The following is a 71,409-nucleotide window of genomic DNA, read 5'->3' on the forward strand; positions in this document are numbered from 1 at the left end:
TCAATCAATCAATCAATCAATCAATCAATCAATCAATCAATCAATCAATCAATCAATCAATCAATCAATCAATCAATCAATCAATCTTCCTTTACATGGACTAGACCAGGGGGTCCAAAGTGGGTTCTGGAGGTCCGGCTGGTTTAACTCACCTGGATCCAATTAGAGTTCTAAGAAGAACATTGACCAGCTGAAAGGTTGTTGGTACCAGAGAGACGATAAAACATGTTGTTGGTACCAATAAAACATGTTGGTACCAATAAAACATGTTGGTACCAATAAAACATGTCGGGTCAAAGGACCCGGTTTGGGCTCCTCTGGTTCTGACCCTTCATGCTGAATCAGGTTTCAGTTAAAGACAAACAGCCAGAATTATCCAGGATGAATTCTTTTATTGGAAAATATTCCGTTCAAATGCGGGTCCATCAGAACCATTATTTAAGACTTCTGATGGTTTTGACTAATAGATGTTTTAATATTGTTTTATTCAGTCAGTGAAAGTCTTTAAGACGTTTGAGAATCTCTGTTATATTGCAAGAAGCTGTAAATACCTTGGAAACGTGAACCTTTACAGTTCAGATCAACTCTGGTTGTTGTTCTGATCAGATGCTGCAAAGTTATGAATAAAAGAATAAAAGATCTGAGAAGGTCAGAGTTTAATTCATCAGTGATGGTTATTAGAATAAATTAAATTTCCAGATTTTTATTTGTTGTATGATGGGAAAAAAGTATGAAATTAAATAAAACTAGCACATTAAAACATGTTGAACTCTTCTTGGTTTTGAGTTCAAAGTTTGTTGATGGATCTGAAAAGCGAGAACAGAACTCTGTTCTGAGCAGAGAGAACCGCAGTGAGGGTCCGTCTCAACAGAACATCTTTAAAACATATTAAAATTAATTGGGAATATCTGACTGGCCAGCAGATTTATGGAAAACTGCAATCAAATTCAGGTTATTATGTCAACTAGTAAAAACATCTAGTGACTCTGAGGGAGGATGAGAACAAAAGATCCTGGGAGGTTTTGATTATTTGACTCTAGTTTCATTTTTGTTCTGGGCTCATTAGTTTTGATAAATTGTCTTCTGATTTATCTTCCAACCAGAGGAACGTCTAACTGTTAGTTCATGATCTTAAGATGAGCCGACATCTCTTTAAAGATACATGAAGGTTTTACAGTGGCCTAGTCAAAGTCCATGTTTAAATACTATCAGTATATTGTGAAATGTCCTTAACAGGAAGTTCTGTTTAAACATAATCCTGCATTTTTCATTAAATGGATCAATTCTTCCAAAGATGAGCTGATCAACCTGGAGGAAATAAAAGTTATAATAAATATTTAACTGCTCAATCAGCTGATCTGTTTAGGTTCTTTTCTCAGAATGAATCAGGTTCTTTTAAGTGCTTCATATAAATTAATTATTGAAAAATGATTTTTTGCTCAGGCTGATATTATATCAACATATTATAAAATGTTCAATAAACAAACCAGAGAATAATTAATCTGTCTGCATCATTCTATGTTTATGAATAAAATGTGACGTGAAATTTATCAGTAAAAAATAACAAAATAAAAAGGTTCTTCTTTTCTATGTTAATGTATGTAAGATCTCTAAATAAATAAAATATTGATGAAAATGTTTCTTTTCTTTCTGCTCAGGCTGGATGCAGCGAAGCAGCAGCAACGAACTGCTGCCACCGAACAGTGAGTTTGAATAGAACAGAATAGAATAGAATAGAATAGAACAGAACAGAACAGAACAGAACAGAACAGAATAGAATAGAATAGAATAGAACAGAACAGAATAGAATAGAATAGAATAGAACAGAATAGAATAGAATAGAATAGAACAGAATAGAACAGAACAGAACAGAATAGAACAGAATAGAATAGAATAGAACAGAATAGAATAGAATAGAATAGAATAGAATAGAATAGAATAGAATAGAATAGAATAGAATAGAATAGAATAGAACAGAACAGAACAGAACAGAACAGAATAGAATAGAACAGAATAGAATAGAATAGAATAGAATAGAATAGAATAGAACAGAACAGAATAGAATAGAATACAATAGAATAGAATAGAATAGAATAGAATATAGAACAGAATAGAATAGAATAGAATAGAATAGAATAGAATAGAATAGAATAGAATAGAATAGAACAGAACAGAACAGAACAGAATAGAATAGAACAGAACAGAACAGAACAGAACAGAACAGAACAGAATATAATAGAATAGAACAGAACAGAACAGAACAGAACAGAACAGAACAGAACAGAATAGAATAGAATAGAATAGAATAGAACAGAATAGAATAGAATAGAATAGAATAGAATAGAATAGAATAGAATAGAACAGAATAGAATAGAATATAGAACAGAATAGAACAGAATAGAATAGAACAGAATAGAATGGGAATGAGATAGATAGAATAGAATAGATAGAATAGAATAGAATAGAGTTCTTGGTGAGAATGAGATGAATGAATGGAGATAGAGACAGAATAGAATAACAGAATGAGAATGAGAATAGATAGAATGATAGACAGAGACAGAACAGAACAGAATAGAATAGAATAGAATAGAATAGAATAGAATAGAATAGAATAGAATAGAATAGAACAGAACAGAACAGAACAGAATAGAATAGAATAGAACAGAACAGAACAGAACAGAACAGAACAGAACAGAACAGAATAGAATAGAACAGAACAGAATAGAATAGAATAGAATAGAATAGAACAGAAGTACTTTATTCATCCCAGCATCTCTCTACTGCCAAGAAGAGAGAAACCAACAGATCATCTCCGGGGATTTTGGTTCAACTCTTCATTTCTAAAAATGATGATGCAACTTATGATGGAAGCTATTTTTTGTGTTCACACATTAAATTTTCTTTTCTAATCAACATTAGATCATAATAAGTCATAGATATTTTACATAATGTGCAGAATCATGTTGAGTTCTTGGTGCCTGAGTCAGTGAGCATCTAGTAAAGGTTGTGGATAACTGACTTGCTGTTCGTTCTCTGTTTCCTCTTTGCAGTGTCTGAAGCCAGGCTTGTTCTTCTGGGAGGCAGCTGGTCAGAAAAATGTTCAGTTGGAAACTTAATACTGGGGAACACTGGATTCAACTCAAGGGAAGAATCAAACGTCTCCGTAAGAGTCCAAAGAAAGATTCAGGAGAAAAATCTGTTTGTCATTAACACACCAGATCTGTTTAACTCCAGAACACCTGAAGCAAAACTTAAAGAACAAGTAGAACATTGTGTGAGACTTTGTTCTTCTGGTGCTCATCTCTTCCTGCTGGTTGTACAACCTGAAAAATTCCCTGAGGAAACAAAAAAGCGACTCTACAAAGTCCTTGAACTGTTCAGTGATCAGTCCTTTGACAGTGCACTGGTTGTGATCCCAACATCTAGCCAGAGGAATCCAAGTTTCAATCAACCCCTACAGGACCTGATCAGAAGATGCAGAAACAACTCCTTCATTCTGAGGGAAGATGGACGACACGAGCTGCTCGGGACGATCGGAGACTTTCTGGTGAAGAGAAATGAGAAACAGCAAATTAAACAACATCCAGTAATGAAACATCAAAGACAAGCTGCTCCAGCTTCTGGTGCTGGTAAGTTTCCACAACTTTAATTTCACAGCTGGATGATGAGCGAAATTCAGTTCCTAACGAAGCAAAATGGATCGTAGTGAGAACGATAACGCCCTAAATGGGCTGGTACTGCAGAAAGATTAAAAAAGGAAATATCTAGGATTTGATCCATCTTGTCATCATATCTAACTATCTGGAGCTGCAGACCTGCTGATAACAACTGAAACTTTACATTTTGCCATTGTTACACTTCAGATTATTGATTAATGTTTCAAAAGCAACTTTAAACAGCTGAGTTTTTACATTAGATTTAAAGGAAGTCAGTGTTTGGCTGTTTTACAGTTTTCTGGAAGTTTGTTCCAGATTTTTTTGCAGATTTTTTTATGCCCAGATGCTGAACCAGAACCTGAGAGGTTCTGGAAGGTTGATAAACCAGATCAGCAGCTAAAGCTAAACCATTCAGTGATTTAACCAGAACACTGTATTTTAAAAATTCTTTGGAAGGTTTTATTTAAACTTAGTGCTTTAATGTATTGTGGTGCTAAACCATCTGGATCAGCTGCAGTGTTTAATTGATTTGTTAAAGTCTATTCTTTGAGCTACAGGGAGCGGCATGGATGAGTTTCTCTAGATCTGGCTGAGACATTAGTCCTTTAATCCTGGAAATGTTCTTCAGGTGATAGAAGGCCGTCTTTGTGACTGTCTTTATGTGGCTCTGAAGGTTCAGGTCAGAGGTCATCACTACTCCCAGGTTCCTGGCCTGATCACTGGTTTTTAGTTGTAATAACTGAAGCTGTGCACTGACTCTAGATCTAGAACTCTAGATCTATAACTCTAGATTGTTCCTATTTAGTTCCAATAATAATAACTTCATTTTTGTCTCATCCACACATTTATCTGTTCTAAGCATCTGTTCAGTGATTGGATGGGGTCAAAGGTCACCTGGTGACATAGCAACAACAGGCAGGACTTTCTTAAAGAAATGTTCTAGAGTTATAGATCTAGAACATCCAGACAGCAGGAAGAGGAGCTGAGTTGACTTATAATTTCCTCCAGGGTTTTATAATTAAATAGTTGAAATTGGGTCATTGTTCCTGTATTTGTTCTGTTTGGGTTCTGTGTTGGTTCTGACTTTATAGTGGATGTGCAGATTAATCCTCTGATTTTTGAATTTTCTCCGAAAAGAAACTAGAAAACTGGTTGCAGGACAGACTGAAATTCATGTGGTAACGTGACAGGAGGGTTTGTGAGTCTGTTAATAAAGCTTGAGCATTTTTAATGTTTTTGTTTATGACATCTGACATCTTAAAAGAAAGATTTAATATCTATCATGAATACAGATCAGGAAAGAAAACCTGTAAAGTACCCAGTGAAATATTGCTGCTGCCAGTGGGAACCAGAAGAGCCTAAATTGTTTCCACAGTAAACTGAAAAACAAAATATAGAAACATTTTTTGTCCAAAATGCAAATGTAAGGAAAACTTAACCATGAAAATTGAGTCTAAAACCTCAGATAGTTTCATTTTCATCCTGTTTTTATGTTTGTTTCTTCACAGGCCAACATCTCAGAGTCATGCTGTTTGGAGCGACTCTGTCCACCAAGACTCAACTCTGCAACTTCATCATTGGGAAAAAAAGTTTTTCAGCCTCGTCCCTTCAGGCCAAGCCAGTAGAGTGGGGGAAGTGGAATGGAAACGACGTCATTATTGTAACGACTCCAGAGAGTCAGAAGGGAAAAGTGGTGAAAGAGGAGCTGAGGAGCTGCATGGATCTCTGTCCTCCAGGTCCAAATGTTCTGCTGCTGCTGGTGAAACCTTCAGACTTCACAGAGAAAGACAGACAGACTCTGAAGGCCACCCTGAGTTTGTTTGGTGAAGACGCATTTAAACACTCAATGATCGAGAAGGAAATGAAACTAGTTTTTCTTTTAATTCATTGATCAGGGAATGTGAAGGTCGACAGTATAAAATGACCGAGAATAATCTCCAGAGACTAATGGTGAAGATTGAAGACATTGTGAAAAGAAACAGAGGTGCCTTTCTGACCATGAAGGAAGATAAAGTGGCATCAAAACGTGACGAAACTCTTCGTCCTTTAAACCTGGTTCTGTTTGGTCCAAATGGATCCCTGAAGGCGTCAGCCAAGGTCATTCTAGGTCACCAGGATCTTCCTTCAGAGTGTGTCAGGAAGCAGGGAGAGGTGTTTGGACGTGGGGTTTCTCTGCTGCAGCTGCCTGCCTTGGATGGAAAAGCTCAGCAGGAAGTGATGGAGGAATCCTTCCGGTGTGTCTCCCTCTGTGATCCTGAGGGTGTCCACGCCTTCATCCTGGTCCTACCTGTGGGTCCCCTCACTGATGAAGACAAGGGAGAGTTACACACCATCCAGGACACATTCAGCTCTAGAGTCCATGACTTCACCATCATCCTCTTCACCACAGAGTTGGATCCTGAACATCCAGATGTTGTTAGATTTATTAAACGAGACAAAGACATCCAGGATCTCATTAAGAGATGTGGAAGAAGGTATATTGTTGTCAAAAGCAGTGACAGGAAACAGTTCTCCACTGTAATACAGTTTGTGCAAAAAGTACAACAGAGCAGCTTCACATCAGAGACGCTTTCAAAAGCCTTCATGAATAAAATTATACAACAAGAGAAAAACATCACCGAACTGCAGACACGACTTTCCACTCTGTCAGCAGAAACTGGCTTTACTGGTACGTATTAAAATCAAACTTTCACATATGAAGGAAAATCACATTTTGTCTGTACAAAGGTTGCAGAAACAACAACCTTAAAGATATAAAGTCATAAATTATTACTGATCCCAACACTGGAACAAGACAAACTTTATGAAAATGTTTTCAGAGGAACAAATTAATCCACGACTGTAGAGACACAAGCAAATGGTTTGTTTGTGAAAACATCTACATGCATTAAACTTTTAAACCAGCCACTTTTCAAATAAACAGTTTTCTTCTTTTTTTTAAAAGTATTTGGCTGTTTGTTTTTATTTTGCAAGGAAATGTCATGCAGACCAGTTTCATATCCTGATTTAAATATAAATCAGATTGGATGTGGTTAAAGGAAGAGGCTCAAATTCTGCACAAGAACTAAAGAATCAACATCCAGACTTCAATATTCATGTGGTTCAGTTCAGAAAACAAAAACTCTGATTTGGTCAAAACATGTAAATTAATGAAAGAAGCCTTGAATAGAGAGAAACCAGTTGGTCCATCCATGTGTTGAGTCACTGAGGTTCTGCTGAGTCACTGAGGTTCTGCTGAGTCACTGAGGTTCTGCTGAGTCACTGAGGTTCTGCTGAGTCACTGAGGTTCTGCTGAACTCTCGTCTCCTGCAGAATAAAGTTATTGCAGAATAAAGTTATTGCAGAATAAAGTTATCACTTTCATTCTTTCTGTGAGTTCAGTGTATGAAAATCACAGCAGCACAAACTGACATGTAGTTGCTCTGGTTCCCTTTGCTCTGCCGTGTCAGTAAACTTCAGATTCTTGAGTCATAAATTGATGACACAATTTCAAAAATATTTTTCTTAAAATGTTCTGATTTAATAGATTGTGAGTAAAATGACCTCTGGTCCTTTTCTTCTGCAGGAAATAAGAACCAGCGGCGACACGAGTGTCTGAGGATCGTTCTGATAGGGAAGACTGGCTGTGGGAAAAGCTCCTCAGGAAACAACATACTGGGCAGAAACCAGTTTGAAGCCAGAACAAGCCAGAAGTCAGTGACTAAGGAATGTCAGAAAGACGTGAGTGAGGTGGCCGGCCGTCCTGTTGCTGTGGTGGACACGCCCGGCCTGTTCGACAACAATCTAACACATGAAGAAATAAACAGAGAGTTGCTGAAATGTCTGAGTCTGCTGGCGCCAGGCCCACATGTGTTCCTGGTGGTGGTGAGCCTCGCAGGGAGACTCACTGCAGAAGAGAAAACCACATTAAAACTGATCAGAGAAAGTTTTGGGAAAAATTCAGAAAGGTTCACCATCATCCTTTTTACTGCAGGAGATTATCTGAAAGGTGAAAAATCCATCGAAGATTTTATAGAAGAGGACTGTGATGAATCCTTTCAGAAGCTGATTGATGACTGTGGGGGGAGATATCATGTGTTTGACAACACAAAGACCAGAAACCGCAGACAAGTTACAGAGCTGATCAGAAAGATCGACAGCATGGTGGATAAAAACGGCTGCTTCACTAACGATCTGCTACAGGAGGCTGAGAGGGCGATAGAGAAAGAGATTCAGAGAATCCTGGAGGAGAGAGAGGAAGAAATGCAGCTTCAAAAGAAGGAACTAGAAGGAAAATACCAGAAGGAAAAGGAGGACTTTGAAAGAAAACTGAAAGAAGAAAGAGCAAAAACTGAACAAGAGATGAAGCAGCAAGATGAAAAAATGAAGAAGATTGAGAAACATGTTGAAAATACGCCTGGAGAAAAGAGGAAAGACCAAGAAGAGAGAAGAGAAGAAGAAACCAGATGGAAACGAGAGAGAAACGTTGAGATGGAAGATCCTAATGAATTAGAAAATCTATATGAAGATGTTTCTGATTACTGTAAAAATGACAAAATGCCAGAAAGTAAAAGTGAAACTCAAGAGGCTTTGGAAAAAAAGATCAAATCTAAAAGGGAGAAATGGGAACAAAAGGACAAACAGTGGCAAGAGGAGGAAACAAGGCTTCGATGTTATTATGCAATGATAAAAGAAGATATTACAAGACATAAACACGATAATGAAAAAAGAGAACAACTGGAGGCCCAATACAGGCAGGGATTAGAAGAAATGTTCAAGAGGAAATTAGAGAAACTTAGAGAAACGTACGAGGAGGAAGCACGAGAAAACGCTGAAGAGCTGAATGACTTCAAGGAGAAATACATGAAAGAATTTTCACACCAGAAACAGCAGCATGAAAAACAACTGAAGGGCAAAGATAAAGAGTTTAATATGCTAATTGCCCTCAAGGAGTTTAATGACAACCAAACTAGAATCAAACATAGAAAGGAAATTAATGATGTGGTGAAATGTGTGACCAAAAACAAAGAGAATCTGAAAAAGATCCAGAATATTCTGTCAAAACAAGAACAGGAGATGAAAAAGGCAAAAAGTCAAGAGGAAATGACAGAACTGTGCAAAACTCACGACAGAAAGATCAGCGATCTGATTCAGCAGATTCTGGAGGAAAGTGACCAAAAAACTAGATGCTTTATCTCCTGATGTAAAACAGACTGAAACAATCAAACAAACTGTTTATTCAGGTGGAAACGTTCAGATTATTATTTCAGATAATTAACAGATTCAGTCTATAGGAACTAATTTAGTTCTTTTGGTCATTTTATTTCTTTCTCTTCTTTTGTATTTGCAGCCTATAACTTTAGTTTTATTTTAAACTGTTAAAGTGGGTTTATATAAATAAAGATGTCTTTGAGGAATATGGAAAACAATAAAATTCATTTATTCATTGAAATGAGCATGTTCATATGTTAATGATGAAGATTCCTCAGAGTGAAACCAACTTCTGTTCAATTATTTATATGATACCTTCAGTTTAGCCCCAGAGCCTGGAGTAGCATCATGCTAGCCAGATGCTAGCAGGATGCAAGCATGTAGCATCCTGCTACCTGCTGCTGTTTGTAACCGGCATAAAATAACTACCCGTATTTTATTTTGGCGGGTCAAATGTGAAGCCACCCTTTAAGTTCTGGGTTGAAGGTGGGCTCTGATCTACTCCATGGCTGTTGCTGCTGTTACCGGGGCTAGCTGTTTCTGTCGGCGTTTCCCTAAATCGCTGAACCATTATTGCAACATCAACTCAAATTAAAGCTGCCAAAGGATTACTTTGAGCATGTTGTGACCACTACTCGACGGTGAGTTGCTAATTCCCTGTCAAATTGTTGTTTATTTTAAAAGTAGAAACTCTATGGCGACACGCCCACTTATGATTTGTATATCGGCGTTTTAAATGGTTTTGCGGTCTAAAAAAACATTTTTGTTTGTTAATTATGTGGCCGAATGAACCATATGCCGTTAAAATGTTATAGAAGCCTTTTGATTTCGTCCTCTAGGGATATTTTTTTTGTTATTTTTCTTTTGATTTGTGAACGGCCAATTGAAATTTGTACTGATAGGTTTCAGTAGTTGCGCAACAAAACTCGAGACCAATTAAATACTTATCGGAGTAGTATTTAAGTGAATAAATTTTAATTGACGTTATTGTCAATTAAAATTGAATGGAATTTAAAAAGTGCACTTTACTTTGATACCTTGTCTGACTTTATTTGATCTGTGATATTAACTTGGAAACTTATTTAAATGACTCCTGACTATTATTATTTGGTTAGTTAAGTATGTTTTTGAATGTTTAATTGTTGGATAGCAGTTTAACCCTGGTTAAACTCTAATTTTTATTTTATTTATGACCTCGTCTAGGTCAGGTTTTTTCCCCCCACGGTTTCAAGTCAGGATGGCGAGCTACCACCGGATCACCGCAGCTTTGCGGTAGGACGTACTAGAACCAAAAAAAAAAAAATTTTCCTCTTTCCCCGGACCTTTAATTATTTTTCTTTCCCCTTGGATTACGGACTAACACCAGTTGGACGATTGTTGGTGAATCATTAATCACCTTAAAAGAAAAAGAAAAGAGAAAGAAACGGACTTGAATGAGAGAAAGAAAACCTCTTGTGTCTCATCAGGGTTTATTTGTTGTGTGTTATTGTTGTTTTCTTGTTGTGTTTATTGTTTATATTTATAAGAAAATATTATTATTATTCAATACCTTCCTAAATATATATATATATATATATATATATATATATATATATATATATATATATATATATATATATATATAACGTATACATTAAAATACAATAACTCAACTTTATTTTTTTTGTCGGATGGTGTTTATTCACACACGGGCTCCTCGGCCGAACCTTTCTGATTGCCATACCAACAAAATTGGCCGTAGTCAGGCGCCTAGCCCCAATTAGCGTTACATGTTCCACCACCAGACGGTCAATATGTGGCATTAAATGAGTAAAATGTCCTTTTGAAATAAAGTCCAGGAAGAAAGTAACGTTTATTTATAAACTTTAACAGACATAAAGTCAAACAGCACTGCACAACATAAATAATATTTAGGTTAAATATCGTATTAAAACAAGAATAAGAAGTAAAGTTAAATCCTCCAATAAAATGAGTTAAAAACCTGAAAACAACAGATCATATTCAGAGATGTAAAACTGAACATACCATTTATTGTTCAGGACAAATATTGTTTTTTCTGTCACTAAAGTGTCAATATTTTATATTTAGAGGTATAAACACATTAGTTACTTTGTTAAACAACATTACATCAACTTCCACTACAAGGATTATTATTTTTTTATTCTTTTTCCATTTTGTGAAAATGGAAAAACATTTAATACCCATTAAAATTTAATAAACCACCTATGAGACATACTTGTTTAGCATAAAGAAGCATTTATGTAAACACTGGAAATGTTTAATATAAAAATACTTAGATAATATTTACAAAGTACTGACAGTGTTATGGAAATGTACTTATTTTTAAATTGATTAATTTTTACTAAAAAATAAACAGAATCTTTTTGAAAATATTAACAAAAGTACAAGAATGTTTTGTGTTGGAAAATGACTACAAGTTAACATCTGTTATTCATGTTATATGAAATGTTTGTGAACTCTGACCAACAGAACCTTTTGGGTTTCATGTAGAAGGTCAGAGGTTCTTTCCAGACTGTCTCTTGTTTTAATTCTTTATCTTTGGTATAAAACTGCCTGGCAGTTTTTCATCCAGACCTGCTTCTTTACTGATTGTCTACAAACTCTCTGTTTTTGTTCAATACATGAATAAATCTGACAGTTATTGGTAAAATAGTTTTTTTCCACAACAATTTGTTGTTGAATCCCAGATCTCATCTGAACATCCAAAGATGTTGATGAACAGAGTTTTGGTACCGACCCGGAATAAACTCCAGCCTCAAACCTGGTTTAGGATTTAAGGGAGACGAAGGCTGTTGGTCGATCCACCGCTGGGATCAACAAACCCAAAACCTCCGTTATCAGGTGGGAAACTCTGAGGATAATAAATCCTACCAGGTCGGATCCACTTCTTTAAATTTGATTGATTTGTTTGTTTTTTCCCAATAATATTCTTAAACCTTTCAGTAACATTTCTTCTTCTGATTGCTTACAGTTTGGTATTGAAGTGCAATCCGTTTACTTTTGAAAAGCCCACAATGGTCTCTGAAATAAGTTAAAACTGACAAAAGTTTTAACTACAAGATGTACTGAAATGAACAGATAAAAATCAGACATGGATTTTGAATTGTGGATCATCAGGATGATCATAAAAACCAAACTAACGATCCAGACCTGGACTAAAATCCTCTGTCTTCACATTTGCTGCAACGTTTGGATCACAAGCAGCACTGAGATCTGGAGAAACCAGAACAGACACGGGTCCGTTTTCTGAGGCCAAGAAGAAATTGTTAGCAACTAGCAGGTCTGTTTCAGAGCTGCCATGATCTCTGAAACCTGACAGAAACTCTTCAAACATCTTATTGTTTATCTGGATCTACATTTCTCAAGGTTTTTATGGGAAAGAAAGATTTTATTAATGGCGCTGCACATTTTTTGTGCCTCTTTCTACACGAGACCCTTGGCGTTTGTTTCCAGGACTCACTTGTTTTTTCTTTGGGTCTCCAGCAGGTGGAGCTGTGGCATTTCTTATATCTTTGTATCATACAGTCACAACTTTCTTTGTTTGTCAGATTTATAAATATATGAACGATAAACAGGACAGTAGTGAGATTATTAAATACTCTGTTTGACAATAGTTTTATCTCCATGTTGCTGATTTTGTTCCTACTTTGTGTGTTTTCATCTTCAGAAAGATTCAATCCTCCCCATAGTCACGCTCTCCTGACCGGATCTGTGTGTAGATGCAGTTTTATGTGTGTGTGTGGGCGTGTGTGTGTGGGCGTGTGTGTGTGTGTGTGTGTGTGTGTGTGTGTGTGTCTGGATACTCGTGTTACTTATTTAACATTTGTAGGTGCAGGAGAAGGTTTGAATTTATATTTATCAGATTTGTGTGACGTAGTTTTAAAAAATTGAATGTAACGTTTGTAGAAATTGTAATTGTGTGTGCACTTTTATTGTGTTTTCATAATTTCTTCATATTTTTTATGCATTTGACAATAGATTTACAAGAACCCAGAGTTACACACAAATTTTCTTTTACAGTTTATAAATCATTTTTCACTGATACAACTATCAAAAGTTACACAAAGATTCTCACACGAGTTACAGATCCAGTATTTCACACACAGAGGTATTTTGACACTATTTTCACTCCATACTGATCGGTTCTGATGGCTGGTATTGATAATATAAATTAGTGCCTCATGTCTGAATATTAAAAGAAATATCCTTTTCACCTGCAAATCTGTTGGATTTTATATTTCTACTCTAACTGCACATCAACTAATTATGGTATAATCTTGTTTTTAGTACATTTTTATTATTAATCTTTTTATATATTTTTAGGACTTTTTGGTATTTTGTGAAAACCTGCTGTTACATCGGTGACACAGTAAAATTAATTCATTTTCTATCTGTTGATCTGAACCAGAGAAACGTCTAAAACCCAAAGCTGCTTGAACACGATGAAAGTGAAGGTTTGTTTAGATCTAAAGCTTAAAAGAACAGGAATTTGGTTCAAATTTAAACTTGTAAGGTTTGGTTTAATGTCTGAAGTTTAACCAACATTAATCTAAAGAAGTCAAACTTTCTCAGCCACAGAGACACAAACGCAGCACAAACATGTGGCTTCTTTAATGTTAAATGAGTTTTAATACTGTAAGACAAACAGAACCTGAGATTCTGATCATAGATTATTAGTTTTTCTCTTCCAGATATAAAAAATGCAAACTGTTAAAATATGAAACTGTGGAGTAAAACTACCAGCAGCCTGAGAGATGAAGGTTAAACTTATCATTATAGATACGTTTATGATAAATTTAACCTTATCATAAATCATAATAAAAATGATTATTCTCTTCCTTTCAATCTCAGAATGGAGACGAATCCAAGACCTGATGGAGATTTTCCATAAAGTATAAACTCTGGCTGTGTACGTTGAATACCTTACAGAAACTCATCCATGCGTTTATCTTCAGTCGTATTGATTATTGCAACGGCGTCTTCACAGGTCTGTCCAACAAATCAATCAAACAGCTGCAGCTGATCCAGAATGCTGCTGCTGGAGTTCTGACTAAAACCAGGAAGATAGAGCACATAACACCAGTTTTAAAGTCCCTCCACTGGATCCCTGTAGCTCAAAGAATAGACTTTAAAATACTGTTGTTAGTTTATAAATCACTGAATGGTTTAGCACCACAATACATTAAAGATCTGCTGCTGTTGTATCAACCTTCCAGAACCTCTCAGGTTCTGGTTCTGGTTCTGCTCTGCATCCCCAGAACCAGAACCAAACGAGGAGAAGCAGCATTCAGCATCTATGCACCAAAAATCTGGAACAAACTTCCAGAAAACTGTAAAACAGCTGAAACACTGACTTCCTTTAAATCTCAACTAAAAACCCACTTGTTTAGAGTTTTATTAGAAACGTAATCAATTATAAATTTATTGACGAAACCTGACTATGTTGTGTTTTTATTGTTGATTCTATGTTGCATTGTGTTTTGTGTTTGATTTGATGTAAAGCACTTTGAAATGCCTTGATGCTGAAATATGCTATACAAATAAAGTTTGATTGATTGATTGATTGATTAATTGTAAGATGTAATGAAAGAAGTTTCTGTGCCACATTTCAACACAACATGGTTTACATGACAGCTTATACATACCAGTATGTATGTATATGGTATGAAGTGGCTCCTTTCCCGAGAAAAATGAATAATCCAGATTATAATCCAGATTATAATGTCCAACATGTGGAGTTGGAGGGAATCATTCTGTAACTGAAGCTTCACCAGGAACATAATAACTGACACAGGAGCAGAGCGAGAGTTTAATTTACCAGATTATTACTGAAAGTAGAAATGATGAATTAAAATGTGGCAGAAACTGCTGCAGGAAGGAGAGAGAGAGAGATTCATCACACTAAATGTCTTTATAGTTTCAGACTGTCTAGTGATAATTAGTGAAGCAAACTGAGGCTGGAAAACCAGAGTAAATTAATCTTACAGGTTAAACATTAGCTGGCCTGCTGTCCCTCCCACTGAGCCGGGTGGAGAACAGAGAGGAGAACAGAGAGGAGAACAGAGAGAAGAACAGAGAGAACAGAGAGGAGAACAGAGAGAACAGAGAGGTTTTATTTCAGCGTCAACATGTTTGTTTGGAAGCACAAAGATTCAATGATGCAGCAACTATCCAACATGTCAGGTTGGTAAAATTAATCCAAACCTTTTAAAATATGATCGAAACAGTCAGCATGTAAAGTGAAGCTTTGATAAACTAGTTGACTTCATGTCTTCTGCACAAACACCTTGTGTCTCTTCTGTCTCCAGACGTTGGAGATCCAGTGAGTTACATTAATGAATTAATTCAATGTGTTGTTGACAGAATCTGAGTGTGGATCCAATAAGAAATCAGTTTTGTCCTTTTGATTCAGATGAGGTCCAAAGTTCACATGAACATAATATTATATTTGAGCCACAGTGAAAAGAGCAACAAGAGGAAGATGAAATGTAGCCAAATTAGCTTTTTGTAAGTATAGAGAAATTACATTAAATTAGTAATAAAGAGTAAAATAACTGTGATTATTGGTTCAAGGCAGCAGCTAACATTCATAATTGGTAATCTGGTAGCAAATGAGGATTTTTGTCAATGGATTGAAACAAAACTGTATCTTCATTTTATTGGTTCTTATTTTCTTTTGAAAATTAACAGTTGTTCTCTTGGTGAACCTGGGAATCATTAGAAAGTGTTAAAACACAATGCATCATTAGTCTAAGCAGTATGAATAAACATTTAGTGAACTGCAGTTTGGTTTTATTCACTGAAAAGTAAATTTCTTTCAGATACGAGACCTTTGTCTAACAATAACCATATTTATTGATGTTATTGAAGCACAAGAACTTGCATCTTCTTCCAATCACTGCTGGAGATAGACGACCCCCCCACCCCCCCTGTGACGTGACACCATGGCAACAGGAGCATCTGGTGAGTCAAAACACTAAACTGACAATATTCATAATGTGCTACTTGTTTAATTTAAATAGCAGTAACATTACAGAAATGTTATATTCTTCTGACAAACTCCCTTTTTATTTGGGGACCATTTAAGATTCTTCCTATAATTTGTCTCAATTGAAGTGAAGTTTGTTTTTGTGTATTTCCTCTTGTGAGACGTGTTCAAACATTCTGCAGTAAACTAAAATTGTCTTAGAGACAAAAACAAACCAAGAAACTTCACCATATTGTAATTATGCTAATTTCAAGTGTTGGTTCTGAACCAAGCAAACCTTGACCTCTGCCACTCCTCACTAGTAAAATATTTATAATAAGTTATGACATTTTATGGCGGCGTTAAGCTGCTGAGGTAGAATTTAACCCTTTACTGTAATCAGTGTTCAAAGTAACGTCTGCAGCTCCAAACAGAAAAGATTAAACGTTGTGTTTGCATGGCGGTACAGGAAACCACGACCACTGCTGCTGTAGAGATTCCTGAGTTTTCCAACAGTTTTGGCTGGAATGCTGTTCATGGGGGGGTGGGGGGGGACGTTAATCCCAACTCCCACTTCCCCGGTTGAATTCATGCAGATTTTATTTTCTTGTGACTGCAACACTTCCTCCTGATCAGAGTCTGAATCAAAGTCCTCCAAAGTACCGTTTTACACTCCTGTACTTGAGTTTTATAAGAGGGAATAAAAGATGTCAAATTATGATGGTTTTCTGTTTTACCACCAGATTAGTTGGTCCTACTGCTGCCCTACATGATTTCCTTGTGCTGTAGTGGGATGTTCCCATAATATACTAATCTTTATTCCATGATCCTTTAAAAAGTCAAATACTGGAAAACTACTAAACAAAATATAATATTGAGCTGTTTTTTTAATATTCTTACTGTTTCAGAAAGAAAACCCCAATTAAGGAGGAGAAGCAGCAAAGAATTTCTGCCACCCAGCAGTAAGTTTGGGAAAACTCCAGGTTGTCATGCATGCATGATATTTCATTTTCAGTCTATTGCAGTTATTTTTATGTATTTTCTTTGCAGTAACAGAATTAAGGCTTATCCTCTTGGGGGAGAGCTGGTCAGAAAAGAGTCGAATTGGAAACTCAATTCTGGGAGTATCTGCCTTCAACACTGAAGGGCAACCAAACTCTTCCATGAGAGTCCATGAAATGATCCAGAAGACAAACGTTGTTGTCATCAACACCCCAGATCTGCTTCATCAGAAGATTCCTCAAGACAAACTTAAAGAACAAGTGGAACATTGTGTGAGCCTCTCTGATCCTGGACCTCACTTGTTCTTGTTGGTTGTACAACCTGAAAGCTTCACAAATGAGCAGAAGAAGAAGTTCTGCCAAGTCCTAGAACTGTTTAGTGATCAAGCATTTGGTCATTCAGTGGTTCTAATGTCGAAATCTACGCCGAAGGAAACAAACTCAAACGAGCCTTTACAAGAACTGATCAGGAGATGCAGATTTAACTCTCTCATTGTTGGACATGGTGACATTCTGGAGACGCTGAGGTCACTTAGGAACTTTGTAGAGATCAACAATGAGAAGCATTTAATCGTCGACCAGCGGAGCATCGGACCAATGAGAGACGCTCATTTGGGTTCTGCTGCTGGTGAGTCTGGCAACGAAAAACTGCTGTGGTGATTTATTTAAATTGTTTTATTGCTGCTTCCAAACAAAAATATGCAGGTTTCTAATATGAATTAATGTTGATGGGGTGTAGATGATATATTTATATGTATCCTGGTCATATAACCAGTTTTTAAATGAAATTCATTAACTCCAGTGTGTTGCTTCACAGAACGAGGTCTCAGGATTTTACTTGTTGGAGCAACTCAGTCAAACAGGACACAACTCAGCAACTTTATCATCGACAAAAAAATTGCTCGACTGCCAACATTTTATCAGGCCAAGCTAGATGAGCATGGCTGGTGGGATGGAAAGTTATTGACTGTAGTGAAAACTCCTGAAGTTCAGTCTCAAAAAGTGGTGAAAGAGGAGCTGAGGAGCTGCATGGATCTCTGTCCTCCTGGTCCAAATGTTCTGCTGCTGGTGGTGAAACCTTCAGACTTCACAGAGAAAGACAGACAGACTCTGAAGGCCACCCTGAGTTTGTTTGGAGAAGATGCATTTAAACACTCAATGATCGTCATAACTGAAGAAGGAAATGAAACTAGTTTTGCTCTTAGTTCACTAATCAGAGAATGTGAAGGTCGATGCTACAACCTAGTTGAGAATAATCACCAGAAATTAATGATGAAGATTGAAGACATCGCCAACAAAAACAGACGTGCCTTCCTGACCATCAAAGACGGTGAAGAAGCCATGAAATGTGAGCAGACCCTGCCTTGGATAAACCTGGTTCTGTTTGGGAGGAGAGGAGCAGGCAAGACGGCAGCAGCCAAGGTCATTCTGGGTCAGAAAGAGCTTCAGTCAGTCTCCAAGATTTCAGAGTGTGTTAGAAACCAGGGAGAGGCGTTTGGACGTTGGGTTTCTATTCTGGAGATGCCTTCACTGTACGGAAAATCTGAGCAGGAAGTAATGGAGGAATCCTTCAGGTGTGTCTCCCTCTGTGATCCTGAGGGTGTCCACGCCTTCATCCTGGTCCTACCTGTGGGTCCCCTCACTGATGAAGACAAGGGAGAGTTACACACCATCCAGGACACATTCAGCTCTAGAGTCCATGACTTCACCATCATCCTCTTCACCACAGACACTGATGCTGCAGCTCCTGCTGTCACTGCATTTATTAAACGAGACAAAGACATCCAGGATCTCCTCCAGATCTGTGGAAGAAGATATGTAGTCGTCAATAACAGTGACAGGAATCAGTTCTCTACTGTAATAGAGTTTGTGGAAAAGATGAGACAGAAATCCTACACATCAATCGCCCTGGCAGAAGCTTACAAAGATAAAGTCATACAGCAGAGGAAGAGCATCATCAGACTACAAGCCCAGCTACCAAACCAGGCACCAAAAATTATCTTAATGGGTGAGGATCAATAAAGCTTTTTCTACATGAAGAACATTGTTCATCAATAGGTTTGGCAATGAATATCTATTATTGATCCAAATTCATTTATTAAGAAAATTAGAAATATTTATCAAAATTATCAAGTCCTTCTGATTATTAGGAAGAGAATGGCCAAATAGTTCAGTCTCAGAAAGGAAGATTAAAAAAGAGTTGCAGGAAGTTGGTCCAAAGTGACCCGCAGTCTGGACAACAGAACCAGCATCTGAAAGGCAGCAGCTGTAACACAGTGAGGTGAATGTACCAAACTGTTTCTGTCGCAGCTTAGAGTTGTTAATTATCAGATGTTTCAATCATTATTTTCATCTGATGACTGGTTCTGTTGAGATTGCTTTTTTCCTATTTTCAGTGAACTCATCTTTTCAGTTGGTATGTAGTTAGTTGACCTGTGACCTGTGGACCGTTTCTGTTACAGGTGACTCAGAGACGGAGGATCCTGAGTGTCTCAGGATCGTTCTGATCGGAAAGACTGGCTGCGGAAAAAGTTTGTCAGGAAACACCATCCTGGGAGGAAACTACTTTGAAGCCAAACCAGCTACAAATTCAGTCACGAAGCGTTGCCAGAAAGCCCAGAGTGAAGTGGACGGCCGTCCTGTTGCTGTGGTCGACACTCCAGGCCTCTTTGACAACAGTTTGTCTCATGAAGAAGTGCAAGAAGAGCTGCTGAAATGCATGAGTCTCCTGGCTCCGGGTCCACATGTCTTCCTGTTGGTCTTACCGATCAGACGATTAACACCAGAGGAGAAGGAGACGTTAAAATTAGTAAAGGAAGGCTTTGGAAAAAGTGCAGAGAACTTCACCATCATCCTGTTCACACATGGGGGTGAACTGGACCGTCATAATAAATCTATTGAAGATTTTATTAAGGATAATTCAGATGAGTCCTTTAAGAAGCTCATTGAGGACTGTGGAAAAAGACACCATGTGTTGGAAAACTACCATGACCAGAACCACACACAAGTCACAGAGCTGCTCAAAAAGATTGATCAGCTGGTAGAGGAGAACGGAGGCAGGTGCTTCACCAACGACCTGCTGCAGGAGGCTGAAGCAGCAATACGGAGAAAAATGGAAAAAATCCTGAAAGAAAAGGAGGAAGAGATGCTGCAAAAGATTGACGGACTACTAAGAAAACATCAGAAAGAAAAAGACGACATGGAAAGGGAGATGATGGAGGTAAAAGCAAAAACTGAACTACAAATTAAGCAGAAAGACATAAAAATCAAGCACATAGAGAGATGTCTCCAGGAGGCGGAGAAGGACAAGATGAAGGAGGAAGCCAGGAGAAAAGAAGAAAAAATAAAACTGAAACGTGAGAAAGAGGCATGGGAAGAAAAACTGAAAACATCTAAAAGTGAAACCGGCCTCCAGAATCATCAATCCATCCTAAAGAAACATGAAGCCTGGGAACAAGAAGTGAAAATGTTAAAGGAGAAAAACAAACAAGAAGATAAACGGAGACAAAAGGAGGAGAAAAGACTGAAAGAGGAGTACGAGCGACTGAAACAAGAATATGAAAAACAGAAACAAGAATATGACATGAGAACAGAAAAGGAGGCAAAATACCGAGAAGAACAAGACGAGAAACATCAGAAGGAGGTGGAGAAACTAAGAGAGACTCACAAGGAAGAAGCCAGAAAACAAGCTGAAGAGTTTAATGAGTTCAAAGAGAAATACAGCCAAGAATTTGCAGCTCAGAAAAAAGTGCATGAAAATCAACTGAAAGACAAAGATGATAAATATGACATGCTGAAGGCGCTGAAAGAGCTCAACGAAAAGGAAGCCAGAGCAAAGCACCACAAGCAAATCTTTGACTTGGTGAAATGTGTCACCAGAAAGAAAGAACATCTGAAAAAAATCAAGGAATTGTTGACAAGACATGAAGACCAGATGAAGCGAGGAAAAACTGAGCAGGAGACTGAACACCTTCAGAAAGTTCATGAACGAGAAATAGATGAACTGGTTCAGCAGCTTCTGGATCAAGAAGGTCCAAAATCAGTCTGCGTCCTTTCATGAGACACATCAGAAACTGAGCGGTAATCCAGCAACAATCCCAAACACGGACAGAACTACTGTTTCCGTTATCACAACATTTGGCTTCTTGGAACTTGGTTCTGCAGAAGAACCAAGTTCAAGTCATTGTGTGTAAGTTCCTGAAGTTCTGCTCTGTGTTTTCTGCTGTGACAGGAAGTCCAGAGCTGCATCATGAATCATGAACAATTAACTTTGTTAACTTTGAGTCCTGTGTGCTCTGGTGAATTGGCCGCCTAAGTTTAATAAAGATTTTATTCAGGAGTTTATGGACTTTGTGAAGTGGCCTATCGCTGAGACAGGATCTCTTTCTCATTGCTGGGAACTTCAATGTACACGTCTTCTGTAAATCCAGACCTGAAGGATGAAGAGTTTTTAAACTTCATTGACTCTTTTCACCAGACTTGGTGTTTGGCATGACACATGAAAACGGACACATGCTGGACCTGGCGCCGTCTTTTAGCCTCAATGTAAACATGACTGAGTTCTGTGAAACACATTTTTCTGAACATTTTGCTTTACTGTTCTCTGTTAAACTGTCTCAGAGTTTGATCAACTTATAAAAAATCCCCAAACAGCGACCTTATTCTCTAGCATTTTTAGCCAAATACATCATTCTGATTCACAAAACCTTAATCCAGGTAAACTAATTTCTAGTTTTAATGAAACTTGCATGGAGGTTTTGGACTCTGTAGCCCCATTTAGGCTGAAGAGGTCAAAGCCAATGGCACAACCCTGGTTAAAGGAATGAACACGTGTAGCTGAGTTAATTTTATTTATTTATAATCTATTTTATTTTATGAACCTTCTCAAAACATTTTTATTTGCTTTTCTTAGTTCTGGAATTGTATTTTATTTTGGCGGAGAAGCTTTTATTTTCTTGTTTCCTGTTTCTGCGTTATATCCTGTGTGTTCCCGCTGCCCTCCTCAGTTCGCGCCAAGCTGCGCTGAGGAGAGGTAGGTGTATAAAGTTGTCTTTCATTTGTGTATTAAAATATTGAAAACGTTCAAAAAAATATGTTGTAAATTCATATATATGTATTTATGTTTAGCGCAGCACTATGCTGGGCATTTGTCTCCCACATTGGTGACACCCTTCAAGTTTTCTTTGTCAATTTTTTTATTTTTTTATTTTTTTCCTTTCGGTTGGTTAGGGTGTTTGGGGGAAAATCCGGAGCCCAGGAGCTGCAGTATTTAAAATGTTCTTGTTTTGAACAGGAATAAAACAACGCAGAGTTGATTCCAGAGTGATTCCGGTGTGATTCTTCCTACAACCGCTACATTTGGTGCCGTGACCCGGATCCATTGGTTAGCCACTGCCGACCGCCGAGGGTTCAGCTGTGTGCTAGTGACGCTGATGTCATCCAGTTGGTCGACCTGTGGATCTTGTTCATTACTGTCGAGGTTACGATCGCTTTTATGAACACAGAGACTTTAAACAATCAGTCAAATCACTATATTAGTTTGTCAAAGCCATTTTTTTGTGAACTGTGAAATCCTTTTGGTAAATTTTTTTTTTACATTACTGCTTTTGTACTGCGTGCAACATGGCAGGCAGAGGTCATAGTACCTTTAATGTTTTCACACCAGTAGTTGGGCGTGGCAGAGGGCTGTTAGTCCAGAGTAGTACTCAAATGATTGATGAGGGTTCATCAGAAACAGAAGAGATTATTGAGATACCTCAGCTGGAGCCCCAGTTTTCCACCCCTGTAACTAATAATGAAAACACCATGCAACAGTTACGTGACCTCATTGGTGAAATAGGGAGCCAAATTGGTGAGGCCATTACCAGCCGTTTGTTACACAGTGGATCTCACCCCACTCCAGAGAAGTCTCCACCATCACAGTGTGTGCAAAATGAGACATCTAACACAGTTATTGATCTGTCAAAAATGAGCCTGGTGGTGAAACCAGATATTAGGGAACCTCCTATTTATCGTGGTGATGGTGATGATAAGATCTCTGTTCATGAGTGGATAGAAATGATGGAGGTCTACTTGCGTAAGAAGGGATTTTCAGCTGAGGAAAAAACTGACGAAATCCTGAACCACCTGCTTGGCAAAGCAAAGAGCATTGTAAAGATCGGATTAAAGAGTAGTCTTTCTACCACACCTTTAAACCCTGAGGCAGTTTATAACATTCTGAGGCGCTATTTTAGCGACATTCCTGGGTCTTGCTTACCACTGGCTGATTTCTATGCCACTCAGCCGATGGCAAATGAGACACCAGTGGACTACTGGGTTAGACTTAACACAGCTGCTGAAAATGTTGACAGACACTTGAAAGATCAAGGAGCAGCCTGAATAAAATGGATGCAGAAATAGCCATGATGTTCATCAGAAATTGTCCTGATCCTAGTCTTGCCTGTGTTTTCAAGTGTAAGCCCACCACTAAGTGGACACTCACTGAGGTGCAGGAGGCTATCGATGAGCATCAAAGAGAGCAGCAAGTGAAGAGACCACAGGCAACTGCAGCAAAAGCTCTCCAGATTGCTACTGCAACAGCAGCACTTGACCATTCAGAGCCTGAAGTAGAACGTAGGCAAGTGAACACTGTCAAAATTACTCCTGTCAGTTTTCCCAGCTCGAATGATCGTACTGCAGAGTCAGGTGCTCTGGAACGGGTGTTAACTATGCTTGAGAGAGTATTAGAACGCACTGCCCAACCCGTTGGTGATACTCAGCCTCAGTTTTTCCCTACCACTCGGCCTTCTCCATGTCAAGTATGTGGCAACAGTAACCACTCTACAAGAACACACTGCATGAGAGAGAGGAGATGCCTGGCCTGTCTTGAGATTGGACACCAGCGAAGAAACTGTCAAAAAATCACAGACTCTCAGCGAGTTGGAGGCTCAGCTGACCAGGGAAACTAAGCCACTCACATTCGGGAGGGCACTGTGTGAGTGAGTATGATGGGTCCCTCGCCTCAAAAGAAGATATACAATCTGTGTATGCAGAAAGTTTGAAATCTGCTCCATCTAATACTTTTGTGTTGTTTCAAAACATAGCCAGACTAGACAAGGCTGACAGCCTCTTTTACACTGATGCACAGGTTGGGGATAAAGTGTCATTGCAAGCCCTTTTAGACACTGGCTCCATGGCCTGCACTATCAGTGCAGAAGCTGAACAACTTCTTAAGAATGCAGGGCTTGCATCCCAACCTGACTCCAGCCATAATGATATTGTTCTTGTAGGGTGGAGGAGTTCAAGTAAAACCCAAATGCATCCATGAATTGAAAATGGAAGTGTATGGCTGTATATTTAGTGTTCCAGCTCTAGTGGTCCCTGGACAGAAAGATCAGCTAATTCTGGGCACAAATGTCATCAAACACCTTTTAAACCAGTTCAAACAGTCTCCTCACTTTTGGCAAGTCATGTGTAAACCAGAATCTGCCCAAACACCAGAAGTAATACAGTTTCTTAGTATGCTGTCTGGTATTGAGAGATGGAGAGGAGGTGTAATCCCAGATTTTATTGGAACAGCTGAACTGGTGCAGGCAGTCACTCTTCTCCCAAAGCAAGAACATTTGATTTGGGGTAGACTCCCCAAAAATTCGCCTCTCTCTGAGGGCAGTGCCATTCTAGTTGAGCCATCAGCCAAAACACAGATCCATAAGAAAGACATTATTGTCTGTAGATCGGTGGCTTCCATGAATGGTGACAGGTGGGTCCCAGTGCGTGTCCTTAACACCTCTGATAAGGCCATCACATTAAAACGTCGCACCAAAGTAGCAGAGGTGTCCACCTGTATAGCCCTTGAAGACCTGGATGTGACCCCTGACCAGGTGCTAGACGCTAAAGTCAGTACCAATAGTCAGACATTGAAAAATGACAAAACAATCAGCTCTGACTTTCCCTGTACCAGCTTCCGTAACACCCTGAGTGACTTGGGGCTGGAAGACCTGGACATTGACTCTTGTGAGGTGTCTGATTATTGGAAGTCAAAACTGTTGCAGCTGATTCAGGAATATGAAGGCATTTTTTCAAGAAGCAAACTTGATTGTGGGCTGGCCAAAGATTTTGTCCATCGTATCCGCCTTTCAGATGATCGACCATTCAGGCTTCCATATCGACGTGTTCCACCAGGGCAGTATCACAAGCTGCGACAAGTTCTCACAGAAATGGAAGAACGGGAAATCATTCGCAAATCCAACAGTGAGTGGGCGTCTCCTGTAGTGCTGGTGTGGAAGAGGAATGGAGATCTAAGGGTCTGTGTGGACTATCGCTGGCTAAACGCTCGTACAGTTAAGGATGCTCACCCGTTGCCGCATCAATCAGACTGCTTGACAGCTTTGGGTGGCAGTGCCATATTTTGTGCCATGGATCTCACCTCTGGTTTTTATAACATTGCCATGGCAGAGGATGATAAAAAACTAACAGCCTTCACCACACCCATGGGGCTGTATGAGTTTAACAGGCTACCTCAGGGCCTCTGTAACAGTCCTGCCAACTTCATGCGCCTCATGATGAACATCTTTGGTGATCAGAACTTCTTGACGCTGCTTTGTTATTTGGACGATTTGCTTGTATATGCTCCTGATGAGGCAGAAGCTCTGAGGAGGCTCGAGGTTGTCTTCAGCAGGCTGCATGTCCATGGCTTAAAACTGGCTCCCAAGAAATGCCAACTATTCAGGAGGAGTGTGAAGTTTTTGGGGCATGTTGTGGGTGAAAATGGTGTGTCAACCGATCCCGATAAAGTTCAAGCAGTTGTTGCTATGACAGAGTCTGATCTGATGATGGAGGATGGTGTTACACCCTCACAAAAAAAGATCAAGTCATTTTTGGGGATGGTGATGTATTACCAGCAGTTTATACCAGACTGTTCACGCATTGCCAAACCATTGTTCACTTTGACTGCCGCACCCAAAGGAAGAAAACTGAATGGACGGGGTCCAGCAGCTTTTAAGAAGTTACATCCACATGACTGGAAAGAGGAACATCACTGTGCATTTGAAGACCTAAAAAATGCACTGTTGGAGACTGTGGTGCTCGCACACCCTGATTTCAGTCGCCCTTTCATTCTGTCTACAGATGCCTCACAGGATGGGTTGGGGGCTGTTTTGTCTCAGATTCAGGAGGGTGAAAGTAGAGCACGACCCATTGCCTTCGCCAGTAAAGCTCTAACGCGTGCCCAGAGTAACTACCCAGCTCATCGCCTTGAGTTTCTGGCGTTGAAGTGGGCTGTATGATAAATTCAGTCACTGGCTTAAAGGGCATACTTTCACTGTCTGGACTGACAATAATCCCCTGACATACATCCTCACAAAACCCAAACTTGATGCATGTGAGCAACGGTGGGTTGCTAAGTTAGCACCATACAACTTCAGCATCAAGTATATACCTGGCAGTAAAAACATCGTTGCTGATGCTCTCAGCAGAAAGCCCTTTGCCCAGGATCGTGTCTGTCAGCGGATTTTGAATGAACCATATGATGACCTTGTGCGGGAGACGCAACAAGTGCAAGAAGCTTTAATTCAGGAAACATTCAGGATTGGTGTCAACCACCAAAACATGCATCATACAGGCCCATTGGGTGAGCTGGAAAGTCAGTCCCTATCTGACTGTGAAGTGTCTGCAGTATTAGCCGGTCATCTGGAGTGGGATGAAGGTTTTAGGCAGAGAGTGGTTTCATGGCTGGCCCAGGATCTGGAGACATTGGCTCTGCCAGGTGAAGACCCTCTGCCTGTTTTTCACTTCAAGAGCTTCATGATAACCAGAGGAATGATCCTGTCCTGTCCCATGTCATCCCATTTGTCAGCCGAGGGAGACGACCATCAAGACGAGAGAGAGCTGGGTTGCCTTTGAAGGTGCTCAAAATCCTAAAACAGTGGGAAAAACTGAAGATGCAGGATGACATCCTGTACAGAGTTTGCAAAGACCCATTGACAGGGAAAAAGCGACATCAGTACATGACGCCTTCCTCTTTGATAAGCCAAGTTCTCACTGGTGTGCATGATAATGCTGGCCACCAGGGTCAGAGTAGAACTTTATACCTTTCAAGACAAAGGTTCTTTTGGATTGAAATGGAAAGAGACGTCAGAGACTATGTAAAATGTTATGTAAGCGTTGTATTGTTAGTAAGACATTGGAGCCTGAGGGAAGAGCACAGCTCGAAAGCATCAAAACCACAAGCCCCTTGGAGTTAGTTTGTCTGGACTTCTGGTCTGCAGAAGACTCTAATGGAAAGAGTGTGGACGTGTTAGTGGTGACAGACCACTTCACTAAGATGGCTCATGCCTTCAAGTGTTCAGACCAGTCCGCAAAACAGGTTGCACGTCAGCTGTGGGATAAGTACTTTTGTGTATATGGTTTCCCGCAGAGAATACATTCAGACCAGGGTGCGAATTTTGAGAGCCAGCTTATCCAAGAGCTACTTCAGATAGCAGGTGTGAAGAAGTCCAGAACAACACCCTACCATCCTATGGGGAATGGTCACACTGAGAGGTTCAACAGGACTTTAGGAAATATGATTAGAGCACTACCTCCCAGAGAAAAGCAAAGGTGGCCTCAGATGCTGCAAACACTGACCTTCCACAACTGTACTGCTCATGAGTCGACCGGCTATGCCCCATTCTTCCTTATGTATGGTCGGGTTCCTAGATTACCAGTAGATGTTATGTTCCACAGTGTGGAAAGAGACAATGACATCACAGATTATGACAGTTATGTTAAAAGGATGAGAGATGACCTCAAGGAGGCTCTTTGTGTTGCTCAAGTTCATGCCAGTGCAAAACAACAGCGGCAGGCTGAGCTCTACAATAAGGGTGTGAAAGGTGCTGACATTGAAGAGGGTGATCAAGTCCTCTTAGCCAACAGAGGTGAACGTGGGCGCAGAAAACTTGCTGATAGGTGGGAGTCGACCCTGTACACGGTGATCTCAAAGGATTCAAGATGTCACACCTACCGCATTAGAAACCCTAACAACGGACATGAAAAAGTGGTTCACAGAAATTTGCTCTTGCAAGCGAGTTTCCTGCCAATACATGTGGATCATGACGCAGAGCCTTCATTTTCCAGTGTTGGTCAGGAGTCGCAAGAGGAAGAAGAAGGCGATAGAAGTCTGTTTTTGGAGGAACTTGAACTTCACAAATCCGAGCGCACTGCTAGCTGGGTTGCAGAGGTCACTCCATTGGAGAACTCCTCAGAAGTAGGGGACACCGCCCTCAATTCCCCTTCAGTTCCTGTTGCTGAGCCTGAGCCTCCGATTGCTGAGCCGCAGAGGAGCGACTACAATGGAGTAACTGTTGGAACTGGATCAGATGGTTGTCTTGGAGGAGCACCAGAGGGTTCATTCAATGTTCCTCCGGCAGATAAGGACAATGGACAGAATGACATTACTGGAGGACAACTGGAGATAAGCAGCAGTCAGTCTCAGGATCCAGTCTCTGCAAGGGAAACTACTGTGAAAGTTGTAGACACTGATGCACTGACAGTAACTGCACCCATTGACCAAATTAGGACCAGAGTGGGCAGGGTAGTGAAACCAGTGAATAGGTTGATTCAGACTATGACACAGAAAACCAAACAAGGAGGTTTTATGGTTGGTGGGTTAGCTAAGACCCTGTTCCAGTAACAAATTTTTGTTCATTTTGGGATATTCCTGTTCATTATGAACATGAAAGTTTCTTTTATTACTGTCATTCTGTGTATCAAGATACCTGTTATTTGGTAATCAGGTTGGGAATGTGTAGTCGGCACATTTTTATGCAAAGTGGACATTAAAAGTCTGGCCAACTACTTAATGCCACTTTTCTATCGACATGTAGAAACCCTTGGGTGCATGGTGATTATCAAAGAAGTATAGCTAAGTTCAGCTGATGTTATCTTGTATGCTGCTTCCAATCTGACCTGTGACTGTTTTGAGAAGTTCAGGGGGGAGTATGTAGCTGAGTTAATTTTATTTATTTATAATCTATTTTATTTTATGAACCTTCTCAAAACATTTTTATTTGCTTTTCTTAGTTCTGGAATTGTATTTTATTTTGGCGGAGAACCTTTTATTTTTTGTTTCCTGTTTCTGCTTATATCCTGTGTGTTCCGCTGCCCTCCTCAGTTCGCATAAGCTGCGCTGAGGAGAGGTAGGTGTACAAAGTTGTCTTTCATTTGTTTATTAAAATATTGAAAACGTTTTAAAAATATGTTGTAAACTCATATATATATATATTTACGTTTAGCGCAGCATTATACTGGGCATTTGTCTCCCACATTGGTGACATCCTTCAAGTTTTCTTTGTCAACGTGGTTATTTTTTTTATTTATTTATTGTTTTTCTTTCGGTTGGTTAGGGTGTTTGGGGAAATCCGGAGCCCAGGAGCCTCAGTATTTAAAATGTTCTTGTTTTGAACAGGTATGTGTGTTGTTTCTTAAATTAATTTATTTAGTATATTTCTATGTTATGGTGGAAAATTGTAATTATTTCTTTATTATTATTTCTGTTTAGGTTTTATTTTAATTGTTTTGTATGACTGTAGATTTATTTTATTATTGAATCAGAGAATTTTAGTTTTGTTTAATGCATTTCTGTGTGAGTTCGCGCCAAGCTGCGCTGAGGAGAGGGTGTTTGGGGAAATCCGGAGCCCAGGAGCCTCAGTATTTAAAATGTTCTTGTTTTGAACAGGAATAAAACAACGCAGAGTTGATTCCAGAGTGATTCCGGTGTGATTCTTCGTACAACCGCTACACTTGTTGTTTTACTCTTATTGGTTATTCAGTTGCATAAAGAACTGAAAAAGAAATTAGCTGATTGGAAAATGACATAAAGAAGAGATTTGGTGGCTGCCTGGGACTTTAATGTATCAAAAAAGAAAAGGCTGAACCTACCAAAGTATTCAGCAAAGCCAGTTGACAGAATGTATAGGGGATCCCAGAGGCATGTCCAGGCATGTCCCCTGACTCCCTCCTCTCTGACGTGTTCAGTTTAAGCTCTAAACAAACAAAAGCACAAAAAAACCTGAGCCCAGAGGACACCAGCTTCCATAGTACAACCCACAAAAATGTACAAGTTCACAGATTATTTAATTTTGAGATGATTATATTTAAACATGTTTAAGTATATTAAACATATTTAAATATGTTTTCTAGCCCAGTCAGCTACAATTCCTGCCAGCTTTTGGAAAATTATTTTTATATGATAAGCAGGTGTCAAGGTGAGTGTGCTCTTAGCCCCGCCCCTCCCTGCATGACCTCTGCTCCCCACATCCCATCAACCCAGAACAGGTGATCTGACCAGTTTGCTCACAGCAAGCGAACTGGAAAAACAAAGACTAACTGCAGACAGGAAAGATCTGATAACGGTCTGTGATCCAAACTTTGCATAATAACATGCAGGAGTTAGATGGAGAAAAAACTTAAATGTATATTTTTATTGTCAAACAATAAAAATAATTAGATGAAAGGCCCAAAATGAACTTTCAGCTTTCAGACATGCAGCTGACTCTCTTATTCTTAAATAGGATAGATATGGTGAGGACTATTTGACATGGGCTACAGTCAAAGACAGAGGTGATGTGGCCTTGAATTCTTACAAAAAATCACGAAAGGACATTAAACATAAGCATCAGATGTCATTAAATGTAAAGGTTAAGTTACTACCACTTTGGAAATGAATGAATTCTTTTGCTATTTGACTTGTAAGAAAAACAAAAGGCAACACAATGATGATAAAAAGAAGAAAAAAGAAAATGAGACTCTAAAAGAGTAATGTCTTATTGTTCTTTACTGAAACTTAACACAAACATTTACTGTTCTTTAAGGTTCTCCTAAATTTTGACAGATCTAATAACAAATAATGTTTTGACTAAGTTACTGATGTTTTACCAAACAGCATTCATGCTATGCATTTTATTTTCCTTTTTCACATTTAGACCTTTATTTTTAGAATTTTGCTGTAACTGAGCACAAATGTAAGTTTTAACATGCAGTAATCCAAATAATAATAATCTTACGTTTTGGGTATTTTGTTTTAAAAAGTTTTGGTCACTGCACTGGAGTTTAGCACTACATGTAAATATTACACTAATGATGATGTATGTTTTGCTTGGTTCAGAGTGTTTTAAAAATTTTATTTACTGAACTAGAGTTTGGTTATAACTTACAAAACTTTGCTGTATTTTTTATAATTTTTTGTAGAAGATGAGGTCAGAACCGAGCAGCGCGGACACAGCCTGGAACTTATTCCGCTGGACTGTGAGTTAAATATTCTGTAATTTTGCTTATGTTCTGTTCATCCACATTATGATTAATATTCTCAAAATGCACGGGTTAAACATTGGTAAATAATTTAAAAAACTATTTTTCTCTCAGGCTGAAGGTCTGAAAGGTTAGGGAAACTCCATAGAAGAAAACATTGTGCTTAAGTAAATGAATTAAAACCAAATCATTGATAAAAACTAGCATGTCCTCATTTTGGCTATAAATCCAGTCTCTTCTGTCCCATCTGTGGACGGTAGAGAACTCCTTTAACCAGAAATCAAATCGTACTTCAAACTTTCACAGTGAAATCATCATTCCAGCTTCTTCATTTTAAATCAGAATCATTATCTAATTCCTAAGTGATTCTGGAATTAAATAAACAATTTTTTAGTGTGGATATTTTATGGTACTTACTATGCTAGTTGATAATTTAAAAACATTGTTTTAGATTTTTCTCATCTCAGAAATTTGACGAAACAAAAACAATATCTATGCGCCTGCAGGACTTCAGTGAGATTTCTTTTGTTTGGATTTTGTAAACTCAACTGGACCAAACAGGGACCAGAACCAAAATGAATGGGAGCAGCATTTATTGACTCATTTCCACAAAAAAAATGTGTAATTTAGTTATAAAATGTGTCGTGGCTGAACATTTCTATGAGCATTTATCTACACAATTTATCACCATTTACGGAGATGCAAAAGCACAAAATAAAACAGCTCTTCTGTGGTCCTGCAGTCTCTCAGCAGCATATTTTTCATATTTTTTGGACTATAAGGCGCTACTTTTTTCCCACGTTTTGAAGCAGGCAGCTTGTAGCCCGGTGGGGCTTTTCTGTGGATTTTTCTTCAACCACCAGGGGGCTCTTTAGCAGGAAGTGAATCATTGGAAGTCAAAATTGGAAATCAAAGAAGAAAGCTCTGATTTTCATTTAGAACAAGCACATGCTAGCAGCAGGCACAACGAAGAAATGTTTTCAAACTCAAACCTCTTCATGGAAACCACAGGAAGAAGTTCATATGATGCAGCTTTTAAGTTGAAGGCTGTCGATGTGGCAGTACAGGAGGGAAATAGAGCCGCTGCATGTAAACTCGGCGTGAACGAATCCATGGACGAAGTTGGAGACGGAGGGCTGCGTCCTTAATAGCAGATTTATTGTGAAAAACCAAGAACGACGGAGATATCAGGGGTTTATAACCCGGTGCGGCTTATATATGTACGTTTCCAGTTTTGTTTTGTTTTTTAACTTTGTGGGTGCGACTTATAGTAAGTTGAACTCTATAGTCCGTAAAATGTGGTAATTGAACCAACTTAATTGATATGATTTAATTGGTAACAAGTCATTCAATTAAGTTTATCCAACTCAATTTATTAAGTTTAACTTTATTTCAAGTAAACTAAATGATTTGAATAAGACTGACTTAAAGCTGTTTAGAGTGCAATCTGAACACAGATTCATTATTAAGTATTATCCAACTTAACAGTTTAAGTTGGATAATACTTAATTGAATTACTTGTTTCCAATTGAAGCAATTCGATTAAGTTGGTTCAACTAATTTTTTTTTCAGTGTGTGTGCCAAAAGTTTTGTTGCTATTCTAAGAATAGAAAGGCAAACCAGTACTTGGTCACCTGAAAGAAACACGTGGTGTTCAGCTTTCTTGTCTTGCAGGTGTTTCATCTTTTCTTAAGCAGATGATAATTTCTATTTTGCCAACTGTGTAGTGGTAAATGGGAGGTTCAGCTCTTTCCAGCCTTTGTGGCTCAACTCCCAAAAAAGAATTGGTTCTTTCAGCTCCCAAATGGCTCCTAATTTATTATTCCAAACAGTGAGGAGCCGTCCGCCATTGTTCACTTCAAAGAATTGACTCTTAAGAGCTAAAAAGGTTGCAGCTCACCCACCACTAATTGACATCTGGCTGTTGATGAGGGTAATCATTGGCCAGATGTGTTTCAATAACACATTAAAGCTAAATGTGCTGAAACAGAGACATCTCAAAGTTACACTGCAAGTGGAGTTTGAGACCTCTGATTTGAAACTAAACTTCTGTCCTTGTTTCAACATGGTTTACGTTTCAGTTTTTTGTTATCTTTGTGTGTTACTGACGTTTTCAAATTTCATGTATTTCATCCCACAGTTGACCAAGAGAATCCAAACAACATCAGAATAGTTCTGATCGGGAAGACTGGCAGTGGAAAGAGTTCAACAGGAAACACCATCCTGGGAAGAAAAGAGTTTGAAGCAAAAATGAGTCAGAGATCTGTCACAAAGCGATGTGTGAAGGAAAAGACTGAAATAGATGGACGGTCAGTTTTTGTGGTTGACACACCTGGACTTTTTGACAACAGTTTGAGTCTTGAACAGATTCAGGATGAGCTGGTGGAGTGTGTTACTCTGGTAGCTCCAGGTCCTCATGTCTTCCTGCTGGTTGTACAGATCGGCAGATTCACACCAGAGGAGAAGGAAACGATAGAAATGATCAAGAAAATCTTTGGGAAGAATTCAGAGAAGTTCACCATCGTTCTTTTAACCGGAGGAGATTTCTTAGAAAGAGATGGCCTCACTGTCGAGGATTATATTCAGAATGAAAGTGATGATTCTTTCAATAAGCTGATCGCTGACTGTGGAGGAAGATACCATGTGTTTAATAATCATGCTGTAGACAGCCGAGTTCATGTCAGAGAGCTGATCAGAAAGATCGATGACATGGTGAAAGAAAATGGAGGACGCTGCTTCACCAACGAGATGCTGCAGGCGGCTGAAGCTGCTTTACAGAAGAAAATGCAGGAAATTCTAGACAGAGAAGAAGAAATGAAGAGAAAGATAGAAGAACTTGAAGGAAAACATGCAGCAGAAAAAGAGAACATGAACAGAATACTTGAAAAACAGAAAGCAGAAAATGAACTGCAAAGAAAATCTCTCCAAAAAATGGAGGAAAATATCAGGAGAGAATATGAGCAGCGAAAGAAAGAGCAGGAATATAGAGAGGAAGAAGAGAAGAGGAGTGAAATAAAAGAAGAAATGGAAAAGATAAAGTTGATGAATGAGCTGGTAGCTTTGGAGAAAAGAATTCAATCAGGATTATATAGTAGAGATACTGACCAGTCCCTGGAGATAAAGAGACGAGATCTGGAGGGGAAACAAAGGCTGATGGAGAAAGAAAGACAAGAGTTGTGGAAGAAAAGACATGAGGAAGGAAAACAGAGACAGCTGAGAGAGGAGATGAGAATTAATAATCTAAAAGAAGAATATGAAAAGAAAAGGGAACAATATGAAAAATCTAAAATAGCTGAAGAAAAAATTCAAAGAGAACTGCATGAAAAGCAGATCAGACAACTGGAGGAGAAACACCGGAGAGAAATGGAAAACATGAGAAAAAGATTCATGGAAGAAGTTAGAAAACAAGCAGAACTGGGAGGAATGGCTAAAGTCTTCAGTTCTTACGTACCACTCCTTAAACACTTGGAAAAAACATGCAAACTTCAATAATAATTCATCCCTTTGTAAACACAGTAGTACTCAAGTTACATTTACATGATAAAAACAGAACAAAATAAAGACAGAGTCTTATAAGAACTCAAAGTTTATCTTCATATTTGTTTTTCACTATGTTAAAGAAATATTAATTATTCTCAGCAAACATCTCAGACACAAATCTTTATAAAATCCAGATTAGGTCCTGTGGTTTAGAGCGGGATCGTGCATTTCATCCTGCCCACTGTGGAGCCACTGACTAATGAATACAACTAGAGGCATAAAAATCTTTAAAAATCTCTACTCTGGATTTGCTAAAATCATAAATGGCTGAATGTTATGAAAATGCTTAAAATGTTCCAAATGTAAAGAATTCTGTGAATCTGACTTTTAATTTCTTGTAGATAAAACAGTGTGGGTCATCCATACATATTGTACTGCATATCATTGTGAAGGTCTTTTCATTAAATGTTCAAAACATTATTTAAAAAACTTAATACATTTGAAAATTTCTCAAATTTATTGTCTTATTCTGTGTCTGTTCTCACTGCAGGATGTTTGGCTAAAAGCTGCTCCAAGCACAAACATAACAGGGAAATGTTTTATTCTCTCCCTCTGAGATCCAGAGCAAACTGACAGTCTGAAATAACTTCATTGGTCTTGTGTTTAATGTTCATATGGTTTTTTTACCAGTCTCAGTCCCAGACCAAGGATCAGTCAGCCAAGGAAACATCAGCTAGAAGCTCTGGAGGAAAAACAAGAAAAGGAGCAGCTTGAACTTGAGACAGAGTTAGCGGCTGCTAATGCAAAACTTTGTGTGTTGGAAATAAATTCTCAGTGTGGCTCAAAATGTTCTGATGGCGTGAATTCTTATGTTGAAAAGTACAATTCCCATTATGCGCTAAAACTTGATCCATGTGCCGATGCATTTGTTCCAGAGGGAAATAAGGACGATGTTAAAATGTCCTCTGCCATCTATGAGCAACCAGTTGTCCGGCTAAAACAAAAGACAGCAATTCAAAGCGTTGATAAGCCACTGATCAGTCCTCAGTTAACTGATCAAAGTCCGAACACAAACACAACCAGAACGACAAATGGATCAGCAAACCAGTATCATTAACATCATGCAGAGGCAAAATGACATCACTGCCATGTTGGTTCAGCAAAACCAAAGCTCTGTCTTGCCACCAAGATGGCGATCCTCTTCAATATAGATCATTTATAATATCGTTTGAAAACGGCGTGGAGGCAAAAACGTCCAACTTCAGTGACTGTTTGCATTTTCTAGAACAATACACTAGGGGGCAGCCTAGAGGCCTTGTGCATAGTTGCCAGCATTTACCATCAAAATTAGGCTACGTTAAAGCTAAAAGTCTTCTCTCTGAACATTTTGGAAACGAATATAAAATTGCACAGGCTTTTATGGACAAAATTAACAACTGGCCAGCTATTAAAAGTGAGGACATTAATTCACTGCAAGCATTTTCTCTGTCTTAAGGGATGCTCAAACTTAACAGAACACATCACTCATATGAAAGAACTGGACTTACATCAAATATGAGGGGGTTGTTTCACGGTATAAATAGGTTGGTCTTAGGTAGCTCAGTACGCACATGGGTGGTGATATGGTTTTTTACGAGTCCCAGTCCCAGTCTCAGTCCCAGTCCCAGTCCCAGTCCCAGTCCCAGTCCCAGTCCCAGTCCCAGTCTCAGTCCCAGTCCCAGTCCCAGTCCCAGTCCCAGTCTCAGTCCCAGTCTCAGTCCCAGTCCCAGTCCCAGTCCCAGTCCCAGTCCCAGTCAGCCAGTTTGTCATCAGTTGTCAGTCAATCAGTAAAGGAACAGGTGCAGGAATCAGAGTAAGAGCAGTAGCAGAATCCTGTAACCTGTTTTGTCTGAACAGTGGAATAAAATAAAGAAATATCTGCATTTTGACCTTTTTGATCTTTTGGACTATAAGCCAGAACCCACGGTGCATCCGGTGACTATTTCAGTTGAATTCACCTTTTTCTTAAGTTTTTTTTTAATTTGAGTTTTGAACAAATAGTCACAACAGAAACTCTTCAAACATGTCGATATTATTTAGAAGTAACTACCTTTCTCAAGGTTTTTATGGGAAAGAAAGATTATCTGTAGGTCTGTAATGAATAAAATCATCTTTATTGAGGAAAGACTTTACAAGGAAAGGTTTAATTACAGCTACATTAAAAGCTTGTAGTCCATGTCCTTGTACTAACGATCCTCATCAGTTTGTAAAATGATGAGCATGTCACTGGAAGCTGAAGGGGGAACAGCTTATCCTGCTCTCTTGTCAGATTCAGCTACTGGAAGTGTATGGAAGTAAATATGTGCCATCAGAATTTGAATAAAAAATACCTCTGAAATTTGAATGTTGTATATTAGTGCTTACTTTTTCAGTATTAAAATAAATTCAGAATATATTTTTAACCTAAAAAAAAATTCAATGTCATTATTTTTGCAGTAAAAAAAAATTCGGTGTAATTTTTTTTACATGGTTGCAATTTTCAGTTATTAAAAAAATTCACATTCCTATTTCAAAGTGATCAAATTTTCAATATACATATTTTTCACAGTTTAAATTTTCAGTGTTAAAAAATTCAGCATATAAAAAATTCAACTTTTCAAAATTCAAATGCAATATTTTCGTTGTCCTCCAATTCAACTTGCTCAAATTCGCCGTCTCAAATTCAGCGTCTAAAAATTCGCTGTAAAAATGGCCAAGGTTACTTCAGGTCACAGACATTAGCAATGGATGTCCGATTCCAACATCCACCTAATCACGTGACACAACCGTCATATTGAAGAAATACCAGCATCACCCAGGCTGGCGACCATGGAGTGACATAAACCCAACGGTGAGTTTAATGCTTTCATATTTCTATAGTATATTTTATTTTGTGCATGAAGTTTGATACATTATCTTAAAGCCTGATTTAAAACACGGGTTGGGCCGTTGTTAATCTTACACCGTGTAGTGCCGGCATATTACATCTTGCTACCTCCTAGCACCCCCAGCCCCTCCCGCTGTCCCACGTCCAATTTCCCCAGTTTTATTTAAAAAAGAAATACCACTTGGGTCAAGTCTAGAATCTTTAAAGAGAACTGATGGGTGGCGACATTCTGGGTTGTTTGTATGTTGTCTTAGGTGAGACTGAGACAGGCAGTCTTAGTAAAGTCGTAATTTTTCAGGAGATGCTACCGCTAATATGGCTGCCTTGTGTGCTTCAAAGAGGGGCTGTGAACACTTTCCGACATTAATTATAACCACAACCCCATTCTGATCAGCTACCGTATTGTTCAGGTGACTTCATTACAACATCATCCAAAATACTGCTTCTCTTATCTGACAATTGTTGATATACAATATTAATTTACATTCTTTTTACTTTGCCTAAAACCTCGTTCTGTTACCTAGCAACACTATAAACAACCGCCTTTGTTTTGTCAGTTGATTTTAACTCATTTTCAAGAAAATATATGCTTGTAAGTACATCTGTTAACTTATTTTAGATTAAATATCATAATTTAATTTAGATTACTGTGACTTCTCAATGCTGACCTACTGATGTCAAAATACTTTTTTATTTTACTGACAATTTTTAAATGTTTTTTTCTTTTTCAAGGAACTTTTGCTGAATCATATTTTTGATAGACTCCGTGATCGTTTGGAGCAGGAAGAAGCAGTTTTATATCTGGGAAGAGTGTGCACAATCAAAGGTTTGTACAAATGACAAGTTTCAATATGTGATGCTTTTGAATGTCTATAGTAACATTAGCTTTGTGTGGTCTTCAATATGATGAGATTTGAAGGGCAGTTTTTAATCGTTTATTACTCCATAATTGAAGGACTGAGCGACTGTGGAGAGATCTGTGGAGCTGTAACGTGCATCTATTATGACGTGCTACACTACCTTAAAGAAGAGGGATACCTGGACATTTCAAATGAAGCACTCCTCTTCTGTTGCCATTATGTCTTCCTGCCATGTCTGCAGGATGATCTGGATACTTTCTGCAGTGGCTGGGACAATCACCCACTTCGAACTGAAGCAACATGACTCCTAACCTGCTCTGGGTTCTTGGTCGTACACATCATCCAATTCCTGAACCCCACGGTGCCTTGACAGAGGTTATAAAGATTATAACGGAGGCTCAGATGTATTTGCTGAACATTTTATGTTCAGATTTTTATTGAATAACAATAGCTGAATAACGGCAAACGGCTGTTTGTAACCAAGCAACCAAAATCACCAGAAGGCAATCATGTTTTAACAAGATAACTATCACATTTTAATAAGATACATATGACGTTATAACATGATAGCGCTCAATTTTTTTTCCTGTGACAGCAATACGCTTCCGTGCCAGTTTAAAAATTCACCATTTATGAAATGTAAAGCAAAATGCTGATCATGTTACCACAGAGGTGAATTTTAGTGCTTTTATGGTAGACATGTTAGAGAACAAAAATGTTCTAAATTTGTTTGTTTTTTTTTCTTTACTCAAAAGGAACCCATTAGGTACATTTGTACATTGTTGTATTGCTTTACATTACTTGAATTATAAGAATCAGAAAAAGTTTTGTCTTATGTTGTTTATTTTCTAATACCTAAAGCATATATGAACTCATCTAAGTACATTCAATAAAATTTTGCATAAAAAAACAATTTCAGTTTCATATTTAAAACTGCCTGTACAAACAGTACTGACTCAGAGAAATGAAATATCTACTCTGAACATTGTGTTATTCTAGTTCCTCTAGTTTTGAATTTGACAAAACTAGAGAAATTAGAGTAACAGCAATGTTGTCGCTCTAATGAGTAATACATATGATCACATTTAAACATATGTATCGAACTTGTGATCTGACAAAATCAGAAAATTGAATTGATTCTACATTTCAACAAAACTGTTTTGTTTTAACAAACTGATTCACAAACAAAGAACTGCTACAGCTTAAATGTAGATTGTTTTTTATTTATTTTTTATTTTTTAACAGGTCAATCACTCAAAGCAAGCCAAAGCCAGACTGAGAGGAAATGCATGCTACAAAATCCTCACTGAAAGAGTTGTAATTCCAGTAGTGACAAGGAATTCTTAGTGTTTTGTAGTTTCCACGAACAATCTCCACAGACAGACTTGCTGGCAGATTTTCCCATCCAGTCCAGAATTTCATCATGTCTCCTCTTCCTCCACTCCGTGGTCTTTCAGTTAGTAAATTAAGTAAGTGGCTTGCAGATTCAACAATAGCATCCTGACTACCCTGTAGTCACAAAATATATAAAAGACAAAGTAGCAGTTGAAAAAGGATTAGTTAAAAGAAAAATTTACACTTCATGAGAATGATCACTTTTACTCAGGAAAGCTCTGTGCTGTAGGGTTCCCACCTTTCAGAAATTAAAATAAGGATCTAGCAGATGGAAAGTGTCATTCTATTTCACTAGAGAAACTAAAACTGCAGTACCATAAGTTTTAAAGAATAAAGAGACAGTATAATTTCTTCAGTTTCCTCTTAATTTTTTTTACAATTGCTAGCATTCATCCTCACTGACACTGTTCAGCCTGGCATGTGTGTCTTCCCTCTCCTGTATCTTTGCTAGGACATGGTAGAGTATCGGTTGAGGACGTTTTAAAAGACGAGGTTGAGAGCGGCTCACCACGACTGCTAACCCTCTTTTGCACCCTAGTGTTTCTAGGCAACCGTGACATCATCAATGGTCCAAAGCGTTCTGGGGTCCTTACTAGCTCCGCCACATTAGCTGAGCTTAACATGTCTTGTGTTTTATTTTTGTAATTATTGTTACACTAAATGTTTATATGCATGTGATAGGCGTTACTGTCGGACATACAGAAATACCGAACAAATCGCTTCTCGTTACGGGCGATTCCGTATTTCTGAAAGGGATGGCAATCCTACTGTGCTCTTCTCTCATTAAAATTATAGAAACTATATAAAACACAAATAAATCTACAATTTGTAATATTAACAACTGCCCAACACGTGTTTTAAATCAGGCTTTAAGATAATGTATCAAACTTCATGCACAAAATAAAATATACTATAGAAATAAGAAAGCATTAAACTCACCGTTGGGTTTGCGTTCGCCTCCATGGTCGCCAGCCTGGGTGATGCTGGTATTTCTTCAATATGACGGTTGTGTCACGTGATTAGGTGGATGTTGGAATCGGACATCCATTGCTAATGTCTGTGACCTGAAGTAACCTTGGCCATTTTTACAGCGAATTTTTAGACGCTGAATTTGAGACGGCGAATTTGAGCAAGTTGAATTGGAGGACAACGAAAATATTGCATTTGAATTTTGAAAAGTTGAATTTTTTATATGCTGAATTTTTTAACACTGAAAATTTAAACTGTGAAAAATATGTATATTGAAAATTTGATCACTTTGAAATAGGAATGTGAATTTTTTTAATAACTGAAAATTGCAACCATGTAAAAAAAATTACACCGAATTTTTTTTTACTGCAAAAATAATGACATTGAATTTTTTTTTAGGTTAAAAATATATTCTGAATTTATTTTAATACTGAAAAAGTAAGCACTAATATACAACATTCAAATTTCAGAGGTATTTTTTATTCAAATTCTGATGGCACATATTTACTTCCATTTTTTATTCAAATTCTGATGGCACATATTTACTTCCATATATTAGGTTGTTTATTTACAGACCAAATACTTTTTGTTTCAGTTCTTTATTTCAGTTATATTGTGACATTTAGTTAATCATTCTTTCAGGCAGAAGGACTGGCCATCTTTCCTCTTCAGGGAGAATATGGAGGAAATGTCAGTTTGTTTCTGATCATTTCTACGGTTTAATTTGAGTTTGCTAATTGAGAGTTGACCTTTCCTGGTGTCTCATCTGCAGGTGGAGCAGCGAAGGGAGACAAATGCTGCAGGTGGATCATATGAGGCCAATGAGGAGGGGAAAGGCTCTGAGGAGTTATACTAAGTTAATGATTTGCAAGCATGTAAGTATTTACTGGTACCATTTATTGATTTGTGTAAATAATGTTTAGTTCTTGTTGACTTGGTCTGATAGTAAAATTGCCCCAGGTGTAAATGCAGCTTCTCTGTCTCACTGTTTAATGGGTGTTGGTTCAAATGTGACCTGCAGCGGTGAATAAATCCACCTGGACTGTATTTGTTGTCTTGCCTCCTTTTAAACTCTGAGCTGCCGACGGTCAAAGTGACAACACTTCACTCGTCAAACCGGAACTGAACTATTAGAAAAGAATCAAAGATTTTATCTAAATTATCTATGATGTCTTTACTGCAAAAACAAAACCTTAACAAAGCTTCTAGTGCAAATATCTTAAAACACTTGAAATTGGAGAAAAACTAACTTACAAGTAACTTTTCAGCAAAATATAGGAGCTTGTCTTAAGTCAAAAATTTATTGAAGAAAAAGTTCTACTTCTGTTTTATTTACAATACGGAAAAAATGTTTTGTAATAAGTGTAATAATCTGCCAGTTGAACTCCTACATCATGCTGAAAAACCAACAACACTTGGTTTTGTTTCAAATGTACTAAGATATTAGTTTTAGAAACTAGACAACAGTACTTGGTAAATCAATGTTTTTACAGTGCAGGATGTTGTTTTAGTAGCTAACCGTTCTTTAAACGTCTTCTCAGAGTTTCTCTGTATCCATTAAGCCTCTTTTTCTCTGATGTTCTCTAAAGAACCTGTGGAACCAGAACCAGAACATCTGCAGTCAGACTGAGATGAAATGACACACAGCTGGACTCTGGTTTCTAACTAAGAGACTTCTGAAATGGTTTTATTTAGGATTCCTAGAGAAAAGGGGGTGAATACAAACACACACCACAGTTTTCAGAAATATTTGTTACATATCATAAACACCAGATATTATTTTCACAGCTATGAACCATATTTTACCACACAAACACAAGCCCACTTTCTCACTACTCTCTTTACTTCACTAGGAAACTGATTCATCAGGTGTTCATACAACTTTTGATGGGAATCTTTTATCTTCCTGTGGATAAACTTCTCCCACTCTGAGTGGAAACTCAGCAGAACTGGAGGAAAACATATAAACTCTCTGCATGAGTTATTATCTTGATTTTAATTAGCGAGTAAATTTGACCCTGAACAGTATGTGTGTCTCAAGTTCAATTATAAAGATCACCCATTGAAAAAATAAATAAATTGTAATATAAAATTTTTTACCAAAGATCAATTTCAAGGAAATTATATTTTTTTGTGTCTAGGTTTTTGCTGTTTTTGTTTCACCTCTCCTTGTGCTGCCACCTTATGGTGGTGGAGGGTTTAAGGCACCAATGATCCTGGGAGCTCTGCTGTCTGGGGCTCCATGCCCCTGGTGGGGTCACTAAGGCAGACAGGTCCAGGTGAGGGGTCAGACAAAGTGCAGCCTGAAGACCCTGATGATGAACAGAAACATTGGACTTGGTGTTCCCTCGCCTGGACGCGGGTCAATGGGGCCCCACTCTGGAGCCAGGCCTGGAGGGGGGGCACGACGACGAGCGTCTGATGGAAACCCAAAGAGGCCCAAAGAGGAAACATGGACCCCCCTCCCATGGGCCCACCACCTGTGAGAGGGGTCAACGGGGTCGGGTGCAATGTGTGATGGGTGGCGGCCGAGGGAGGGGACCCTGGCGGTCCGATCCTCGGTTGCAGAAGCTCTTGGGATGTGGAATGTCACCTCTCTGGTGGGGAAGGAGTCGGAGCTAGTGTGTGTGAGGCTGAGAGGTTCCGGCTAGAAATAGTCGGTCTCACCTGGATGCATGGCTCTGGTTCTGGAACCAGTCTCCTTGAGAGGGGCTGGACATACTTCCACTCTGGAGTTGCCCAGGATGAGAGGCGTCGGGCAGGAGTGGGCATACTTGTTGCTCCCCATCTCGGCGCCTGTACGTTGGGGTTTACCCTGGTGAACGAGAGGGTAGCCTCCCTCCGCCTACTGGTCGGGGGACGGGTCCTGACTGTCGTTTGTGCTTACGGGCCGAACGACAGTTCAGGTTACCCACCCTTTTTGGAGTCCCTAGAGGGGGTACTGGAGAGTGCTCCTCCTGGGGACTCCCTTGTTCTGCTGGGGGACTTCAACGCTCACGTGGGCAATGACAGTGAGGCCTGGAGGGGCGTGTTTGGGAGGAACGGCCCCCCGATCGGAACTGGAGTGGTGTTCTGTTGTTGGACTTCTGTGCTGGTCATGGATTGTCCATAACGAACAACATGTTCAAGCATAAGGGTGTCCATATGTGCACTTGGCACCAGGACACCCTAGGCTGCAGTTCGATGATCAACTTTGTCATCGTTTCATCGGATCTGCAGCCGTATGTCTTGGACACTCGGGTGAAGAGAGGTTCTGTCCACTGACCACTGGGGAAGGATGCCGGTCAGACCTGGCAGCCCAAACGTGTTGTGAGGGTCTGCTGGGAACGTCTGGCAGAATCCCCTGTGAGGCTTTAACTCCCATCTCCGGCAGAACTTCGAACACGTCCTGGGGGAGGTGGGGGACATGGAGTCTGAGTGGACCGTGTTCCTGCCTCCATTGTCGAGGCGGCTCATCTGAGCTGTGGCCGCAAGGTTGTCAGTGCCTGTCACGGCGACAACCCTCGAACCCGTTGGTGGACACCTTCGGTGAGGGAAGCCGTCAGGCTGAAGAAGGAGTCCTATCGGGCCATTTTGGCCTGTAGGACCCCGGAAGCAGCTGAACTGTTTACATGTTACTGTCATAAGCTGAGAGATTGGATGTACTATGAAGTGTACAATAATTACATAATCATTTTCAATAAATCAATAAATTATGTTTACAAATGTATGTATTTCAATAAGTCCATCGCTGAACATTGGTGCATTAGATTGGTTCCATATAAACTGATGTTTTCAAGCCTTTATTTCTGGAAATTATGAAGATTTTCTGTTTGCAGCTAAATAAACATAACATGTAGAATGAAAATATTACATCAGATAAATAAAATAAATACATTTTAGTTGGAAAATATTGGATAGATGAAAAGTATCTTTAATTATTTGGCAAATAAATCTAATTTCAAACATATTCTTACTGACTTATGAATGTTTTATAAAATATTAACTCTATTGAACTGAATTAAATTTAAATTGACTCGTATTGATTTGGTGATAATATAAATAAGAGTTACATTAATATTTCAAGTATCATCATCACCGAAGATTAAAAGAAGAAATCCAGCACCAATCTTATGTTCTTTATTTGTAAAACCTTTTTTATTTACATTTATGAAACTCTAAATCTGAAGATGTCTTTACTTATTTTTCAAAATTCTAAAGTCTAACATTTTTTCTTTTAATGATACTCAATTTATCCTTATTCATACATTTTCTGCTCTTTAAATGATTTTATTTTATTTATTTTCTATTAGTGAATCAATGAAAGCAAAAGTTGGTTTATTCCATCATCCACGTTATGACAATTAGAAGTACTGCAAAAATGTTTTGTTTTTTTTGTTGTTGTTTTTTTTGATTACCTAAATAAACGTATTTTAATCTGTAGGAAACTTTATGATCTTCAGTTTGACCAGAAAACGAGAGAAATGCCAGGATCCTGTTAAATGATGTACAGTTGGTTCTAATACGCCCCCTAGCGGTTGGGGAGGGAGGAGGGGCGGAGAATCTAAATACTATCGATATCAACCAGCTGGACACCGAGCAGGTGACGGTGAGTAAAGTTTGTTAATTTGACACAGAAAGAGGTGAAAGTGTCAGGATTCTGTCTGAGGGGGTTTATAGAAAACTCAACCAGATGTGACTCTGCAGCAAAACCAAACTAGATCCACTAAAGACACTAAATGACGTTTTTAACATGACGGAAAATAAAACCCCGCCGCTGTGACGTAATTGTGTCTCGGTTTGTTTTAACGTCGGAACAGAGAATTTATTAATATCGGATGTTTTAACCTGTGAAGAGTAAATATTCTGTTTTAAAGCGAATTAAAGAGACTCGGTGAAGTGAAGCAGAGAAAACATGTGACACGCAGTTACATAAACTCATTCATACTCAATCTACTACTGCTAGTTCTACAACCACTTCTAATGCTAATTTATCTGGGTTACAGTGGAAACTTGGATTATGAGTTTTCAGTTTACTGACTTTACGTTCAAACAGCTGCTGTTTGCTTTTCTTTTTTTATTGCTTTTCTTTTTTATTCTGATGAAAGTCCGGTTTTTTGCTCTCTGCTGTTTTGGGCAACAATCTAAGAAACAAACAAACATTGAACCAATATTTATTGTTGACCCAGATTTCACCTGCAGCCCATCCAGAACATTAATATTTTTACCTGTATCCAGTTTCTCCTGCCTGATTCCGTTCCAGCTCCCAGCTGATCTGATTGGTTCATTTCCAGCTCCCAGCTGATCTGATTGGTTCATTTCCAGCTCCCAGCTGATCTGATTGGTTCATTTCCAGCTCCCAGCTGATCTGATTGGTTCATTTCCAGCTCCCAGCTGATCTGATTGGTTCATTTCTATCAGGCTATTGGCAGAGAGGAGGAGACATTTTGTTCCTTCAGATCGTCTTACAATAGTTCATGTAAATGCAGAAAGTAAAACTTAAACTATCCTTACATTTTAAAACATGAAACTTTTTAATGCTTTCAGATTGATCTGAAACATTTGCAAATCAAAATAACTGTTATTTTAATATTCATTTAATAATTTTATAGTCTAAAATAATTATTTTGATTCAGTATTGTACTGGAATAAATGCACAGAATTTACAGTCAAACCCAAAATACATAATGACTGGTTCTGGTTCTGACCCGGTTCTCCTCCTGGTTCTGGTTCTGACCCGGTTCTCCTCCAGACCCGGTTCTCCTCCAGGTTCTGACCCGGTTCTGGTCCTGACCCGGTTCTCCTCCAGGTTCTGACCCAGTTCTGGTTCTGACCCGGTTCTGGTTCTGACCCGGTTCTCCTCCAGACCCGGTTCTCCTCCAGGTTCTGACCCGGTTCTGGTTCTGACCCGGTTCTCCTCCAGGTTCTGACCCGGTTCTGGTTCTGACCCGGTTCTCCTCCAGGTTCTGACCCGGTTCTGGTTCTGACCGGTTCTCCTCCAGGTTCTGACCCGGTTCTGGTTCTGACCCGGTTCTCCTCCAGGTTCTGACCCGGTTCTCCTCCAGACCCGGTTCTCCTCCAGGTTCTGACCCGGTTCTGGTTCTGACCCGGTTCTCCTCCAGGTTCTGACCCGGTTCTGGTTCTGACCCGGTTCTCCTCCAGGTTCTGACCCGGTTCTGGTTCTGACCCGGTTCTCCTCCAGGTTCTGTACCTGTTCTGGTTCTGACCCGGTTCTCCTCCAGGTTCTGACCCGGTTCTGGTTCTGACCCGGTTCTCCTCCAGGTTCTGACCCGGTTCTGGTTCTGACCCGGTTCTCCTCCAGGTTCTGACCCGGTTCTCCTCCAGACCCGGTTCTCCTCCAGGTTCTGACCCGGTTCTGGTTCTGACCCGGTTCTCCTCCAGGTTCTGACCCGGTTCTGGTTCTGACCCGGTTCTCCTCCAGGTTCTGACCCGGTTCTGGTTCTGACCCGGTTCTCCTCCAGGTTCTGACCCGGTTCTGGTTCTGACCCGGTTCTCCTCCAGGTTCTGACCCGGTTCTCCTCCAGGTTCTGGTTCTGACCCGGTTCTCCTCCCGGTTACAGCCACAGCGCCCTCTCCTGGCAGCCTTCAGTAACTGCAGATGTTGTGAAGATCCTGATGATCAGAATCTGGAAAATGGAGGATTTTTCTTCTTCTGCATCGACTGAATGAACTCTGGACTTCCTGTTCTGGTTGGTGATGAGAGCAGAAGCAGAACCGAACATTTTAATCATCATAACTTCTGTTTCCTGTTTATCTCTGAAGCCATTCTTTCTATATTTCTATATTTTGTTGCACTGATGTGAAAATAATTTATTTGCATGTTTTCTATTTTAAATCTTGAAGGAATCTGAATCCTCTGGTCACCAGAGCAACGTGACATCATGACGTCTGCAGAACCTGGTGAGTATCGACCAATCAGAGCCACACAAGATTTTATTTATTAAGAATGAAAAGAGACTTTGAACAGTTTCTGTAAACCAGTTTATCCTCATAACTGACTGTCACTGTGGACAGTTTGCTTTGGCTGTCAGATCATATTACTGATGATGAGGAGATGATTATGGAACCAAAATGTTTTACTGGTTTTATTCTGTTTTACTGGTTTTATTCTGTTTTACTGGTTTTATTCTGTTTTACTGGTTTTATTTTCTGCTGACCGACTGAACTTTCAAAAACACTCTGACCCTTTAATGTTAATATTAACACTAAATGAAGCAACACATCTAACATCATGAACAGAAAATGTATTTCCTCTCTACACACAGTAACTTGTAATCCTGCAGCAGAAACATCGTCAAACCTCAGTTCAATCTGGAGAGACTCAGACGGAGAAAAGCAGTGATTAGGAGGTTTATTAACAAACACAAATTTAAAGTTCTTTGGCGCTCGGGCCCCAGCTGAGGTCATCGAACGGATTGCGATGAGCTCGGATGAGTATTCCCGATGCAGGTTCGGAAAGTCATCCCCCGGGGCCCGACACTGGTGGTGGAGGTCGGTGGATGATGAGCTTCGAGAGCTGGGAGAGCCAGGGTGGAGAAGGGGTTGAGAAGGGTTGAGCGCGGCTGGAAAGCGGAGGACGCCGTGCTTGGAGGTCCTTATCAGCTGGGTCTCGGTCGATGATTGGACGTGACGTGGCATGGTTCAGCGTTGGCAGGTTAGCGGCGAAGACCGGGCTGCTCTGATTGGATGTGGTTAAAGAGTCTTCCAGTTTGAATTTGCGCCTAGGCTTCAGAATAAAAATGGCGGCTGGATGTTTCTGGTTTCTCCAAACTGAAGAGTCTGAGCTCAACGTTCAGAGGAAACATGTTAAAGATGCACATTCAGACCTCAACCTGCTCAACTTGATTAAAGTCCATATATTTCCAATAACAACCAGCAGGTTGTTGTTGTAGGATTACCTGTTGACATCTCAGGTGTTTTTACCTTTTCAGTGCCAGATGTTGTGGAAGATTTGAAACGCTACAGCAGCAACGACCTGCTGCATCCAGACAGTAAGAACAACTGAAATGAGTCCAGATCATTATTTCTAGATTAGTCTGTATAATTAATGCATTTGAAGATGAAAAATTGTTTTTCAGATTCAAAACATTTACAGTTCAGATTCATAATGTTTCAGAAATCTGTTCCATAACTCTCTCCTGTTTCCTCTGGAGATTTTTTAAACTTCTTAGAAAAGCTGAAGTGATCCGAACTTTCTGGTTTGGTTCTAAATGTTTTATTTTTTCTCTCATTTGGTTCTAAATGTTTTATTTTTTCTCTCATTTGGTTCTAAATGTTTTATTTTTTCTCTCATTTGGTTCTAAATGTTTTATTTTTTCTCTCATTTTTATTTCCAGTGTCTGAGCAGAAGGATGAAGACGAAGTTTTAACTACAGCTGAGAAACTCAAACCTCTGAACCTGGTTCTGTTTGGTCCAAATGGATCCCTGAAGGCGTCAGCAGCCAAGGTCATTCTAGGTCACCAGGATCTTCCTTCAGAGTGTGTCAGGAAGCAGGGAGAGGTGTTTGGACGTGGGGTTTCTCTGCTGCAGCTGCCTGCCTTGGATGGAAAATCTGAGCAGGAAGTGATGGAGGAATCCTTCAGGTGTGTCTCCCTCTGTGATCCTGAGGGTGTCCACGCCTTCATCCTGGTCCTACCTGTGGGTCCCCTCACTGATGAAGACAAGGGAGAGTTACACACCATCCAGGACACATTCAGCTCTAGAGTCCATGACTTCACCATCATCCTCTTCACCACAGAGACTGATGCTGCAGATAAAGATGTTGGTGACGTTATAAAGGAGAGCAGAGACATCCAGGATCTCCTCCAGATCTGTGGAGGAAGATATTTTGTTCTGGACATCAGAGACAGACGGCAGGTCAGAGAACTGATGGAGACGCTGGAGAAGATTTGTGGTGAAAAGTCCAGCGTTTTCTCAACAGGCCTGTTCTCCAAGGTGTTGATTGAGAGGATTTTAAAAGTTGAATCAGAACTACAGGATGTGAAACAGAAGAGTGAAGATGAGCAACAGACAACAAAACAACTCAGGAAAGAGACAGAAGAAGTAAAGAAAAGAGAAGAAGAGCTGAAGAAGAAACACAGAGAAGAAACTAAAACTCTGCAATCTCAACTGGATCAGCAAAGAAAAGAGCAAATTCAAATACTGAAAGAAAAGGATGAAATAATAGAGAATGAACGCGAGAAGAGAAAGAAGGAGCGAGAGGAAGAGGACAAAAAATGGAGAAAACAGGAAGAACTGCAGCGAAAAGAGTGGAAACAAAAACTGGATGCTTCAGAAAACCGAGTTAAAGATGAACGAGAGCAAAGAGAGACGGCTGAGAAACGTCTGGAGCAGAGCAGACGAGAGCGGACCAGAGAGCGGGACGCCTGGGACAAAGAGAAGGTGAGCATCCTGGAGCGAATGCACCAGGAACTGAAACAGAACCTGCAGGAAACCAAGCAGAACCTGGAGGAGGAGCGGGAACGCCACAGGAAGCTGCAGGAGGATTTCTACCAGAAGAGGAGGAAGTGGACGTACCTGGGCTTCACTCTGCTGCTGTCAGTGTCTCTAGTTTTATTATACGTGTATCAAAACCAATAAGCTGCTGGACCCAAACGGACCAAAATCAAGACCCGGCTGGAGAAACTGGGTCAGTTTTATAAAATAATGATAATATTGGTGATGATTTTAATGTGTCATATTGACTCCCAGAGTCATCAGATCATCTCAGTTTACAGGTTTTGTTTTTTTACATAAACAAGCAGAGTTTGCATTAATGTGACTTTAATTAAAATAAATGATTTTCTTTCTGCGCCGTTGATTGGTGCAGTGATGATGCATAATGTCAGCATCCATCACATGAATCTGATTATTATTAATCTGATATTAGAACTGCAGAATTAATTTCACTGTAATTCTGTGTAGATTTTCATTAACAGTGTTTTATATGAATGTTTTTTCTTTAATGTTTTGTCACTAAAAGTTTTTCTGACTTTGAGCTCAGATCCAGTTCAGGATTTTAATGAGATTCTTTATCGGCTTTTATTTCCTGTCTTTCATGTTTTAGAGTTTTTTGAACAAAAGTCCAACTGAACTGGTTTCCTCCAGTGAGTGGAGGGTCATGAAGATGTTTCTGTTCACCTGCTAACAGAAATCAGTTCTTCTTTAGCTCTGATTAATGAATCATGTTCAGATCAGTGAAACATTTTTACCTTCCAGTAGAAATAAAAACAAAGATTCTTCAGTTTTTGGATGGATTCATTTTTGATAACAGAAATTTCCTCAACTGAAAGATTAAAATCTGAATCTGGAACATTTAAAATCATTTTAAAAACATAAAACCAGAACATCTGGTTTACTTCAGATAACTCTCTATTTTATAACTCATGAACATTTCAAAATGTGGTTTCATTAAATATTCATTTGTCAAGGTGAGAATCTGTTTTTTTATAGTTCATCTTAAGTTAAACTTTCTGCATTAATGCCAAGAAATCACTTCAGTTTCAGTTTTTCAGTTCTAAGTGTGGAAATGATTCTTTTTATATCGACTCAGTTTTATAGTCCAACCTAATCAGCCTGATTTGTTTGGTCAGGTTGGGATCCGAGGCATGTTTACATCTAGAATATAAAGTTATTTATAGTCAGAATTTACACTGTGGCCATAAAACTTCATTTATGATGCATCTAAAGTGCTATAAAAATATTTAACCTTGTATGAATGAGAGTTAATCCACTATAATTTCACCCAATTATTGTTAATGTCAAGCTGGACACTTAAAAAAAAAACATCTCATTGCTACTAGCTAGAGGATTTCATACAAATGCAGCCCATCGACTGAAATAACCAGTTTGTAAACTGACCAGCAGATGGCAGCAGAGAACTTTTATCTTTTAAATGGAGCCAGAGAGTTTAAGGCCCTTTAATCTGGTCCCGTTTCCAGAAGTTTAGTCCTGCTAATGAAGCTCATTTTAAGTCAGACAAACTGAAACCATCAAGTTACTGCAGGAGGTTTGATAAAAGTGATGAAGCAAACTTGGACCAAAACAGATTTTAGACAATAAAAAGGTAAAACAAAACGGTCAAGCAGCAACTAGTGGAGTACCATGTGTAAACATTTTATTTCAGATCATGAATTTTACAATGATTTAATGCTTTGGAAAGTTTCAGTGGCCGTTTCCATGGATTCAGATCATGAATTTTACAATGATTTAATGCTTTGGAAAGTTTCAGTGGCCGTTTCCATGGATTCAGTCACTGCAGAGACAGTTGATCATCCAGATGATGAATCTCTGAACAAACTGGGTCAGGATCTGAAGTTACTGAAGTTTCTGTCCTGAGTTCATGTCAGGCTGAACTGTAACCATTACTGGTTAGGGATGTTTGAGTCCGTTTACACAACAGGAACCAGACGACCCTCTGGCTGGATGCAGCAGCTGAAAAGCAGGCGGAGCGCCGGGACAGGGAGGACGTCTAGAAACACTTTCTGTGGACGATGGCTGGACCGGACTCGTCGTACTCCTGCTTGCTGATCCACATCTGCTGGAAGGTGGAGAGCGAAGCCAGGATGGAGCCGCCGATCCAGACAGAGTACTTCCTCTCTGGTGGAGCGATGATCTGTGCACAGAGAAACCACAAGGCTAAGAAAAACAGCCGAATTTGAGAGGATCTTAAATGATCCATCAACTTGTTTCAAAAACAACCAGCTGGAAGAGCTGCATCAAGTTTCTGGATGACCTTTGACCTGTAAACTCTTCCAGGTGTACTGCAGCAGGTATGACCCTGAGGTGCAGCCGTCATACCTTGATCTTCATGGTGGGCGGGGCCAGGCCAGTGATCTCCTTCTGCATGCGGTCAGCGATTCCAGGGTACATGGTGGTGCCGCCGGACAGCACCGTGTTGGCGTACAGATCCTTACGGATGTCCACGTCGCACTTCATGATGCTGTTGTAAGTGGTTTCATGAATGCCAGCAGACTCCATTCCTACAAACAAGAGGTACCATCACTGGAGAGGAACCAGCAGGAACTGAAACCTGAAACTGAAGAAGATCTGAAGCCATTGAATCATTTGTTCATTACAGACCGAGGAATGACGGCTGGAAGAGCGCCTCTGGGCAGCGGAAACGCTCGTTGCCGATGGTGATGACTTGGCCGTCAGGAAGCTCGTAGCTTTTCTCCAGGGAAGACGAGGAAGCTGCCGTATGCATCTCCTGCTCAAAGTCCAGAGCCACGTAGCAGAGCTTCTCCTTGATGTCGCGCACGATCTCACGCTCAGCTGGAAGTCAGAGTAAAAGCAGGAAGGTCACAATGTCTGGCCTTCTAGCTGGGTTTCATTCTGGTTGAGTCGTACCAGTGGTGGTGAAGCTGTAGCCTCTCTCTGTGAGGATCTTCATCAGGTAGTCTGTCAGGTCTCTGCCAGCCAGATCCAGACGCAGGATGGCATGAGGAAGAGCGTAGCCTTCGTAGATTGGGACAGTATGGCTGACACCGTCACCAGAGTCCATCACAATACCTGAGAAAGATCAGAGTTCAGTTCAGTAAAGGATGCAGTCGAGTCGTTTCAGAGCCGGTTCTGGTTCCTAATCCAACCTGTGGTCCGACCGGAGGCGTACAGCGACAGGACGGCCTGGATGGCCACGTACATGGCAGGAGTGTTGAAGGTCTCAAACATGATCTGGAACAGAAAGAGTTCGTCTCACTTCAGTGTACAGATAATGAAGCAGCAGAAAGTCTCTCCTCTGAACTGGGTCGGGTCAGAACCCACCTGGGTCATCTTCTCCCTGTTGGCTTTGGGGTTGAGAGGAGCTTCAGTCAGCAGGACCGGATGTTCCTCTGGAGCAACACGGAGCTCATTGTAGAAGGTGTGATGCCAGATCTGAAGAGTTCAGGTTGACAAGATGAAGGACAAGATGCTAAACTTTGATCAGGTTTATTTAGGGCAGCAGGATTTGAATCAACACACTTTCAGTGCAGCTACTGAGCTTTAAACTCAGCAGGTTTTCCTGCTGTAGTCACTGATAACCCAGAGCAACAGAAGCAAACTTTAAGTTCACAGTTAGAACCAACATGCTAACGGGTCTGTACGGTGACCTCAGGGTCACTCACCTTCTCCATGTCGTCCCAGTTGGTGACGATGCCGTGCTCGATGGGGTACTTCAGGGTCAGGATGCCCCTCTTGCTCTGGGCCTCGTCTCCCACATAGCTGTCCTTCTGGCCCATTCCCACCATCACACCCTGCACACAAACCCAGTCAGACCTTCCACCGTCACACCCAGGCCGACGCAGGCCGTCCGGTTCCTACCTGGTGTCTGGGTCGCCCAACGATGGAGGGAAAAACGGCCCGGGGGGCATCGTCCCCGGCAAACCCGGCCTTGCACATACCGGAGCCGTTGTCAACAACCAGAGCAGAGATATCGTCCTCCATTTCTGGAGAGAGAAGACAGACGGTTGGTTTCCTTCCCACAGAGCTCAGCTGGTTTCAGCCTGAAGTCAGACAGGATGTGATGGAAACCAGACACCACACCCAACATCCTGCTGGTTCCTCCAACCGGAGCTACTGAGGAACCAGGACTCGTTTCATACAGGTCACTGAAGGTTCAACTGGGTTAGAGAGGAATTTAACTCCAAGTGGTCAAACACATTCAAGTTAAAAACAAACAAACTACATTTTAAACAAAGTTTAAATCCTCAAACTATGATGGTTATTTTATGATTTTAAAACATTAAAGTTTCTCTAGAGACACCAACACATTTAAAGTTCACCAAGATTAATTCAATCCGATCAGCCAACCGAGCAGCGGCTCCAGGCCGCCTCTTACCTGTCCAGGTGAGTCTCAGGTGTCTGTAGGTGAAGTCCTGCCGGTGTCGGTCGGTCTGTCTGTCCCAGCTCGGTTCTCTTACTGCCGCATCCCAGCAGCTGCAGCAGCGGTTTTATCTGCGCCGCCTCACTGCGGGCGTTCTCCATAAAAGGTAACGTTCTCTCAGCTCGCGACGTGATTGGTCCAGGTGAGCAGATTTCTCAGCTCGCGTCCTGATTGGCCGGAGGGAGTGTCAGTCATTTCTCCCATCAGAAACAACCTGGAGGATTTCTGATTGAATTTCACCTGAGATGGAAACTTCTGATTGGGCCAAAACTAAACCGGAAGAGTTAAAATGACCGGAGAATTACCATAAACACTTAAAATTACAGAAGTTTAAATTAAAACAGATTTATGATGGCAGATAATTATTATAATTATAATAATTATTAATGGATCAGATGATTATTGAATAACTGAAACATCAGAGATGAAGAACCAGAAACATGAAGCAGCAGAAACAGAAATAAAATGTTTCCTTGTTGAGTTTAGGAAGTTTCAGACCAACTTTAACCTTTTACCAACATTTAGAGAAGTTTGCTGAGGTTCTGCAGGAACCGGGTCCAGTGGTTCTGGAGCTCTGCAGGCCTCTGCGTGTCGGATGAACTTCACCTTCATCCTGAGGTAAAAACACAATCACACAACGATTCACTGATTCACTTCCTCACAACTGAAACCCGGCAGCAGAAAAGTTTCCAGGAAACCAGAACCTTTCATTCAGATCCAAACCAGAACCTGGGTCCAAACTAAACTCTGTCATGAATGTTTTTCTGTTTCTGGTGTTTCATCAGAACCTGCAGCTTCATTTCAGTTTCATCTGATAAACTGAACAGGAAAATAACAGAAACTTTTCTAAAAATGATCAGAACCAGATGATCAGAACCAGATGATCAGAACCAGATGATCAGAACCAGATGATCAGAACCAGATGATCATCCAGTTTAATGTTTCCTCTGTTCCTCATGATTTCAACCCAACAGGCTCTAAAAGGTTTTAAATGTTTTCATATTTAGATTTATGTTCCTTTTAGAACAACATGATGATATTTTGTTTAGTGACTCAGAATGACCTTCATGTTGTAATCAGACTGACGGAGTCAGAAATGTTGAAACTTCACTTTGTTTCTGTTGCTCAATAAAAACAAACTTCAGTCCTGGATGATAAAATCATCACAGCTGGGAGCAAAGAACCGGAAAAATACAGAAATACACGATTTATATATTTATATGAATAGAATCAATCAGATAAAAACAATTAAATATCAACGGGATTATTTTTCCTCCAGATTCAGTTTTACAGTAAAATAACAGAACAAAGTTTCTGAAAAAATGTTTTACTGGTTGAACCTGAAGTCATCATCCATCATCCATCCATCCATCATCCATCCATCCATCATCCATCATCCATCCATCCATCATCATCCATCCATCCATCCATCCATCTCTCTCTCTCTCTCTGATGTTTTACCTTCGTTTTGAACAAACCGTTTTGGATGAAGTGAAATTTGTTTTGAAAGTTTCAGTTTCCTTTGTTCCTTACTGTGATGTCATTTCCTGTCTGCCTCCATCTCACATCCTTGAAGGAATTTTTCTTCTCTCAAACATTTCTGGGTCTGCAGGTCTCTGTTTCTCTCTGAAGGTTCCTTTGACCTTTGACCTTCTTGAGGTGAAGCTCCTGGTTTTTGGTTTTCTCTGAATCTGCTGGCAGCTTTCTGGATGTTTGTCTCTTTAAGTTTCCGTCCACATGGGAAAGTTTTTCTTCTGAATCAGGAAAGTTTAAAATCTTAATTTTTCTGCTCCTTCATTAAAATGATGATAAAAGATTCAAGAGGAAAAACTTTTCTCATGTGAACAGTGAAAACGTCTCTTGTTAAAAAGCTAATGTATTAACACAGATGCTAACCTGACCTTTGACCCCAAACACATCAGATCACATGTTTGTTTTGTAGTTTATTCATTTTATAACTCAGTGTGAAGGTCTGAGTAAAAATGAAACGTTGTGGATGCTGGTATTTTTTAAAGAAATTATAAAATCAGGTTTCCATGGTGATGAGGCCTAAAATGGTGCAGCTCTGATAGCTTAGGACGACCTTTAACCTTTCCCTGATGGTAAACAGCCGCCGTTCCTCTGAGGTTCTTGCTGATGTCTTTCCATCCTGATGTTGAGTTAAAACATCTGGAGGCTCCAGAACAGAAACGACTCGATCACACAGAAGATGAAGAGAATCTGGAAAAACTAAATTATTTTTATTTTCTCTTTTTTATTTACTGCTGTCAGAACTTGGATCCACGTTTCTGTTCTGCTCAGATCAGATCAGGATGGAAACACATTTAGATCTTTATGTTGTTTCTATATTTTCATGTAACTCCTGTTTCTGTTCAGAACTCAATAAAACTGAACTGATTCTCATCATTTAACTCTGAAGTGATTCCTGGTTTTGTTTTAAACTAAACATGTTAAAGTTCATGAGAAGGTTTTAAAAATGTTTGTTAAAAGTTGCAGTCAGTTTGTTTCAGTCAGTTTCATTTTTTGTGGGACAACCTGCCAGGTGAGGCTCCGCCCCCTCAGCATCAGACTGAAGCTGTTTCCATGTATGGACTAGACCAGGGCTGTCGAACTCCAGTCCTCGAGGGCTGGTATCCTGCAACCTTTAGATGTGCCTCTGCTGCACCACACCTGAACAGAATAATTAGGTCATTAAGGCTCTGGAGAACTGATCTACACAAGGAGGAGGTGATTAAGCCGTTTCATTCCAGTGTTTTGTACCTGTGGCACATCTGGACAGCGACTGGAGGACTGGAGTTTGACACCTGTGGACTAGACCAAACCTGCAGCAGGAACTTCAGCTCCCTGAGCTCCACGTTTCATAACTCAACTGTTTACATTCTAATGCTCATTTTCTCACTTTACAGAGAAAATGAATTTATCATCAGGATTAAACATGAAGCAGCCAAACTTTAAATGATTTTATTTAAACTTGTGAAAATGACAAAAAAAAAACTTTAAACTGTTCAGAACAAATAATCAAACCAGAAATTATATATTCTAATCCAAAAATGATTTTTTAATATTCTGTTTACCTTATAAGGACATGAAGCATCTGCAGAGACACTCTTTAATTCTCAATATTTAATTTAATAACAAACCAACCAAACAGCAGAATCTTCTTTAATATCGACTGAAAAACATTTTGTTACTTTTTAAAAGATTTAACTGCAGATTTTTAAGATTCATGATTTAATTAAAGAATCATTTAAAGATCAAATAACAGAAAGAAAAGCTGAGATCTTTGCTACTAAAATAATTTTGCTTCATTGATGATGAACAGAAGGAAACTAATGCAAAACATTAAAGACTTGTTATTTTGAAACATTTTATTGTTATAATATTTATAAAAACTGATCCTCCTGCAGTATCATCCTGAACTCTGACTTTATAAATCTGGAGTGAAGTTTTGTTTCCATCAGGCTGATCAAAGGGAGGTTCTGCTGAGGTTCTGCTGAGGTTCTGCTGAGGTTCTGCTCAGGTTCTGCTCAGGTTCTGCTCAGGATGTGACCGTCACGCTGCAGAGCTTCAGCCGCTGATGCACGTCTCTGAGCCGCCGTCGCTCTGAACCGCCACACATTGCCAACATTCCCGGCCGGTCTGGACCTGCAGGGAGGGAGTGTCTTCCTCCTGCTGGATCTGATTTACATGCAGAAACATTCGGACCAAAAAAGGTGAGAACGCAGCAGGAGCTTCCAGGACTGGATGCAGCAGCTGAGCTTCCTGGGAAACCTCCAGCGGCAAACAGCTTTTCCTCCAGAGCTGCAAGCTGAGACAGGAAGGAGATACAATCCTGTCAGAGTCGGTTCTGTTCTGCTCAGGAATGCTGACAAGTTTCTGATCCACAGATTAAACAGGTTTCATCTCTTTTCTGCTTCATTTTCATTTCATTCAGCAACAAACAAAGAAAGGAAATGATGAGGAAACAGTTCATAACAACATTCTCTGAGTTTCAGGGAAACAGATTCACTAAAATGTGATTTATTATCAGAATAAATTAAATTTACCTATTAATAAAATGTTTTATTTAATTTTTTAAGATCCTGTTTTAGAAAAAAATTCAGGTATTTGAAAAGAAAACAAATTGAAATTATTCTAGGATTAAAATTCCAACAAAGTGTAAATAATAGTTTTACTTTTCATTCAGTGATAAAATTAGAGGAAAAATGTTTATAACTTTATACATTCTGCTTAAAGATTCAAATCTTTAGTTCATAATGAATTTATGTGGTGTAATTATAATCATCATAACTTTTTAAAAAGGGACCCTAATTGTATAAAAGGCTCTGACATTTCTGTATTTTATTTTGTAATATTGGTTTAGTTTACTCTAGGAAGTGACGTAAGCCTCAGTTTAGTGCTGCGCCACCGCTCAGGAAAGCAGTTTTAATATACTTCCGGTTCAGTTTGCTGCATTCTCGACATGTGAGACCGCATTCTTGGTGTAGTTCTGATAAGTGATGCTCCGAGTGTTAAGTTGATGACAAAACGTAAGTTATCGCACCTAGCGTGCTGTTTGTTTACTCTAGATTCAGTCATTATATGTGTAAGCTACGAGAGGACGGGTATGTGATGTTGCGGGGGCTCTGAGCGCTGGGAACTAAGTTGAGCCTGCTTAATATTCATAGGTCTACCTTAAATACCATTTAACTGCACTTCGGTTGTATCTGTTGTTGTTTTCCGTTGAGTTATTGCGGCATTATTAAGAGCATGCGCTGCCAGCCGCCGCCATTGTGCAGGGATTTTATCCAGCCACATGATGGCGCCAAAGTACATTTTATGTTCAGCTGAGCCGAAGGGCTGTCTGTGTTCGTGTTTTATCATAGAGGCTGCGCCTAATAATGTAACCTTTATGTGAATTGAGTTACTTATATGTCGTGGTTTTACATGCAAAGTGGAAAGTTAAGTTTATTCCTTATTGGATATTTATTTCAGTGTATTAGTTGAACCTCTGGTCCTGTAATATGTTAGCCTAATGGCAATTTATTTGTTATTACAGACTGCTGGCAACACTGAGCATCACGACAATAAACCAGCTCACATCCAAAGTGAAGTTTGATCTCGTGTCCTCTTTCCTGTATCCTGACCGATACACCATCCTGTTGGCTACAAATACCTGAGAACCTATCCTAATTAACACTGGTCCTTCGAGCCGGAGAGAAGCTATCAGGATGGAGCCAGACAGAGCGACATTCCCTGATGTGAGACCTAAACGGCAGTCACGCCGACCAAGCCGATTTGATGACTTTGAAGTTGAGTACACACATCATACCATTAGGGAAATACCACATTGGAAAATCCCCCCGCCTATCCCAAGACATGTGGAACACCAACCTGAGTATAGCAATGCACCACCTTTCTACGGTGATAGTGATGTAACCTGCCCTCCTACTTCCCCTCGGCTGGAGAGAAGTGAACAAGGGAGGAACTATGGGAATATCACACCTGAACTTTCCCCCTACAACCTGCGGGAGTTCCCCATCCAACCCCCTCACACAAGATTTAGAGCTTTGCAGGTGGAAAGAGAGAAGCTACTTCAATCACAGGAAGTTCTACAGGAGGGCCTGAGAGAACTTAATGAAGCGAGGAGTGACATCAAAGCACTGATTGAAGCTGCCCACTCACTGAGAAATGACATGGCTCAGCTGACTGCTTCAAAATATACCACGTATCAGCTCCCTATGAATAGCTCAGAAAGGGTGTACACCACCACCACTAACACAGGACCGATTAAAGATGAAGATGAGGAGGAGTGGCCTGATCCACCTCCGTGGCCTGAACTTGGAGAGGAGCTGCCTACAGGATTTTCCAAACTAAAGGTTGAAGAACAGTATTCAGATCATGGATTACAGTACTACCCTCCGCCTAATACAGCATTTTCGCCTCGTAAATCCTTTCTGCAGACATGCATGCCTCAGGTTCAGAAGCATAGAGAAAATGAGTTCTACGCTCCTCCACAACATCCTGAGCCATCCTCAAAGCGGACATCAAGAAATGCAGGTCTGCTACAACCAAACCCTGTTCAGGTTAAACCCTCTACTTCAGTCACAGGGGCAGCGTGTGAGATGTCGAACTGGCATGATTCAGCCCCACCTCTTTCATCTGAGATGGTATATAGGGGGCCCAAACCCACAATCCCCAAGTTCATCCATTCAGATCCTACTGAGTTTGACAGGCTACGAATGGCCCTGGAGAACCTACTCCCTCCTAACGCAACCGAACTCTTTAAGTATCAAATACTTGTGGATCACCTTAAGTTTGATGAAGCCCGACTAATAGCTGACGCTTACCTGAATTCACCAAAGCCTTATACTGATACCATGGCTGCCCTCCATGATAAATTTGGACAACCTCATCAACTTGCTTTAAGAAAAATTGCAAGTGTCCTAGATGGCCCAGAAATAAGGAGAGGTGATATAGTAGCTTTCCAAAGGTTCTCTCTCCAGGTGCAGTCACTAGTTGGTCTGTTGCAAACACTGGGACTTGAGGGAGAAGTGGAACTGAATTGCGGCTCTCACGTTGCCCGCCTGATAAGCAAGCTCCCTCCAGAGCAAAGAGCTGATTTTCGTCGACATCAGTTCAAACAGCCTGGCACCACCTACACCCTCCATGACTTATCTGAATAGCTTCGCCAAGAGTCATGGTGTCAAGGGTTCGATAACCAAGCTGGTGGGAAGGGTAGCAGAGAGCAGACCTGCAGAAAGGCGGATGCCCATTCCTTCAAACAGACTGTAACAGTCCTACATAATGTGAAAGGATCCTCAGAACAGACTTCTTTGCTAACAAAGGAGAGTCGAGCTAGAGGGAAAACTAAGAGCAAAGCCTATTGTGCCTATTGTGAGAGCACAGAACATTATTTTAGTCAATGTGATGGCGTGTCTAAGCTCTCCAAAGAAGAAATAAAGAGCTGGATTCAAGCCAACAAACGATGCTGGCGTTGTGCCCGAAATCATCTAGCTGCTCAATGCACACTGAAGAAACCCTGTAGTATTTGCCAGGGAAAACACCTGCTGGCTCTTCATGAGGTAAATGTCAGAACTGAAAGATACGACATGGGCGTCTCAGCAAAGGAAGAAAGTTGCCTTACCAATTCAGCGTCAGGTTCCCTCTACTTAGATCGACATGGGGTTGGCCATCATGTTCTACTCAAGATTGTACCTGTGGTTCTACGTCATGGGCAACACACCCTAAATACCTTTGCAATCCTGGATGACGGTTCCGAGCGAACCATGTTGCTCCCGGCTGCTGCAAAAATCCTTGGTCTGACCGGCATTCCTGAGGATCTTCCATTACGCACTGTCCGTTACGATATCCAGATGTTACATGGACGTAATGTATCTTTCAGTGTCTCTGCAGCGACCAATCCTGGGTTGCAACACAAGATTGAGGGAGCCTTTACAGCTGACAGCCTCAACTTAGCCCATCATACATATCCTGTTGATCAGCTGCAGAGGAAGTATAAACACCTGCAAGGGATCCCAGTGCCGGCGTTGAAGCGAGTCGAACCATTGCTCCTTATTGGTTCAGACCAGCCACACCTGATTACCCCCATAGAACCGGTTCGGCTTGGCCCACCTGGCAGTCCAGCAGCTGTCCATACTCGGTTGGGGTGGACCCTTCAGGGACCAAGTCTTTTGATGGGGCGGCCAACCCAGCCTACCCTAAGTTTATACACATCCTCCCAATCGGATGAGCTCTTTAAGCATGTAGAGCGACTCTGGCAGATGGATGCAGTGGCTTACACATCTGAAAAGGAAGTGACCAGGTCAAAGCAGGATCTTCAAGCTGTAGCTCTGCTCGAAGCTAAAACAGTTCGCATAATGGTGGATGGTGTGCTGAGGTATGCCACACCTCTCCTCCGACATGCACAGATGCCACAACTGAATGCACCAAAGGAATCTGTCATGGCTATGCTTCGAAGCACAGAGAGACGCCTATTAAAGGATCCCCATCGGGCTGATGCCTACAAGGTAGAAATGGAGAAGCTGATTCATTCTGGAGTAGTAAAAGAAGTAACACCAAACACCTCATCAAAGGAGAGCTGGTACATTCCCCATCATCGTCAGTCATAATGGGAAGAATCGCCTGGTTTTCAACTGCTCTCATAAATACCTTGGACAGTCCCTGAATCAGTTTCTGCTGCCTGGCCCCACTCTTGGAGCCCCTCTGCTTGGAGTCCTAGTTAGGTTTCGTGAATACCCCATAGCTGTGAGTGGCGATATCAAGGGTATGTTCCATCAAGTACTTCTCCTCCCGGAGGATCGCCCCCTGTTGAAGTTCCTTTGGCGGGATTTGAAGGTGGATGAACCTCCTAAAACCTTTGAGTGGCAGGTCCTGCCCTTTGGGACAACCTCAAGCCCCTGCTGTGCAACATTACTACAGCGTCATGTGACAGAACATACTCAGCCTGATGACCACCTGAGATTCTCCATTGAGAAGTGTTTCTATGTAGACAACTGTCTACAGAGTGTTGGTTCACCTCAAGAGGCCAAAATCCTGGTAGACCGACTAAGAGAACTGCTAAAATCAGCCGGCTTTGAGTTACGTCAGTGGGCTTGCAATGATCCAAGTGTTGTGAGTCATTTGCCTCCTGAAGCGAGGTCTCAAAGCCTGGATCTGTGGCTGGCAGAAGACAAATCCAACTCTTCAGAGACAACACTTGGGCTCAGTTGGGACTGGAATACAGACTCCTTGGGCTATAAGCACAGACCTGTGACCTATGAGATGCCAACTCTTCGAAATATCTATAGAGTTCTGGCGTCACAGTATGACCCTTTAGGCTATTTGCTACCTTTCACTACTCGGGCCAAGCTCCTCCTTAGGCAGTTGTGGGATAAGAAGCATGGTTGGGATGACTCAAACCTTCCATCCTCACTCCTTCAAGCTTGGAACGACTGGGAGGAGGAGCTTAAGTTTCTACCTCAGCTTACCTTCCCACGTGCTTACGCTCCTACTCAAACAAACTTAGAAGAGGACATCCGTGAAGTGCACATCTTCGCAGATGCATCTGAGAAAGCCTATGGTGCCGTAGCTTACATGAGGACTGAAAAGTCTAGCGGTCAGGTTCACCTCACTTTCATCCTAGCTCGTTCCCGTGTAGCTCCAAAACGCACCCTCTCTATCCCTCGCCTAGAGCTCTGTGGAGCTTTGGTGGCAGCACAGTTGAGCAGTATCCTGAAGAAAGAACTCACCTCAACTATCACAAGGACAATCCTGTGGTCAGATTCGACAACTGTCCTCAACTGGTTGAGCTCCCAGTCCTGTCACTATAAAATCTTCGTAGGAGCCAGGATAGCTGAGATACAGGAGTTGACAGAAAACTGCACCTGGCGCTATGTAGACTCCGGAAGCAATCCAGCGGATGACCTGACAAGGGGGAAGGCTCTGGCAGAACTCAAAGTGCCAAACAGGTGGTCAGATGGACCCCCCTTTCTGCTCCACAGTCCCGAAACATGGCCAGAAAAGCCTAACTCTGAACCCTTTAATGAAGAATCAGAGCTCCGAAAGGCTGTCTTCTGTGGAACAGCGACCACCTCCGCACCTATCTGTCAGGGTGAAATGGAGTACAAGACATGGCAGGAGCTCTTGGATGCTTCTGTTAAGGAACTTCCAGGGCAAACACTCTCAACTTCTCCACCTAGTGCAGAGGAATATCAGGCAGCAGAACAGGCCATTCTTAGGCGAGCTCAACAGGAGTCATTTCCAGAAGAATGTCGTTTACTTGCTGAAGCAAAATCTGTTTCATCCAGAAGTCGCTTACTCACCTTGGCACCTGAACTGGATACCTCAGTAGGCCTTATCAGAGTAGGAGGTCGATTACGACGTCTAGGAAGTCTTGATGAATCGACACTGCATCCTATTGTCCTGGATCCTACTCACCCCTTCACACGTCTTCTTATCCAGAAATATGACACTGATCTCCATCATCCAGGCCCTGAACGGGTCTTCGCAGAGCTGCGGAGATCTTACTGGATACTGCGTGGAAGAGAAGCGATACGCAAATATCAGCGCACCTGTCCTGAGTGCCAGCGTTGGAGGGCTCAACCCTCTATTCCGAGGATGGCTGATCTGCCTGCTGCTCGGCTTAGGTTATACAAGCCAGCCTTCTACTCCACTGGTGTGGACTGTTTTGGGCCCATGATTGTTAAAATAGGAAGACGGCAGGAGAAGCGCTGGGGTGTCATTTTCAAGTGTCTGACAACAAGGGCAGTACACTTGGATCTCCTAAGCAGCCTGGATGCAGATGCTTTCCTTATGGCCCTGAGACGATTTATTGCCAGAAGAGGAAAGCCTGCAGAGCTATGGTCTGACTGTGGGACCAATTTTAAGGGAGGAGACCGAGAACTCAGAGAAGCCTTTGCCAATATGTCAGAAACGCTACAGGAGCAGCTAGCCTCCCAGAAGATTAAGTTTCAGTTCAACCCCCCAGCAGCCCCACATTTTGGTGGAGTGTGGGAACGAGAGGTTCGTTCAGTGAAGGCAGCTCTCCGAAGCTGTGTGGGTTCCCAACCTCTTCAGGAGGAAGTACTTCTCACAGTTCTTCTGGAGGTGGAATCCATACTGAACTCAAAGCCTTTGGGCTATGTATCAACTGACGTGGCTGACGTTGACCCTGTGACCCCAAATAGTCTCCTCATGGGGCGGCCTGATGGATCCCTACCCCAGGTGGTCTACCCAGAGATAGAAAACCTCAGTCGAAGACGTTGGCACACTCACAGATTCTTGCTGATCACTTCTGGGCAAGGTTCATCAGAGAATACCTTCCTGGATTACAGACAAGACACAAATGGCAATCAAACCCTCCTGGACTTCTGCAGAATGCAATCGTTATGATTGTGGATCCCCAGCTGCCTCGCGCCTCATGGCCGATAGGTCATGTGGTCAAGATTCATCGTAGCGATGATGGACTCATCAGATCAGCGGACGTGAAAGTTAACGAACATGTCTACACTAGGCCAGTTGCTCGGTTGGTTGTTTTACCAGCTGTGCCAGCTGAAGAAAGGGACACTGAGAAGATCAGCCAGTCAACCCCCAAAACTTAGTAAAGCCTTTTATGTTTAGCAAATGTGTAACCACATTTGGGGGCGGCTGTATAAAAGGCTCTGACATTTCTGTATTTTATTTTGTAATATTGGTTTAGTTTACTCTAGGAAGTGACGTAAGCCTCAGTTTAGTGCTGCGCCACCGCTCAGGAAAGCAGTTTTATATACTTCCGGTTCAGTTTGCTGCATTCTCGACATGTGAGACCGCATTCTTGGTGTTGTTCTGATCAGTGATGCTCCGAGTGTTAAGTTGATGACAAAACGTAAGTTATCGCACCTAGCGTGCTGTTTGTTTACTCTAGATTCAGTCATTATATGTGTAAGCTACGAGAGGACGGGTATGTGATGTTGCGGGGGCTCTGAGCGCTGGGAACTAAGTTGAGCCTGCTTAATATTCATAGGTCTACCTTAAATACCATTTAACTGCACTTCGGTTGTATCTGTTGTTGTTTTCCGTTGAGTTATTGCGGCATTATTAAGAGCATGCGCTGCCAGCCGCCGCCATTGTGCAGGGATTTTATCCAGCCACATGATGGCGCCAAAGTACATTTTATGTTCAGCTGAGCCGAAGGGCTGTCTGTGTTCGTGTTTTATCATAGAGGCTGCGCCTAATAATGTAACCTTTATGTGAATTGAGTTACTTATATGTCGTGGTTTTACATGCAAAGTGGAAAGTTAAGTTTATTCCTTATTGGATATTTATTTGAGTGTATTAGTTGAACCTCTGGTCCTGTAATATGTTAGCCTAATGGCAATTTATTTGTTATTACAGACTGCTGGCAACACTGAGCATCACGACAATAAACCAGCTCACATCCAAAGTGAAGTTTGATCTCGTGTCCTCTTTCCTGTATCCTGACCGATACACCATCCTGTTGGCTACAAATACCTGAGAACCTATCCTAATTAACACTAATGCTGCAAATCAGAATTCATTAAAGTTTCAATATTCTGGAATATAGAAAATATTTATAATCTATATATTCAATTATTTCCATTATTAATTTTTTTAACAATCCATAATTTCCAAAACTCTGGAAGTTATAAATTTAATGAAAAGCTTTTGATTTACTGAGTTAACTTTAATAAATCTGCTTCTCTGGTTGATCTGATCAGAAGAACTTCTGCTGATGTTTGGTGATGTCTCCTGGTTTTCCTGCCTGCTGACCACATCTGCTGGAAGGAGAGCGAGGCCCGGATGGAGCCGCCGGTCCAGAACTTCCTCTCTGGTCTGAATCTCTGCTGATCTGCAGCGGATGACAGCAGAGTCGTGAGTCTTGATCAGAACGGCGTTTGGATCCAGGCTGGTCGTTTCCTTCTGCAGGGAACATGGCGGATCTTCCAGACAGAACCGAGTCTGAGTCCAGGGCCCTGCGGAGGTCCAGGTCAAAGGTCATGATGCTGCTGCAGGTGTTCAGGTGAATCCCAGACATACAGACACATCTTACCTGCAGCAGGTGAAATGTTGTTGGTCTGTGAGGGTTTCCTGTTTTTAAATGACCTGGTGACCTTCAGCTGGTGACCTTGAGCTGGTGACCTTGACCTAGTGACCTTGAGCTGGTGACCTTGACCTGGTGACCCCAGGAGGCGGAGCCTCTGCTGCAGTAAAGGTTAAAATATGTGTTGGTTTGATTTATTAAGACTATGAATAGACGTCAGTAACTGTCAGAGGGAGGAAACATGAAGTTAGTAAAGATGTTGATTCTGATGAGATTTTAACCTCTGGAGGTCAAAGAGAGAGAAATAAAAACTGCTGCTGGTTCATATTCAGTCCTGAGGTAGAAAACAACCTGAAGGCCTCAGTTTTATTACTTTTATTAAAATGAATGTTTAATGAATCATAAATAGTTAATGGAAGAACTAATATGTTGATAAATGATCTGTTGTTTACAGTAAATGGTAAAACATCAGCAGGTGAATCGTTATGGAGGCAGAAATCACCTCAGGAAACCCGACTGCAGGAGGTTTCTGGATTATTGACATGAAGGTTCTGCTGAGAAAGAAAATCATCTCTGATCAAACCTGGAGGAAAACATGATGGAAAGACCTGAGAGTTTACTGCAGATATGAAATACATTCAGGTATTTAACAGGCAGCAGATTTTTCTATTCAGCCCCTTTTACTCTGATGCCTCTTGATGAAATGCAGAGCAAACATTTTCCTGCAGTGACCAAAATGAGAAGAAACAGAAACAGTGAATGTGATTTCATCTCAACTGTTCTGGTTTTAGAAAACATCCAGCTGTTCAAATCATTCATTGGTTCAAAAACGCTGCCAGCTTCTCCAGGCCTGTCCTGATTGGCTACGGCAGCCTGGGAGGCTCATTCAAAAACAAACCAACATTACAAAGTTCAAATAAACTAAACAAAATATAATCAAACATAAACAATCTGCAACATTCATCATTTAGAAAATTCACTATGAATAAATTTACCTTAAATAGTCTAAAAGTTTAAACAATTTACACAATTCATTTTAAATAGTTTACTTTCCATAACTTTATATTAATTCTGTACATTTTAACAAAAACTCATGAAAGGTAAAAAGTTCAACACATTTAAATCTCAACAGGATCAAACTGCAGTTAAAACTGAAAATAAATAAAACAGAAATAATCTTAAAATCTTTTCTCTAGGCTGTGGGATGGGGGACAGCGTGACCCACGTTTGGAGGCCTTGAGTTCTCAATGCAGCCGTCGCAGGTTCAATTCCCGGACCCGTCGACATTTACCACGTCTTCCCCCTCTCCTGTCTGCCTACTTTCATGTAAGGGTCCGAATTCTAGAACCACAAAAGAAAAAAACTAAAAACTTTTCTCTAATTACAGAAAAATGAATAAATTTATGTTTCAGAAAATGAAAAGCAAAGAGCAACAAACAAAACTAATCAGAGCTGGAAAATAAAGAGAAAACTCTAAACAAAATCAAAATATGATAAACTATTAAATTTAAATTTGATCAGCTGAAATAAAATCATTAAAACTTCAGGGAAATAATTTCTCTACATTCTGAGCTGCACTCAGTTTCCCTGCAGAATCACTGAATATTTATTCTACTGATAAATTTGAACTGATAAAATAAACGTTGATGAGGATTTTACATCCAGTCCAGATTTATTATTTGAACTTTATTCCAGCTGGCAGGAAGCCCATCAGACAGACTCTCCCTTTATCTCCTCCAACAGAAACAGAATGGACAGGTGAGCAGCTCACCTGTCTCTCTGCAGTAAGTCTGTTCACACTCCGTCACGCCCCCTAGTGGCCAGTCTGCATGACACTAGAAATGTTTTCATGTTGACGTTAAAAACCTGCAGGATGCAGCGAGTTTGTTTCTCTGATTTAATCAGAAAATATGAGATTTTCTCACTGAACTCCACAGATTTACTGCAGTTAAAAGAGTTTATTATGAATGACTCAGCATATTTTAATAACAATCCTTTATTAATTCAAATGATTTAGTTTCTATTCCCTGAAGTTTGATGGACTCTGGATGCAGTTACAGACACTGAACAGCAGGGGGCAGGCTGCTGAGTCCAGAAAACTTAAAAACTGAACAAAGTTCATTTCTTATCGGCTCCTACCGGAAGTTAAAGCAGCAGCTCACCTGGAGCAGGTGAGTGTCAGAATGTGTCTGTTTTTATTTTTATAAATGTTGAATAATTTAACAGAAACTCTAAATTAAATTAGTTCAGGTAAAACAATCATTTCTGTCTCCAACACCCTGATATGAGCAGAAATGATTTCTGTTCTGATGGACTAAGATGGATTCTGGTTCTGGCTGATTTCTACGGACTGGACCCAGCAGAACCGATCTGACCCCAGCAGAACCGATCTGACCCCAGCAGAACCAATCTGACCCCAGCAGAACCGATCTGACCCCAGCAGAACCGATCTGAACCCAGCAGAACCAGATTATGGGGCAGAATTTCCTCATTAACTCATTTTTCTTATTGACCTGATTTAGAAACTGAACTAATCCTATTTTAATTAAATCTAAAGCTGCTCTTTATAACTGGACTTGGTACCTTTGGACCGAAACCTGATGATTCATTTCATCATAAAACTACTCAGTTACATTTAAATGAGGAACTATTTGGGGGAAAAGTACGTTACATGTTACTTTTACTAGAGTAACATTACTATAAAGTATCACTAATAATACTTCAGTAAAATGTCTGGATCTTCTTCCCACTGAGATTAAATTTATTTAATGAAGAACAAACATGAATAAAAATGTTATTTTACAGAAACACCTACAAATGTGTTGGAGTGAGGCATCTTGTTTATACACCAGCTTTGTTGTGTTGTTTTCTAGAAATGCACTTTCTACTTTTTCATGGATCCTAAAACTATTTTATTGTATCAGTTTATGATCTACAGTCCAGATTCCTCCTTTAGGCCAAATGTTCTACATACCAGATTAATTATGTTTTTTAAGGATGTGATAAAAATGTCAGGGTTCAAATCCTCCATTTCTGTTTTTAATAAATCAGGAAGGAAACTAAAAGCATCATTAATCTCAATGTTTTGTTTCAGGAATGGAGAATCAAGTTGCTCCTGTCGTCATTGACAACGGCTCTGGTTTTATCAAAGCTGGTTTTTCTGGAGACGATGCTCCCTGCGCCGTGTTTCCATCAGTGGTTGGTCGCCCCAGGCACCAGGTCAGAGGTCAACTCTGCATCTCAGGAGCGAAGGAGGCGGCGGGTGACGGTGTCTGTCTGCAGGGTGTGGCGGTGGCTGGAGGACAGAAGGACAGATTTATCGGAGCTGCAGCTCTGAGTCACAGAGGTCAGCTGACCCTGAGGAATCCCATCGACCGCGGCGTGGTGGTGAACTGGGACGACATGGAGGAGGTGAGGACAGGAACTGGTTTCCATTCTGACTGATCAGGATCGTTTCTGGTTAAAACCTGATGGGTTCGAATGAAACTGAAGCTGATTTAGTTTCTGGTTGACTCTTCACTGAGTCTCCATGGAATTAGAAAAAATAAAGTTGTTTAATGAAAACACAATTTCAGAAAAATTGAAGTTTTTCAATAAATAGGTTTTGCAGAAGGAAGAGCTGCTTTTTTCAGCCATATTGAAATCAATGTTTTTCAAAAACTGCAACAGTAAAACTTTGTAGCATCAGACGAGTCACATGATCAGCAGCCAGATGTTACTACTGCTGGAAACCATGAAGAAGACGACAGGAAGTGGTCAGAGGAAGATGGTTTTGGTTTTCCAGTCAGAGTCTCGCGGCTTCACAGCTCAGAAAAAGTTCATCCCAACATGTTGAGTCCAGAACTAATCCGTAAAATCACAACCTTAAACATGTAGCCGTTCCCAGGTAGGCGGGGCTTGTTGCTCCAAAGCCTGATCGTCTCCTCTGATTGGCTGAAACACGGTGAGCGCTTCATTATGATTATATCTCATGTAATTTTTATGGATTTATCATGTGATTGAGATTATTCACGCATGATTTTAATTAAAAAAACTGTTTTAACATGATCAGAATGTTGATAAAGATTTTCTCTCACCTGTAGCAGAAACTCTGTCAGTTTCTCTGATCTGTTTCCAGATCTGGCATCACGTCTTCTACGACCAGCTTCATGTTGACCCTGTGAATCATCCGGTCCTGCTGACCGAGGCGCCGCTCAACCCCAAACCAAACAAGGAGAAGACGACCCAGGTGAGTCCGGTCCGACCGTTTAAACTCACCCGTCAGGTTCAGAGCTCCTCTAACAGCAGGTGACCTTTGGTCTGGTCAGGTCGCGTTCGAGGCCTTCAGCTGTCCTGCCATGTA

At 40.4% G+C, this 71,409-nt stretch overlaps 3 protein-coding genes, 1 long non-coding RNA gene and 1 pseudogene across 9 annotated transcripts; 4 read left to right on the forward strand and 1 right to left on the reverse strand.

Moving 5' to 3' along the window:
• Positions 1–3,573: 3,573 nt before the first annotated feature.
• On the forward strand, positions 3,574–21,560 carry LOC122828684 (GTPase IMAP family member 8-like). 2 transcript variants are annotated; one of them, XM_044112468.1, is made up of 4 exons: positions 3,574–3,629; positions 5,165–5,491; positions 17,983–18,843; positions 19,298–21,560. In XM_044112468.1, the coding sequence occupies exons 1-4, from the start codon at positions 3,590–3,592 to the stop codon at positions 20,893–20,895; spliced, it is 2,826 nt and encodes a 941-aa protein (XP_043968403.1). In that variant the 5' UTR covers positions 3,574–3,589; the 3' UTR covers positions 20,896–21,560. The 2 variants fall into 2 exon arrangements, with proteins under 2 accessions (XP_043968403.1, XP_043968402.1); XM_044112467.1 differs by lacking the exons at positions 3,574–3,629; positions 5,165–5,491 and adding exons at positions 16,753–16,796; positions 16,885–17,463 and having other exon boundaries at positions 17,653–18,843.
• Positions 14,942–15,830, forward strand: LOC122828685. Its single transcript, XR_006370259.1, has 2 exons — positions 14,942–15,050; positions 15,738–15,830. It is a non-coding gene; the product is annotated as an uncharacterized LOC122828685 (long non-coding RNA).
• A 23,662-nt stretch (positions 21,561–45,222) lies between the features above and the next one.
• Positions 45,223–50,929, forward strand: LOC122828400 (trichohyalin-like). Of its 5 annotated transcripts, none has more exons than XM_044111921.1 (5): positions 45,223–45,294; positions 47,267–47,395; positions 47,550–47,606; positions 48,638–48,697; positions 49,043–50,929. In XM_044111921.1, exons 3-5 carry the CDS (start codon positions 47,588–47,590, stop codon positions 50,284–50,286), a joined length of 1,323 nt encoding a protein of 440 aa, XP_043967856.1. In that variant the 5' UTR covers positions 45,223–45,294; positions 47,267–47,395; positions 47,550–47,587; the 3' UTR covers positions 50,287–50,929. The 5 variants fall into 5 exon arrangements, with proteins under 5 accessions (XP_043967856.1, XP_043967855.1, XP_043967857.1 ...); XM_044111920.1 differs by having other exon boundaries at positions 45,235–45,294; positions 47,231–47,395; XM_044111922.1 differs by lacking the exon at positions 45,223–45,294 and adding an exon at positions 45,348–45,469.
• An 851-nt stretch (positions 50,930–51,780) lies between these two features.
• On the reverse strand, positions 51,781–54,620 carry LOC122828783 (actin, cytoplasmic 1-like). The gene is made up of 9 exons (XM_044112666.1): positions 54,503–54,620; positions 53,986–54,110; positions 53,790–53,918; positions 53,449–53,559; positions 53,274–53,358; positions 53,035–53,196; positions 52,768–52,959; positions 52,486–52,667; positions 51,781–52,300 (listed from the first exon to the last, which is right to left on the reverse strand). Exons 2-9 carry the CDS (start codon positions 54,106–54,108, stop codon positions 52,157–52,159), a joined length of 1,128 nt encoding a protein of 375 aa, XP_043968601.1. The 5' UTR covers positions 54,109–54,110; positions 54,503–54,620; the 3' UTR covers positions 51,781–52,156.
• Positions 54,621–70,146: 15,526 nt separating this feature from the next.
• LOC122826989 overlaps positions 70,147–71,409 on the forward strand; it is a 3,350-nt pseudogene continuing 2,087 nt past the window's right edge.

Source organism: Gambusia affinis, linkage group LG03 (genome assembly GCF_019740435.1).
Source record: "Gambusia affinis linkage group LG03, SWU_Gaff_1.0, whole genome shotgun sequence".
NCBI lineage: Eukaryota > Metazoa > Chordata > Actinopteri > Cyprinodontiformes > Poeciliidae > Gambusia > Gambusia affinis.

What these genes read in the sequence shown, in the direction of transcription:
- LOC122828783 (XM_044112666.1), bottom strand. Translation starts at nt 54,108, where the DNA reads ATGGAGGACGATATCTCTGCTCTGGTTGTTGACAACGGCTCCGGTATG. An exon ending in TTGGGCGACCCAGACACCAG is followed by an intron (nt 53,919 to 53,985) that starts GTAGGAACCGGA and finishes GTTTGTGTGCAG; the next exon opens with GGTGTGATGGTGGGAATGGG. An exon ending in CGCCCACCATGAAGATCAAG is followed by an intron (nt 52,301 to 52,485) that starts GTATGACGGCTG and finishes CTCTGTGCACAG; the next exon opens with ATCATCGCTCCACCAGAGAG.
- LOC122828400 (XM_044111921.1), top strand. An exon ending in CGACCTGCTGCATCCAGACA is followed by an intron (nt 48,698 to 49,042) that starts GTAAGAACAACT and finishes TTTTATTTCCAG; the next exon opens with TGTCTGAGCAGAAGGATGAA.
- LOC122828684 (XM_044112467.1), top strand. Translation starts at nt 16,998, where the DNA reads ATGAGAGTCCATGAAATGATCCAGAAGACAAACGTTGTTGTCATCAAC. An exon ending in TCATTTGGGTTCTGCTGCTG is followed by an intron (nt 17,464 to 17,652) that starts GTGAGTCTGGCA and finishes GTTGCTTCACAG; the next exon opens with AACGAGGTCTCAGGATTTTA. An exon ending in ACCAAAAATTATCTTAATGG is followed by an intron (nt 18,844 to 19,297) that starts GTGAGGATCAAT and finishes TTTCTGTTACAG; the next exon opens with GTGACTCAGAGACGGAGGAT.